Source organism: Lygodium microphyllum, chromosome 11, assembly GCF_053477565.2.
Source record: "Lygodium microphyllum isolate KBCC chromosome 11, Lygodium_microphyllum_v1.1.10, whole genome shotgun sequence".
In the NCBI taxonomy this organism is placed as follows: Eukaryota; Viridiplantae; Streptophyta; class Polypodiopsida; order Schizaeales; family Lygodiaceae; genus Lygodium; species Lygodium microphyllum.
In genome coordinates, this window is record NC_141145.1 from 132,802,398 (window position 1) to 132,874,486 (window position 72,089).

General features: G+C 39.2%; 1 protein-coding gene across 1 annotated transcript; it reads right to left on the minus strand.

The window, feature by feature from the left end:
• Positions 1-14,736: 14,736 nt before the first annotated feature.
• LOC148029399 (uncharacterized) lies at positions 14,737-19,705 on the minus strand. Its single transcript, XM_087688557.1, has 13 exons — positions 19,058-19,705; positions 18,772-18,904; positions 18,506-18,651; positions 18,395-18,442; positions 18,197-18,307; positions 17,970-18,081; positions 17,225-17,769; positions 17,034-17,101; positions 16,808-16,928; positions 16,592-16,726; positions 16,025-16,369; positions 15,791-15,859; positions 14,737-14,961 (listed from the first exon to the last, which is right to left on the minus strand). Exons 1-13 carry the CDS (start codon positions 19,703-19,705, stop codon positions 14,737-14,739), a joined length of 2,706 nt encoding a protein of 901 aa, XP_087544683.1.
• Positions 19,706-72,089: the final 52,384 nt, after the last annotated feature.

The following is a 72,089-nucleotide window of genomic DNA, read 5'->3' on the forward strand; positions in this document are numbered from 1 at the left end:
TACTCTTGTAACCACTCTTACCAACATTCCAAATCCTACATTGGCAAGTACCATCCAATCATGTTTGGATGAAGAAAAGAGGAACCACAAAGAAAGCATCAATAGTCAAGCATCTTCAACTTCCCATGATCAAGTATTGGTACATACAACTCTCACTAGATGTTCTTTCTGTAAGAAAAAAGGACATCTTGTAAACAACTATTGGAAGAAGTATCTCGAGAAAATGAAATGTAACAAATGCAAGAAGAAAAGGCAAATCACTAGTAAATGCCCCAACACTCCTAATGTACCCAAAGAACTGGTGGCCAATTATGCCTCCAATTCATCTGAAGATCGACTTTTTTGAGTCTTTAAACCATCTACCTAAAAACACTATTGTAGCTTGATTTATAAAGGCATCCTAGCTATTTAAAGGGGGGGGACATCTTACATGCCCTGTAATCCAATGCCACCCTGGCATTGAGGGAGGGTGTTAGAAGATAGGCATAGGAACCCACTGTGAGTAAGGGTGCATAAGGGAAGATGGGTGTGAATAGCCTTACGGGCAGGGAAAACCCTAACCCTAGCTTAGAAGAGGCTATATAAACAACCTATGGGTCACTATCAATGTGGGAGAGTGTACCCAAGTTGTACTTGTAAGCAACTTAGTAAACAAGATGTTGTTCTTGTACTTTGAGCTCTCTCCTTCCTCTTGTGCACACATTCCAATGCTGCAACTCTGATTTGGCACAAAAATATCAATGAGTCATGTAGGAGGAGGACTCAAACCATAAGGACTAATGTAGGATAGTCAATATAGGGCTTTATGAGCTACAGTATTTAATATAAAGTAAAAAGAGGAGAAATATTTTAAAATATGGGCGAAAAATATTTTGCACACACACACACACACACACACACATAAGCTTTTTAAAAGATGCCATCATCAAATAAGAGGCCACCCAAAAAAACTAATTAATAAAAATTTGGGAATGTGAATGCCAAAGTGGCAATCAATAGAGAACTCTCAACCCCCTTCCTACTATATCGCTCCATAAAGCAAGGTTGTCCGTTAGCCCCCTAATTGTTTGCTTGTTTGCAAATGATATTATTGGAATAGGTAATTATTATGACCCCACATTGATAATATCATTTTGGGATTGCATTTAGACCTTTTATCTTTGCATCAAGCTCAATGTAAGCCTAGCCAAAACAAGTATTAACATATTAATGAAACTACCCTCCACAATGGCATATTGATGAAGGATGCAATGTCGTAGAATAAGGGGTAATATTTAGGCTTGTTAGAATCCCTATGGGATTTGGAGTAATTCTAAAATAAACATGGGAGTGGGCAATAAATAAAGGAAAAAGAAAACTAGAATATTCCAAAGGTCTACAACTTAGTTTTGGAGGTCCATCTACTCATCCTCAAGCATGTGATTATACCCTCAACAATCTATTTTCTATCATGTTGGAGACTAGCTAAAACAAGACTCAAAAGTCTAAAGAGCTTGTCCCAAAACTTTGTATGGCCTGGGGATAGTGAAAGTTCAAAATTCCCAAAGTTTCCTAGGAGAATTAGACATTTCCAAAGGAAGAAGGAGGTCTAGATCTCCTAGATTTGCTAGAAATGGCAAATAGACTACTAGCCAAGTGGATGTGCATGGGAGAGAGGATTGGGAAATTCAGTTGCACAACATTGTAAAAATTTCTATCTAGAGCACTATCCAAGATGGAAATGACACAGTGCCATAACTATAGCATTCAATTTAAGATAAGGTCAAAGGAGGATTTGACCTATCTAGAAGCATTTGGAATGCTTGGCTCCCATACAAGGAACTTGCTAGTTTATCCCAAGTTAAGAATTTCACCCTACCATGGAGAACCTCTAACTCAATATGGTTCAGTATTTCCACACACCAATTGAAAGAGAGAGACTATCTCAACCCCTTAAAATGTCAAAGAAAGGAATAGGCACAGGAAAGGACCTCTAAGACTATAATAGGGAAGAATGGATAGGAATAGACCTCACACACCAACCACTCTTTCGCCATTCTCTTCTTTGTGCTCACTTTCTTATCACTATGAGATTCATTTGTGGTTGATTTGCTAAAATATTTAGCAATACCTTTGCAAGTAATACAAATGCAAGCACACACAAGTACAAACTTACCATCCAACTAGATCCAATTTATTCATCTTGGAGAAGTATACATTGTCAAGTACTAATAGATGAGATGGAGGCTAACAGATTGTAAACTCAAGGAAAGAAACATATAGATTTGTGGGTGAATGGAAATATTTATCCCAAGGATCATTCCACAAGTAAACCTTCTAATTTTTTTAATATTCATGACTGCGTGAGATATGTTGGGGAAGGTTATAATTGGATGCTTGGCTATTGTACAAGGTTATTCTCTACATCTTGCACATACATGGCTCCAATGAACGAAATGAGAAAAGCATTATTAAATGCATAGACAAGCATTTCTGAGCATACAAATAAGATTGATGTTCTGAAAAATGTTAATAAGTCATTACAAAACAAGCTAGCACACAAAGGAAACTCCAATAGGATTCAGAGAGAGGAAGAGACCATTAAAAAATATAACTAGCTTGTGTGAGAGAATAAAGAAAAAAAGACTGAATCTTGCAAAGAAATATGCCTCTAATATATCAAGTATTAATATTTGAGAGAGTGATATATTTTGAGGATTCTTAAGTCACCTCAAAACGTGGATTTGAGAGGTCCAACTCTCAAATAATTGGTAAAGGACTTAAAAGACACGGTAAAACCAAACAAAATTGTAGAGACATGTGATACTGTGGGTATTAGTCGAAAAGGTTATCGTGATATGTCTAGATTATGATTTAAAAATCTTAAATGTAATAGAATAACTGTGTTTGAGTTGCCTCGAGCCCTTGCAGTATCGATTGCAAGGACTGTTATGAATTGCAAGATTCAACATGTTTTTGGGGAATACATTCATATTGAAGCATCTATGCCATACGAAAAGACAAAAAGAAAATTTAATTTTGAATACAATGTATTTAACAATATATAGGTTGATATAAGAAGAGTGCAGATTACAATGGTTCATATGTATAGACTCACATTAGCGAAATGTCATGACGTTTTGAAGTTTTCCTTCTTGAAGTTAGATGAAGCACATATTCAAAAAGGATAAAAGATGGAAAGAGTCAACATTTGCATCATGAACAGGGTATTGGAGCAACGGTGGGGGTCAAGCACCAATGCATAAGTTCTAGTCTGAGATGGAGATATGGTGGGTTGGTGCAGCTCAGGTACCAATTGAGAATCATCAAACATTGAAATGGTTGTTCACTCATACGAGTAATCCAAAATTTATTAAATCTTAAAGTGAAAGAGAAATATTGGTAGTTGATGGGGTTGGTAATATTAATGTGGAATGGCACATGAGCGCTGACTTAAAACTATCAAATGTATGCTTGGAATATGTAATGGGGCAAATGCAAAATATCCTTGTATTTATTGCATGGAAAGTGTTGGGTCTAAAGATTGGAGCAACTTGTGCCTTGCAAGAAGAGTCCCAACTAGAGACTCTATAGATCTAAGTAAATTTAGAAATGTTTATATATGTAGTTTGCATGCAAAGATTCTAATAATTGACAAACTTATCAAGTTGCATCTCAACTATGCATACTTGATTAAGCCCTTGTCTTTATCAGATGAGTGTATTGACAAATGTGAGGCATTACTCTCCAAAATGGGTTTTCATGGAGGCATTAAGAGATGTCTTAGCTGATGTCCCAAATGAGAGGCTCAAAAGCCAAATGCTTTTTAGGAAACCATATAGGAAAATAGGTGAGTATTACTTAGGAGCATAGGAGAAAATGTGTGGGATAATGATAAATATTGCAAGTGCACCACGATTTGCATTTTATAGGATATAGGTTTGGAGACACCTCGATGTCTTTCTAAAGCTCCTCAAGCAACAAAAGACAACCTACACATTTCCAAAAGAGTTCAAATGTTCGATTACAAATTTTATTCAAGAAATAAAGGAGTCATGGAAAGAAAAGGATATAACATTTTATTTGGTAAGAGAGAATATTTAATCTAATTTTTCTTTGATAAAATTTCCAATGGCATAAAATGATTGTTACTCTCTTGTAGTTATAGCATATCCTTCATATACATGGACTTTACTTTGTGGAGGAGTAAGGCCCCCTAGCAACTTATAGTGGCCAAGGCATGGAAAAATATCACTATCAAGCACATACAAGTTTTTCTCGAAGCACAAGACATAGAGGAGGAGTTAAAAAAAACAATGCTCTTGAGAAGCTTTCAATTGGCTTTTTCGACGACAGCTTCAAAGAATGAATACTAAAGATGACAATGAAACTTGAGAATTCATAGTGTTTTTCAAAATAGAAAAGTACAAAGCTAGCTCTCAAGAGACTTTACATCTTCCTCCTCCTCAAGGATCTTTCCTCTATAACGTAGAAAATTTCTTCTCTTGTAGCCAATTATTGATTTTATATCAATTCGATTTGTTGCCAAAGCATAAGATGAGAGGGCCAGAAAGTATCCTGCTCTAGAAGCAAAGAAACCAGGACCATAATCAAAAATCCTAATTGCTACTGTCTTCTCCAAAAACATCACCTTGTGTGCATTATACTGTAACCCAGAGAAACTAAGTAGCCTTGTAAGTGCCTTGATACATAGTATAGTCCATGTTGCTTCCTATGAGAAGATGTTTATGAAATACCAAAAAAACATTGCGATCAATCCATGCTAAGTAATGGTCAAGTGCAACATCTTTGAATGAACTAATACCACATCTCAACCCTTTCCCGCGTCCCAAGAAATTATCAAAATCTTCAATCTCCAACTGTAAAAAGATGAATGCCAAATGAAAGTTGAAATCAAACATATCAATATATCTTACAAAATTAGAGAGAATAGTACCAAGTGATTTTCATCATTCTCTAGCTTAGTTGGATTCCATAATATTAATCGATGATTGTATCTCATTGGTATCTTCCAATTCTTTAACATGCTCTAACTCCTCTCTTCCAAAATTGGAAATTCCAAGTTGGTCTTGAAGGCAGTTGAACTCCTTATTAGTAATCCCCAACTCTTGCTCGGCATCCTTTGCCTTGTTGAAACAAAGAGAAAAGGCATCCCCTGCATCAATAAACTTGTCATCTGTAGTTTTAGTGTGTCCAATTTAAGTAACTCTTCTTTTGATTCATTTTCAACATCAACCATGCCATTTGCACTATCAAAAGCCTCTGTAATGATTGCTAAACAATAATCCTCCTCGAGATTGAAGAGCCTTTGGATGCCTAATAGCCTATGTATTTCTTGTCCTTAATATAGGAAAATTTGGAAGAGAAGGAACAATATAGAAAGAAGAGGAGTCACATACAATATCTACATTTACATGGTTTTGTTAAATTATGGTCTCAACTTTGAATTGGGCAACATCTAGTTTGTTAGCAACATATGCTTCTTGCTAGGGTTCCAAACATTCCGTCGCATCCTTCTCATTTACCACCTCATCCAAAAGGCAGAAGCTAGAACTTTTTGGTTCCTCCAATTGTTGTTCATCATATTTGATAGGATATTTAACAAGAGTATACGCAATGAATGAAGTTGCTTTGACATAAGCCTGCATTTTCTAGTATGAGTAGAACAAAACAAATCTGGTGCACAAAACCTGTCAAGAGAATGAGGTGCACACTTCCTTATGAACAATGCTTTCTTTGAAGGTGAGCTTCCAATAGGTATATGAACATATTCCTTTGCATTCTTTTCAACCACAGGAATGCAAGACTTTCAAACTTAGCAAACTCCTCCACATTTTTTTTTGCAAGAATTCAAGACATATTCAATATCCTAGTTAGGGTTGAAAATATCCTTTGCAGTTCCATAGTAAGATAACTCCATGCCATTCTGAAGAAGAAAGTCTAGGAGCCTTTTTGAGGGAGAAACCTCTGTGATATGAGACAATCTAGGAACCCTCAATGTTGACTCACCTTTGATTGGAGACTTCCTAGGCCTTCCCACTCTTGCTGTTGAGCAAGAAGAAGAAGCAATGGGAATTTTAGGAGAAAAGGCAAGATAACCAAAACCCCTTGACCTTGAAGACAATCTTCTTCTTTTCCTCTTTAGAGTGACCACACCTTGGGAGCATACAAAATCTTTTGGTTTAGACATCGAAAAATGCACGATACGACGTGAATAGATGAAGCCGACCGCATGGAGAATGCCTACTCGCTTCATATCGTAGGATGCATCATATGGTGCAAAAAGATGAAGTCGACCACACAAAGAATGCGTGCTCGCTTTGTATCATTGAATGCTCATATGGTGCAAATGGAGGAAGCCAACCACACGGAAAATACCTACTTGCTTTGTATAGTAGGATGCATGATACGATGTGAATAGACAAAACTAGACCAAGAATGACTACTCGCTTTGTATTGTTGAATGCTAATACGGCACAAAAACAAACTCAACCGCCTATGAATAGCACTTCTATCATCCATTGATCAACGAACTACTGACTGAAGAAGAGCTCCACGTCATGAGTTAGTTCAATAGCCCATTACTTCTCAATGACATCATGTCTTATCTATGTGAGCTACTGATTTGACCCAATGCCCTGGATGGTCTAGTTGACCTTGAGTACAACCTAGATTTCTACGACTTGATTTGCAACCCTTCATCTACTCTCTCTCTCTCTTTTATGTATATATATATATATATATAAACTAGTATTGTCTGTAAATAATTATAATATTAAAAATATAAGCACACACTATGACCTACTCTCCTAAGTCAGGGAGCTTAATGCAATTTTGTAGGACAAAAAAAGGCAAGATCGGAGTGCCAAAGACGACCAAGGAATAAATTTCAAAAGGACTTGAAAGTCACGACCTTTAAAAGACCTTCAAAGACAACAACCAAGTAACCATTAACTATGAAATAAAGGTAAATGATAGGTAAGGCTTGAAATTTTAGATCGCACAATTCAATTCTTCATTTGTGGTAAGAAATCTAAAGTCACATAATTATGTTGTAGAGCACATAAATTTCACGCAAAAAATTGTGCACTCCAAAAATGATAATTTTGCTTTGTCCATCTAATTATTTGCTCATCACAACACAACACACAATATTATACTTTCATTTATCTACTAGGCAAAATGCGACTAGTATTACACATGCACCTCGTGCATTGATGAGTCATGGATTATGCAGCAAATAAACAAAATCCATAATAGATTACAATAAAATATTGTGCTAAACATAACTCCATAACATTACTATGAGTTAATCAATATGGAAACTCTAGAGTAGCAATGGTTGGGTGGCAATAGTAAGCATAAGAATAGGAAAATTTTCCACCATAATGGTTTATAAAAGGTGCTTTGCTTAGATATCTATATACTTAGAAATGAAAACATCTTAACTAGATTGGAGACAATCCTCTTGACAAGAAAAAGCCATAGCTCAGAAACATGATCCCTCGAACAAAGACAATTCATGTACTCCTCTAACAATGTTTTGGTGGAAGATTGTAGTAATGATTCATTAGAAAAAAAAAAACATGCTTTCTAAGGTAGCACAAACATGGATAAAGATATTCGATGCAATAATAAACTACATAATGTATAACCTTTTTTTCTTTTCTTATTCTTTATTCTCTCACAAAATATAACAAGAGGATAAAACAAGGAATATATGCTAGAGAATAAAAATAATTAATTAGAGTTAATTATAATTTAAAAAACCTATAATTTTATAAAGGGTAAATTTTAGTATTTAAAAAGAATAAAATTAAAAATGTTAAGGTAGTTTTTAATAACAACAATAGTAATAATCTCCCTTTTAAAATAGGGCTAATATGTTTAAATTAAATTTTGATAAAGTAGAATACTAGACCCCAAACTAAGATCAATGTGACACATAGTTAAAAATTTTAGATAAACATATATATTTTTTTCAAAAATTAAAATTTTATCCTAGTAATGTTCAATTGATAACAAAAATTCTCAAAAAAATGCTCATAATATTCTATAACTTGAAGAAGGATTTGGAATTAAAATTGTATATTGAAGTTCAAACCTGGAATTCCTCTTGCATTGCTTAGGGGTAGCTCGAGTTCCTTGGTTTATTGTGGATGGGGATCTCAAAAGTATTGTTAGCGTCATAATTTCAACCCCTATGCCGAGTAACGTGTCTTTTATTTCTTACCAGAAGTGAAGTATTTGGCGATAATATAAGAGCAAATCCTTTGCCATATGAAACACAGATCATGAACCAACGTGTATTCTGGCGTCTCCGGAGAGCTGATTCATGCAGGTCGCATCATGCCACAGTCGCATCGTGAGATGTCATAACTATCCGCAATCCACAAACGCACGCAGGCACGGCCGATGGAGGAATCAGGATGGGTCCCCCCACATTTTGCCATGTCGGCTCGCGGGACCCCGATCTTATCTTGAACTAAACTATGGACACAGAAGTCCATATTATTATAGTTTAGTGAGACATAAGCACATGATTAATATTATTATCACTAAGCGTCTGATTAATATACTATCATATTCATTTTTTATATTAAACTAAACTATGGACATATAGGTCCCATTAAACTATATTGGCTATCACAACAAAGATAGGGAGGCCCCGCATGTGGCACAACTAGTTCTAACACATGATAGTTTAGTGATAGCCAATATAGCCAATTTTTCATATTAAACTAAACTATAGACACCTAGATCTCACATATGATTAATAGCCAATTTTTTATATTAAACTAGACTACAGACACATAGGTCTCACCAAGCATATGATTAATAGCCAATTTTTAATAGGAAACTAAGCCATAGACACATAGGTCGCACTAAGCATGCTGTTAATATTACTATCGATATTAATTTTTTATATTAATAAACGCATAGGTATACTAAACTATAGACGCATAATACTATATAGGGTAGCTAAGCATTATAGGCAACATGCATATATAGTGGATGATGACGCTTGGACTTTCACTTCAGCTTATTGGCACATGCACTAGGGTAGCTCCTTACTAGATATGCAAACCACAAAACTAGGGCAAGTCCTACTTTGCTCTACAAAAGAAGTAGTGTGCAAATAGAGTTGGGAAAGTTATAGACTACCCTAGGACTCATTCAAACCTCTCATGCACTTGCAATGCAAAGTTTGTAATACACACATCCAAGATAAGTTAGAACTAACAAGCACCATGGCAGCTTATATGCTTTCACACTAGGGCACTTAGGACAAGTTCTAACACTTAGGCAAGAACTTGAGACCCCCCAACACATCATCTTAGGGCTTACCCCAAGGCTTGGTTGGAATTTTGATCTCTGACTTGGAATGTCCAAGCACTCTACCCTAGGCAACATGTGCACCTGCACTTCCTTTTAGGTACATCCCTCCTTAGACAATGTAGATCCTTAAAAACCCTACGCACATACACCATCAAGTCCTTTTCCTTTTGCAACTAAACATTGGGTGAGGTTCAAGTGATATTATGCAAGCTATATTAAAAAACAAGAATATCACACACACACACACACACACACACACACACACACACACACACACACACACACACACACACACACACACACACACACACACACACACACACACACACACACACACACACACTCCCCCCATTGGGATATTCTCTATCCTAACCTAGGCCTTGTCATATTTTTCAAGGTTTATAGCAAATAGGATATAACATGAAAAGCTCCCCATCGATTGTTAAAGACTACTCAACTTCATTTGTATAGAACTAAGGTTTTTCCCTTGAATGATCATAACCCACGCTATAACTCAGATCTTATCACATTCAAGTATCACACTTGCAACTTATGTTTGTATAAATGAGATGTGATGCAACGTAAACTTTTTCACAAGTCAAAAAGAAATAATTGGAGTTAAATAAGAACCAATTTGGAGATACCATCATGTCTGCAGTAATCCCCTTGAATAAAAATCAAATCAAGCATGAATAAGACCATAATCATGTTTGAATAAGAATTGAACTAAGTTGATGGCATATAGTCAACATAGAAGAGAAACTTGATACATCAAAATTTTGCCTTGGCAATGTCCTCATGACACCCAATCTCATTGTCCAAATGTCCTTGTATAGAGAAACCTTCTTTTTCTTTGTTGGAATTGGGGAGTCATGAATATTAGATGAATGCGGTTGTCGCCTAGTAGTTGAAAGCATCAAATAATTACCAAAACCAACATTTATTGGCACCCATTCATTACATGGACACGGCCTTAGCTCTTTCAAGCTCCCTTTGATTTGTTTCAAGGTTGCAAGTAATTGAGTTTGAAATAATTCAAGATGTGGTTTCAAAGTAGGGTCTCCCTCTACACAAGTTGCAAAAAGCCTTCTCACTATGACATAATGAATATATATATGCAAAGTATTCACACTTGTATGTTAGATATACCTGCCAATAGCACATCCTCTTGAAATCTCTCATGTATAACTTGCACTGTATTTCCTAAAATCAATGATGAGTCATTAACCAAAGTGAAAACCTTGTGTTCATTAAAAAATATCTTAAGTATTCGTGCATGGGTATATTATTCAAAGCTTATGGCCAATAAAGGGTCTTATCATGTGATTGTGGGGCATCAATATTGTGGACTGCATGTATCTCCTCTTCTAAGATGTCATTCTCCATAGATGCCACATGTAAGTTAGGGATGAAGGTGGAAGTATGACCATAATTCCCTGAATGCAAGAACAATGTGTTATTATCATTGAAACTAGATACCTACTAAATTATAAATATTACAAAGTTACCTTCTATATTCATATGGTACATGTCCATGGACTTACTAACAATGGGATTGATATCAATATATACTAGCCACCATCATAACCTTGATTTGATGCTTGCATAGATTTTCTTTCATTGCCCAGTCACAATTACAATTTGCCCACTCACAATTAGCATTATGCATAGTGTATCGTAGCTTGGTGTTGCTATACTTTTAAATTTGGCAAGGCTATGATACTCATCCATGAACTTTACAAGTGATTGGGAATACTCTTTGCCCATTCCAAGGAAGATAGTGGTTTTTGTTACTAGATCGAATCTTCAAATTTGTAAGAGTAGTTCAGATGTTACTCTCACCAAAGATGAAATCAGACACACCTTCCCAGGGTATTCATGCAATATGTAAGAGTGTGGTATAATTGGCTAGGATCCATCTTTATAATCCATATCAAAGATGAAGCATCAAATGGACCTAGAGCAAGGCATTGCACGTGGAAGCTTGGATCCATATGAGATAATCGCTATTCACAAAACAAAAGAAAAATGTTGATTAGCAAGCGTAACATATGATCCAATCACTTTGTACATTTGTATGTTAAAGTCATATGAAGATTAAACATTCTATTCTATCCATCATAGGTTGAGCTTAACCATCTCATCTTTTAAACAGAGGAACATTTTTATGTTAAAGTCATAGAAACTTACAACACTCTATTCTATCCATCATAGATTGAAGCTAAAATCTATTTCATATTTGAAATAGAGGTAGCTCCAAGGTCATATGACTCAAGCCATGGATAATAAGCATCCATATTAGGTCATATATAGCGTAGAGAATGAGCAGGGGTGCCACTCCCTCCTTCCTCCCCCTCCCTCTTGTGCCATATTTAAAAAAACATATTGGGGGATCCAAAGGATTGGGACTCCCCCATTGTATTAACAAATGAATTTCAAATAATTTCCTTGGTAAGGGGAAAGGCTTGCTATCCTTCCCCCCACCATGAACTTCTTCACCTTTGGGCAAGTGGTGGTTGTGTCCCCCCATCTATATCTACACACCTCCCCCCTTGCTTTCTTATCCCTACTCCCATCATTATGGAACAAGTTTATGGAGAGGCTAGGGATCCCTCTTATCTTTTTCATGTATCTATCATATCAATTTTTTAATTCAAATGAGATTACAAAGCATATTGTTTGTATTGACTTAGGAGTAAGAAGCTTGTTGTCTCATAATTGCAAAGCAAATTAATGCTCAATATTTATGTTAATTGTTGCTGCCCTTTCTATGCAGAATGCATAAAAGAACAGGGAGATATTTCATGAAGAAAATACCTAATCTCACACCCAGAAATCATATAAACTTAGAACTAGCCATATGAAAGCATAGATACACTATATTCAGCACTGTTAATCAGAAAACAGAGAATAGATCACACAATACATGCTATAAACGAGATCAAGATTCCAGCCATGATGGCGCTAATTGCCAGATCCTCTTCATAATTAGGTAGAAACATCATACATCAGGTGTAATCATCATAAGTGATCAGATAGACAAGAAGAACACACAAAATGCCTCATCAGGTCACGTTTTTGCAATTGCCCCAAAACTGCACTTCATGAGGCATTGAACTTCATAAGACATATAAAGGCTGCTTCACATAGGAAATAGTAATAACTAAGGTAATACACCATTCTAAGGGTAAATGTAATGTCAATCCAATGGCTAACACCTGGCATAGCTGGGTGGATGGCTGGCACAACCATGACTCGAACCCTTGAATGATCCATGAAGTCAAAATGCCTTATCCAAAACCCGACACATCCTATGAAAGAGATTATGCCTTACCCACAGCCTTTCACCGTGAAGTAAGCCACAGAGAGTAACCATAAGCAGAGCCTCTCCAGTAGGATACTTATAGCCCTCTACTGCAGTTGCATAAGCCCCTCAAGAGACAGTCAAAACAAAACATAAAGGCATAATCCTAGAGGCATACATATCAAGTATGATGTAAGTATGATGAACAAAAAGAGAATCAGATCTGACAGTTCTACACCAAAAGAACTTGTGAACTATGAGGCTCATGAGCATCATTGCAATCCGTAACAGATTGCTCCTGAACATGATGCTCGTGAAATCCAAAAGATGAAATATCATGAACTGTATCAGCCATATGATCTTGAATCTTAATCTGTTGATTTATATCCTGCAAAAAATTATTAATATTAGCTTTGACCATATCTACTGCATCCACAGACAGATTTTCAGAACCCTGAATTTGCTTAACATTCTGCAACCCAGACACTATATCCATCATCCTATGATAGTCAGCCTGCATACCATCCAATTTTTCCTTTAACATATCTTTCTCATGAATCAATGTCTCCATGTTTTCAGACACAAATGTTTGCTGCAAAATTGCATATGGCCGAGAAATAACCTGAGACATTCTAGCAGCTATACCAACCCACTGATCATGCATAAAGGAAGTCAATGTAGCTCTCATTGATGTCAAATCTTGCTGCATAAAAATAGAGCCATCAAGATCAACCTCCATATCTCTCAAGATTTGCTATTCCACTTTAAGAAGAGGTTGTAAACGGGCATCCAATAATACTCTTTCAGCCTTCAACTTAGCATTTTCTTTAGCCAACAAATCCAATTCACCACCAAACTTATCCTGCATATTAGCTGTCCATTCCTTAAATCCAACAGAAGACAATTTACATTTAAGCAACATATCGGCATACTCATCAATTTGCCTTTTCAAAGCAGCAACCTCATTCTCATGTAATTCCTTCATTTTTTCCATTTCAACTTGCATAGAATCTCTTTTAGTTTTCATGGATTCTAACTGCTCCTACAAAGATTGCACCACATTTAACTTAATGGCACCATTAGCATGCATATCCTTCATGAACCGATGTAACCCTGCAACCAAAGAACAAGCATCACCAAGACTTTGAGGAACATATCCATTATGAACCAGTTCCCTGTCATAAGCCAAACCCACATGCTGCTGCATAGCATTACTGTGCTTTGGTATAGGCATAGTCTCCATCTTTAACTTGGAGAATCTAACCTTCTTCTTAACCCCTGTAATGAGCACATCTTCACGAACATTGTCATTCTTAACATCATCATTTAACCATGCTGATATATCTAAAGGCACAGTACATCCTAAAGTACTAGCATGTGAAGCTAACAAAGGATCCACAAACTCCTTTGACTTGACATTCTCAAGATCACCCAATGCATGATCATGAGACAAATCTTTATCATAACAGTCAACCATTGTCCCATCCACTAATTTCTGCCTTTTAAATGCAGTAACCTTGTCCATACTCGGAGATTCCCAAAGAGACGGATGCAATGTTGGACATACAACCTGCAAATGAGCATATAAACCAACCAACATAGGTCCAAGTCTACTTTTCTGCCTGCTGCTACATCAATTTGTCATATAAAGTTTCTGACCAATTTGGAATCCCAACATTTTCTGCATACCATAAAATACCAAAGGTGTCCTTTGTTATTACATCAGCCTTTATGAACAATAAGAACCGCTGCATGAACCATTTGATGAAAAACCTCCTCTTTGCATCTGCATGCGTTAACACATACTGATTTCTCACACTTGTAGGAAGCCCAAACTCTTGCTGCATAGCTTCATCTGTGCATCGCCAATGCTTTGGCCGATCATTAAGCGCAAGAGAGAAAACATGTGCTAGTAGAGCAGGAGTAAGCTCCAACTTTCCACCAACTTTTCCACTTTCTCTAATCATAAGTAACTGCTGCTGAGCATGTGTATTGTTTCCCCAAGCCTCCCATGGTAGCTCCACGTAATCAAGCAACCCAATTTGCCTTAACCAGCCCTTGGTATTGGATTCTTTGGTATCCATGAGTATAGATCAATCAAGCATAGGAGTAGCCAACTCACCATCATCTTCGCTTGACATAATAGAAGGCGTTTTTGGTGTGGAGTCCTTGACTTTTGATGGCGTTGTGTCAGGTGGGCTATCACTAGAGTCTTCATCATGCTCTTGGACTGCTCTTGGCTGCTGTCGTGCCCTCTTAACAGGGAGTTTCGAATTCTTCTTTTGCCTTGTCTTCACCATAGCTGCATCAATGACGACCTGCTGCGGATTAGGAATGAAAAGAGATGAAGAAAATGCTGAAGATTGATGGCGTGAAATTGCAGAGAGATGCTATTGAATTGGCGCAGGCGACAACACACGAGTCTTCTTAGCCATAGTTTGCCCTTTTTCCACTTACCTTACCTAACCATGAGTTAAAATCCTTGAAAAAAGAGACATGCTAACATACTGATTGCCACTTGTACTCCCTTTAAGTTGAACATGAGAATCTTGTCACTTCAAACCCACCTCATGCAGTTGAAACTTTATAAGTTCACACCATGAAAATACCAACAGAACTGGAATTAAAGACAATTGATATTCTAAACCGTCACATAAACATCCCTAGTTGAAAGGTAAATATATTTTCAAAGCACAATCTTCCATGGCCATGATACCACTTTGCCCAATCATGATTGCAGGACAAAGAACTTTAAAAAGATAATCCTCACAAAGTAAATTCCAAGAGCCAACTTTGAATGTCATATATTGCCACCACTTCATGTAGCACCATTGAACCTTTAAAATGAGATAGAACAATTGCCAAATAGCTTGCACTTCATAGAGCATTACTGATGTTTTGCATAACTTCTACATGTACACCACAAGTGATATACAAGATAAAATTATTTGCTAATAGCTCACAATAAAAAAGTGGTTCTTTTTGCCAAAAATCAAGCCAAGAAACCCTAAAAACAATAATGAGAGTCATAGAATCATAAAGTGCTCCATGAGGTAAAATGCCACAGGTTACTCCATGAGGCAACAGTGCTGGAATTTGAACCAAATTTAGTGCAACTATAGGTTCCTGCTCAACTTCATAGAGTACCTTATCATAATCCGGTTGAACTAACCTTCTTAATCTAAATCCATTCACTGCAGGCTTAATAATTTCACCCTGTAAAGTAGTCAACACAAAAGTGCCTTGACCAACATCTTTCAAAAATTCATAGGGACCGGTGTACCTTAACTTTAACTTCCCTGGATGCTTCCCAAGTCATGAATTATACACCATAACCAAATCCCCTTCTTTGATTATCTTCTTTTTAATATGCGTATTAACCCATGCCTGTCTTCTTGACTGCACCACCCCTTGAAGGTAGTGAGCTATAATCCGATCTTCCTCTAACTGGAACAACTTCTGCAGCCTATCATGAAGTGATTCTTCCGGACACAACCTATAAGCAACCGCTATCCTCAAACTAGGCACCAAGAACTCCATGGGGACAACTGGCTCAAGTCCATAAACCAACTTAAAAGGAGTCAAGCCTGTTGACACCTTATATGCTGTACAAAAGGACCATAATACCGAATCTAACTTTGTATCCCAATCCTTACGGTTATCAGCCACAATTTTCTTAAGAATTCGGAGTAAAATCTTATTTGAACTTTCATCTTGTCCATTTGCCTGAGGGTGATAAGATGTAGACTTCTTATGAAGGATCACATGCTTAGAAGTAAGCTCTTTGATTACTTCATTCAGAAATGTTTACCCCGATCACTTACCAACTCTATGGGGCATCCAAAACGGGTCATGATATTAGAGTACAAAAAATTGAGCTACACTTGCCGCTTTATTATCCCGTGATGCTTTGGCTTCAACCCACTTAGTACAATAATCGGTACAAACCAGAATATACTGATTCTTACTCCGACGAGCAGCTAGCTTGATGGGGCCCACAAAATCAATACCCCACTTTTGAAATGGCTCCAAAGGTAAAACTGGATGATCTTGCATTCGATCCCAAGATTGAGGCTGACCCTCCTTTATACAAGTAATGCATTCTTTAGCATATTGATGAGCATCTTTGAGTACAATTGGCCACCACAATCCCGCTTGAAGAACCTTTCTAGCTGTAATCTGACCAGAGAAATGCCCTCCAGTTATTCCAGCATGTGCTTCATGGATAACTGCAGGCTGCTCTTGAATAGTTACACACCTTCTTAGCACATTGTCAATGCCTCTCCTGCAAAGAACTCCCAAAATAACTTGATAACTCTTGCTTTATAATGCCAATCTTCTACGATGGTCTCTAGACAAATCTACAGGCATCACTCCATGAAGCAAAAACTGTAACATTTGATCATAGAAGGAATTGAATTGACTTACTTGAACATTGAATAATTCTCTATCAGGCAACTGATCATTCACCCCCAATACAGGGTCCACTGACTCAATTCTACTCAGAAAATCAGCCCTGCATGCTCTTTACCTGGTGTATGTATTATTTTGTAATCAAGCTCTTGCAATAATAACATCCACCTTGCCAATCTTCTTGTGTTGCGGCTTGTTAATAAGATACAACAAAGCCTGATGATCCACATGAAAAATAACTTGGTTCCCCAACAAGTAATGTCTAAATTTTTGCAATGCAAAGATCATCCCCAAAGCTTCCCATTGAGTAACAGTATAATTCTTCTCAGCTGTTGTAAGCCATCTGCTTGCATAATAGACAGGTCTGAACCAACCAACAACCCTTTCCTGCATCAAGACTGCACCTACTGCAATATCAGATGCATCCACAAATACATGAAATGGAATATCCCATTGTGGTGGTTGCAAAATTGGTGCTACAACCAGTATATTTTTCAATATAGAAAAAGCTTTATCCTGGTCATGCCTCCACACAAACTGAACCCCTTTCTTGGTTAGCAATGTTAGTGGAGCACAAATATGAGCTAGATACCTCAAATACCTGCTGTGCCATTTGACCTGCCCCACAAAGCGCATCACTTCTTGAACTGTTGTAGGTACTACAGCCTTCTGAACTGCTTGAATCTTCCTTAAATCAATAGCCATATCCTCTTCTAAAATGATATGCCCCAACAGAACTCCTCTTTTAGAAGCAAAAACAGATTTGAAAGGGTTAAGTGACATGCCAAATTGATAGCATCTTAAAGTTGAAGATGTTGCAAATGATCCACTTTCTTACCAAATACACAAAAATCATCTATGAAGACCCTCATAAAAGATGTAAGATAAGGATCAAAGGTTTTATGAGCTGCACCCTGAAATTCTAGGGGTCCATTCTTCAAACCAAAATTCATGAAAGTGCTCACAAAGACACCCCATTCGGTTATGAAAGCTGTCTTATCCATATCTTCCGGATGCATGCGAATCTAATTATAGACCGAGAAACCATCCAAAAAACTATAAATCTCATGGCCCGCCACATCATCCAATAAGGAATCCGTGAATGGAAGAGGCATTCAACGTTCTATAATCTACACAAACCCGTATTTTGCCATTCTTTTTAGGCACCACCACAATTGGTGACAACCAAGTCACTTCATTAACAGGGCGGATAAAACCCACTCGAAGAAGTTTATCAATCTCTTCCTTCACCTGTTTAGCATAATTAGGATTCATACGATACCGTTTTTGCATAACTGGCTTTGCATCTGCCTTTAAATTAATTCTATGCTGACACACCTTTGGATCAAAGCCCTTCATATCTGTATATTCCCAAGCAAAAATATCCTAAAAGTCCTTACACAACTTAATTAATTGCTGTTTGAAGTCTTCCTCAATGAAAATACTCACCTTTATCGGCTTAGAGCCTATTTCAGCTTCCAAATACACTTCTTGGACATCATCCTCAAAGACTCTAGTTGACTTATGCATGGTATGCTCATATTTCAGCTCTGCATCTATAATAGCTTGCTGACTCGCTTTGTCTAAATCCTCCTCTGCATCCAAAGAAGGCTTCTTTTGGTCTTTAAGTGTTCCCAAATCAGTGTTGTTACTTCCCTCCGAAGTAACATTACTTTCCACCACCAAATTACTCTTCTACTGTATGAAATCACTACTCTGCTCCATGAAGTCACTGTCCCGCTTCATGAGGCAAACAGTTTGCTGCATCAAATTACTCTGCGATGCATGGGGTAACTGTTCTGCTCTGAAGATAAAACCACTTTTGATGATAATACCTTTGGAAACACCCTATACTGAGCCAAAATTTTCTGAACATCCACTTCAAAAAACTGGCACAACTGTGGGGTTAGCTTGCATAAAAAATTCCTCATCATCCTCAATCTCAGGTGCAACATTAATTGTCTGAGCAACTAACGGATGGTACTTAGGTTCCAAAATTACCCGATTACTTGTGGACAACTTGACCTCCTTACTTCCATGAGGAATAGTCGCTGTATCTGAGCCCCAATCCTGCTTCAACTTGGCTAGTCTAATCCATGGTCTTCCCAATAGCATATTATATGAATCCCCTAAACCTTCCATACGAAGAACAACAAAACTAACCTTGAACTTCAGCCCGGCTATCCGAATAAGCTGATTCTTTAATATTCCCAATGGCTGAATTCTTCTCTGATCTGCCATTGTAACCTGAAATGGTGCTGCCACAAGTCCTTGCAACTTATGTGCCAAATACATCTCTTCAGGAAAAATATTAACTCTAGAACCTCCATCTAGAAGAACATCATCAAACTTGCTACCCAAATAGTCAACTTGAATAGTCGGAACTTTATAGTCTACCACCTCCATTTGTGTGGGAATCACCGCTTGACAATCTGAAGTCTGTTCTCGATCCATAGCATAATGCTTAAACACTTCATCCTGATTCGACATAATCTTAGCTAAAAGCTTTTCTTTAAACCCTGGAATTAAATGAAGGATTTGTTCCAAAGTCAACTGTAATGAAGATTTGGTTAGTGCAGCAAACAACTCATGAGAACCATGCAATGCCTCATAAGGCTTCAGACTTTGTGACTGTTTACTGAACTGCATTCCTAACACAAGCATATCCTTCTGATTTTCCTCATGAAGTAGGTGACTATCTCGAACTTCATAAGGAAATTCTGCACTTTAAGCTATTTTGAAGACTGTTTTTTCTGCAACCTCATAACTTCTTTGGAAGCCACTTCCCTAGCCTTTTCTTGATCTTCCCAATTAATCTTTTGCTTAGCTTTTGCTCTGGTGATGGCCAAGACTACTGTCTCATCTGGAAAATCTTCCACAACTATGCAATTTGAACAGTCACAACTCACCTGCGGCTCTAAACCATGCTTTGTAACATTTAACACACCCTTACATAGCACTTCTTTCTGTAAAGCTTCACGAACTTGCTGGTTCTTTTGATGACTTACTGCCTCACTCTCCATGACTTTTGCAGGTAACTCTACTAGGACTACTGCTGCGGGTGCCGATGGTTGCTGTCCACGGGGTAGTCCTACCGGTTGCATTTCTTGTTGCTCCCCGGTCTGCATTCCCCTTTCAGTCCTATGGCGTACCCATAACTCACAGTTAGGTCCAGACATGTGTCCCTGCCTGCCGCAGTAATAGCAAGGTCCTCGCTGCCTTTGTTGAACATTATTCCACTGCCTTGGCTGGTCATTACCCCATTGTTTAGGTGGCTGACCCTTCCTACCAAAGCCTCTAAATCCTTTTCGCTGTGCCAATTCAGGTGCAATTTGGTTAACTGGTGCCGCTGGAGATGTTGTTTGCTACCTTGCATTCCGTACAACTGGATTATACCAGCATTCTCTAACCTCATGGCCCACTTTCTGACAAATAGTACATGACTTTACACTTCTGGAAGTTGTCAATACTCCCATCTCCAACAATCGCTTCTTAATTTTCTTTTCCAACCTTTTTTCCAAGGCTGTTTTTTCCTCTTTATCTTTCCCCTTCTTGCTATCCTTAGAAGAGTTTTTATCTTTCCTGCATTTCTTTTTGTATCTCCTCTGTCTACGCTTACTTCGATCATCATCTGAGTCACTTGATTCGGTTTCTAACTCAGAGCCTGATGAAGTATCTTCCTCCTCATTACTATCCTCTGAATCAGAACCATCAGAATCAGAGTCTGAAGAGTCATGTTTACTCTTCTTCTTGGATCTACTCTTATCAAGTCTCTTTTCCACCCGCTGGGCTGCTTCAACCAGCCGATCTATACTATTATTGTTTCCAATGTTTGCATTAGCAATTGCCGCTGCAATTGCTTTGTCCAAACCCTTAACAAAATAAGAGTATTGTAACTCCATAGAAGGTCTATCTTCCTGATTCAACCTGTTTAATAGATTTTTAAATTTCTGTGCATAATCCTGCACTAACATTGTCTTCTACTTGATCTGCTTCAACCTTTTCAACACATCGGTAGCTATCTTATGCTTTCTAAACCTACTTAAGAAAGCGGTTTTAAGGTCACCATATGTGGTAAAGTATCTAGCCTCATAAGTACTATACCAATCCATAGCCTTACCCTTGAAAGTTGCCACAAACTGCTGTAATTTGACTTGATCCCCAAACATATTGTTGAAGCCACTGGCCACCCACCTTGTCTCAAACTGAGCGACATGACAATCTGGGTCTTCTTTCTTCTTCCTTGAGAATTTAGATGCCCTAACCTGAGGGTTAAGTGGTGGGTTGGGATTCATAGTTCGAAACTTCTTCTTCTTTAATGGGGGTAAGGGATCAAAAGTTAAAGACTTCCTAGCAGTACCCACTGGTCTCCTCAATAAGACTGCACTTCCTAACACCAAATGCTGTAATTGTTGTGCTGCACAATTCGGAGGAGTGGAGAGATCTTGCAAGTTAGGTACTCCTTTTGCTTCATCAGGAGAGCTTGAGGGAGATTCAGTAGACGATGCAGGGGAATGATACATAGTAGCGGTACCAGCAGAGGTACCAATATCCTGGAACTCCTCTCCAAAAGATGGAAACTCCTCCTCATCCAGGGTGTCAATTCCTCCTGCTTCCCGGCTGTCATTCTCCAATAACTCCCTCTGTTGTCTTGCCAATAACTCTCGTAATTCTTTGGATTTGCTTTGGTTAGAATAACATTTGATCGGTATGGGTAATTTGCTGACATATATGCTGAAATGCAGAGTTAAACCTTTAATCTGCATCATGCTGCTTGAAGCAATATACCACCGCCCCAAGAAGCAACTAGATTTTCAGATATATATCATCAAAGAAAAGTATTCCGACTATGGTTCAGCATCCAGAAATAGAAAACCACATAAAAAGCGTTGAATTGCCTTGATTCTGGTGCTTCGTCTTCATGCAGAAAACTTCTGCTTCACACAGAAAACTGTTGCTTCATGCAGCAACTTCGAACATCTGGGCTTAACCTTCATCATTTTGAATAATGTTTTGACACAGAGGTTCCAAGAAGGCAATGGCAGGATCGCCAAAGTGTTGCTGCCCTTTCTATGCAGAATGCATAAAAGAACAGAGAGATACTTCATGAAGCAAATACCTAATCTCACACCCAGAAATCATAGAAACTCAGAACTAACCATATGAAAGCATAGATACACTATATTCAGCACTGTTAATCAGAAAACAGAGAATAGATCACACAAGACACGCTACAAACGAGATCAAGACTCTAGCCATAATGGCGCCAACTACCAGATCCTCTTCATAATTAGGTAGAAACATCATATACATCAGGCGTAATCATCATAAGTGATCAGATAGATAAGAAGAACACACAAAATGCCTCATCAGGTCACGTTTTTGCAACTGCCCCAAAACTACACTTCATGAGGCAGTGAACTTCATAAGACATATAAAGGCTGCTTCACATAGGAAATAGTAATAACTAAGGTAATACACCATTCTAAGGGTAAATGTAATGTCAAGCCAACGGCTAACATTAATCTTCAAGGTAATATATGAGATAGCAAAGCATAGGATTCCTGTGATACCTAGAGTCTGTTTAAAGTCAGAGAAGGGTTGGAGCTAACACAATGAGGAGCTGAGAGCTCTCACTCATGTCTTCCATTATTATTAACACATAATTGAAATGACTATTTACAACCTAAGGTCTCAAGGACCATTCACACCAAAACAACTAAGTCCTAAGCACCGACTTATTTAATGCGCGCATCATGTAGTACAACTGGACAACTCAAGGGTCAGGTACAGTCGTAACAAAGAGAGAAAGATGAGCTTGAAGTCTAACACTCCCCCTCAAGCTCAAGTCAATATTTGTACACTAAGCAACTATCTGAAAACACTGAACTGATCTTTAACCAGAGACTTGGTAAAGATATCCGCAACCTGTTCATCAGTCTACACATGCATGAGATCAACTCTCCCTGCAAGAACCATCTCTCTAATGAAGTGGTAGTGTACCTCAATGTGTTTTGTCTTGGCATGGTATACTGGATTCATGGCCAGGAGTACACTACTAAGATTTTCACATAGTAGAGTCACTGGAGCATCTACCTGTATGTCCAAATCAACCATAAGCTTGAGCAGCCATGCAATCTCACATGCTACCAATGCAGCACCCCTGTACTTTGCCTCAGTATACTCGATAAAGCAATCGTAGGCTGCTTCTTGCTGCTCGAGCTGATCATTCTGCTTCCAAACCTGAAAGCATAGCCACTCTTAGATCTACGGTCATATGAGCATCCTCCCCAAACTAAATCCGTGTATCCAACCAGTTTCAAGGCCTTATCTCTCACATAGAACAACCCATAATCTACAGTGGACTTAACATATCTCATAATGCGTCTAACTACATCCAGGTGCGGCTTTCTGGGCTTCTGCATAAATTGGCTTATGAGCCCTACAGTATAGCTCGTCAGGCCCAGTGATGGTCAAGTAAATCAGATTGCCAACCATCTGCCTGTACATAGTCACATCCTCAACTTCAGCCCTAGTGCTCATGTCTAGCTTTACATTTTGATCAAGAGGTGTATCCAGCGGTTTGCATTCATCCATGCCATACTTCTTCAACATTTCCATGGCATAGTGCTTCTACATTAGCCATAAACCATTTTTAGCTGTAACCACCTCAATGCCCAAGAAATACTTCAAATCACCTAAGTCTTTCATGTCAAATTCAGTTTTTGACATCTTCATTACATGATGTATGCCCAAGTCATCATCACCAGTGATTATCAAATCATCAAAATATATGAACAACACTACCAAGCCACTGCTTTTCGTGAATAGGCTGTGATCAGGCCTGCCAACAGCAAATCCCAAGCTTTGCAAGTAGTTACTGATCCATGCATGACAGGCTCTCGAAGCCTACTTCGGCCCGTATAGTGCTTTTTATGAACATTTTGCTATGTCCAATCAGGCAGATGATGCTTCATGAGATAGATTGTTTGCCATGCAATATGTGAAAGATAGGGATGCTAAAAAATCCACTGATGATGTAGTATGGTACATTGATTCAGGGGCATTGAACCACATGACCCCTCACGATGATTGGTTCACTAGCATGGTAGCTAAAAGACATGGCTATGTATGCACATGTGATGACACATAGCATAGCATTGAGCATAAAGGCAAAGTGCCTCTTGTGGTTCATGATGGCAAAAAGAAAAATTTGCATGATGTACTGCATGTCCCATTGATAACGAAGAACTTATTGTTTGTCATGGAGCAGAACTTGTAGGTTAGGTTCAATAAGCATGGATGCTTTATTGAAGAGTTGGGAATGGATGCAAGTTGATTGCTCGCCTTCACAGGAATGATAGAATGTTTACTCTTGATGCCACTTTGCCAGAGCTAAATTCAACTATGTTTGCCCATGGTTCTGGCACTATCAGAGATTTGGAAATTTGGCATAAGAGAGCGGGACATGTGAATTTGCAAAGGCTGCAAATTATGCAAAAAAAACATCTTGTTATAGGTTTATCCAAGTTCCAATACACAAACATTGGTCATGTATGTGATGCTTGCCAGTTTGGTAAGTAGTTGAGGTTTCCATTTGTCAAGCATGCAAGGCAGAGTACACATCTGTTGCAGTTAGTGCACTCTGATGTCTGGGGGGCTAACCCATAATGCATCTGTGGGAGGCTCGAAGTACTATGTGACATTCATTGATGATTACAGTCGCTATACTTGGGTGTATATTCTATAGACAAAGGATGTGGTGTTTGTTGTTTTTCAGTAGTTTAAAAAGTAGGCTAAAAAATAACAGTAAACAATAGCTTCTCTTTGAGCTCAACACAGAGGGTACATGCCCCAAGAATTCTTACAACAGTTCAGAGATCTATCTTTGCATATGGGATTCCAGACATGTCAGTATGACACTGAGAAAATCATGTGCTGCAAGTACAAGTGCAGAATATTCTACCTGCAAATTTCAGTCAGCCAAGACTAGCCACTCACATTGTATTTCAGTCCACAAAACTCCTCACAGTGTCACATGCATATGCCACCATACATGGGAGTCAATACATGAACCTAACAGCATCCAAGAGTGTCATGTGTTCCGAGATGCAGTGGCCTACAAAGCATTTACTGTTCATTCACTGTTCATTGACATTCAAGATCATGTCAAACCATTTGCTTCAGCTCCAGACATTTGCATCAACTCCCTTCTCATTGCTCAATGCATTTGACAGACAAAACTCAAGTCATCAAGTACCTGGAGCTAACCAGAGTCATCTAATTCTCTTCAAGAGTCAAGAGATACATGCAGCCCACAAATTTGACACTTTTCAACCAAGTAAAATGCTTCGGATCCGAGTGCATTTGATCATTAATCTTTAGCTCCAAGACATTCAAACCAATACATATGACTTCCAGTGTATGTCCAAGCTTCAGTTGTAGCCAAAGTACATGTCATATAGCTTTGGTGCACCAACAAGAGTCATGTATGTGCTGCCTCGTGACTGTTCACAGCAGGCCTGGACTATTTTCAGATCTGCATTCAACTATCATAGTTGATATATAAGCTTATCCACAAGTTGTAGCATCCAAAGACCATTAACTACCTTCCAAGGAGTAGATGCATGCTCAATATAACTCATATGATGCTTTGTGCCTCAGTATGCACCCAATGCCTTCAGCCTAATCAGCATGCGCAAACACATTGTTTGTTGAATTTATTTACAGCAGCTGGTCGTGGTCTTGATGATGGCAAATGTACACTTTATAATGCTCAATAAGGCCTCCCAAAGGCTCCAACAAAGTCACAAATGCTTCTTGACCAATGGTAAGTAGGATACCACAATGCATACCTTGTATCATAGATAATGATAGTCAATGGCAGTCAGCCCTTTCACTCTGCAAACAATGGCACTTCATTCTTTAGGTCTTCTTCCTGCATGCCCTCCACAGAGCCCAGTCATGGGTGCTAAGATACCATGTTTAAAGTCAGAGAAGGGTTGGAGCTAACACATTGAGGAGTTGAGATCTCTCACTCATGTCTTCCATTATCATTAACACATAACTGAAATGACTATTTACAACCTAAGGTCTCAAGGACCATTTACACCAAAACAACTAAGTCCTAAGCACAGACTTATTTAATGTTCGCATCATGTAGTACAGTTGGACAACTCAAGGGTCGGGGGTACAGTCATACCAAAGACAAAAAGATGAGCTTGAAGTCTAACACAGTTGAGGGTATTGTAGATGCTTTATTACTCTTCATTCTCTTCTCCTGTACCATTGCTTGTATTCCATATTTGAGAGAACCAAAAGTAAAGTATATTCCCTATTTGGGCATAAGCAAAACATGCCTGACTTTAGCTTGATATTCATTAAAGGAGGTGTTTATTTCCTTATGTGTTCCTTAGTAATGACATGTTGCCTACCTTCATCACGTTTTCATAATTCTAATGTGCATAAACTACATAGTTTCATGCCTCGATGATCACATAAATACATTTATGTGATGTGTTCGGTCCTACTTTGTAAAAACCAACATCTTGGTTTCAAGTGTTGATTTTCCTATGCTCATACATTAATAGAAAGAATTATACTGATATGATGAAATATCATGACAAGAGACTAATTTGTGGATAAGATTTATCACAAAGTGTAACTATAAATTGAAGCAAAGTAAAGAGATTTGTCACAAAGGGTAACTATACTTTGCAAAGGAAACGGATTATGAGAAGTGGATCAAAATATATTACTAATTAAAAGAAGATCCATTCATGCAACAAGATAGGTAGAAGAGTTAACATAGTGAGAATGCACCTTAAGAAATCTAGGGAGATATAGCCCTAATGTCCTTCTGCAAATTGAATGAGAGTAGATAGATACTTAATTTTTGCTTAGTAGGTAAACTAGGTTATCTTGTTTAAAGAAAATAATCTATTCTAAGAGAAGGTTGCATCTTCTTGCAAAAAGTTGAGAGTATCATAACATAAGTGCACTAGGGTTTAAAATCCTATAGAAGTAAAATACACAAAAAATATTGTATTGCAAAATTTGAAATCGATAACATGTACTCAAAAGAATTGTGCTTTTCAATAAATAGGGAAGTGAATAGGTTGAGAGGCTCTTGATGTTGCTATTTGTGTGCACTGTTTGGGGGGTGGGGCAAGCCTTTGGGCCTTTTGGGTGTCAAGATTCTAGGAGAGAAGGAAGGAGTCTCATTTGTAGCTTTCTCACTTACACAATGGGGGAATACACACAAAGGTGGAGGCTGAAAACAGTTTTCCTCTTCTTAGTTGTGTAAGCCAAAAGAAGTCAAGTACAGAGAAATAGAAGAACCCTATATATGGGTCTCAAACCAAACTCAACTAACTAAGGTGGCATACTAACTGAGCCACGAACTAGAGTAGATAAGGATAGCTGTCATCTAGCTATTAATCATGGGCGGTGTACCAACCGCATCTACAGCTAACAAGTCGGTGACATAAATGCACAATGGTCACCTTGGCATATCACGAGTGGAGCTCGATATCTCAATACTCCCTCTCGAGCTCAATCCCAATTCTTGTACACCAAGTAGGTCTTTGAACTTGCGCAGCTTCTTTGTGCCCAATGCCTTCGTGAATATGTCAGCTACCTGATCCTCTGTGCTGACATAAACTAGATCAATAAGACCTAGTAAAACCCTCTCCCGCACATAGTGATAATGCACCTCAATGTGCTTTGTTCTAGCATGATAGACTGGGCTATTTGCCAAGTGTATACTACTCATGTTGTCACAATAAATGACAACTGGCCCATCTGTAGGCTGATGCATATCATAAAGTAGCTTATGCAACCAAGCTACCTCACATGCAGCCATTGCTGCACCCCTGTACTCAGTCTCTATGCTCGACAAGGCAACTGTAGGCTGTTTCTTGCTGCTCCAAGTGACTGCAGCACTCCCAAAAGACAACATATATCCATTGGTAGATCGTCTATCAGAAATACTACCAGTCCAATCAGCATCAGTGTATCCATACAACTGTATCTGAACCCCAGTCTCATAAAATAGTCCATACTGCAATGTGGACTTCACATACCTGAGTATGCGTCTAGCCGCATCCAAATGCGGTTTTCTTGGAGCCTGCATAAACTGACTTACCAATCCAATAGCATAGCTCAAATCTGTCCTGGTAATAGTTATATAAATCAAACTTCCTACTATGCGTCTGTACATAGTAGGGTCTTCCAGAAGCTCACCTGCATCTGCGCTCAGCTTCACATTCTGCTCCAAAGGAACTGAAATAGGCTTACAGCCTGTCATCCCTTATTTGGACAGCATGTCCAATCCATACTGCCTCTGCAAGAGCTGTATCCCACTTGGTGATCCAATCACCTCAATGCCCAAGAAATAACGCAGCTCTCCCAAATCCTTCATCTCAAACTTTTGCTTCAATAGCATTTTCACATGAAGGATATCTTCATCACTATCACCTGTCATAATCAAATCATCAACATAAATGACAAGTAGCATAATACCTTTCTCTGTTTTTCTCACATAAAGTGAGAAATCTGCCTTGGAAATCTGAAAGCCAATAGTGCTTCAAGCCATACAAGGCTTTCTTCAACCTGCAAACAAACTCAGGATGAATAGCATGCACATAACCTGGTGGCTACTCCATATAGACCTCTTCTTGCAAATCACCATGTAAGAAGGCATTCTTTACATCCATCTGATGTAAAGACCATCCCTTTGATGTAGCCATAGCAATGACTGCTCTTACGGTTGCCATCCTTACAACCAGACTGAATGTTTCTTCATAATCAATGCCATATGTTTGTGCATACCCCTTGACTACTAATCTTGCCTTGTATCAGTTCACAGAACCATCTGCATTGTGCTTCACCTTATAACCCCACTTACAACCAATTGCATTCTTATCTTTAGGCAAAGATACCAATTCCCATGTAGCATTTGCTTCCAAGGCATCCATTTCTTCATCCATGGCTTTCTCCCATTTTTCTTTTCCCATGGCTTGCTCAAAAGAAGTGGGTTCTGGTTCTTGTATCACTTTGACCATATAGGCATAGTGAATGGCTGTAAATCCATCATATTTTAGCCTATTCACATGATACCTAGCTCTGGTAGACCTGCGCAAAGTAGGTTCACTCCCAGGTGCTCTCAAAACATCCCTGGTCTTCCTTACTCCAGGTGTAACAATAGAAGGAATACCCAACTCATCATCAATGCTCTGTTCTGAGCCACTGGATTCACCATCCACATAAGAGTGACCTGCATTCACATCAAACATGGGCTGATCTACCTTCTCTTTTCCTTTTCGTGAAACTTGCATACCACTATCTGCATTATTTTGAGGAGATTCTCCTAATCTCAATCTGCTTGTCCATGGCGAAGAATGTGAACCACTGCTAGAGGACACTCTAGGTCCACTAATGTTTTGTGACTACTGCTGTGAATTCTGTGTAGCATTACCATTTTGTGCATCTACATCATCAATCACATTTACTGGTATATACTAGCTACTCATCTCATCAAAAACAACATCTCTAATCACTATTAACTTACGAGTAGAAGGGTTATAGCATCTATACCCTTTCTCCTCTGCAGAGAGTAACCAATAAAGATGCACTTCTCAGCTTTTGGATCCAACTTGGATCTCAACTCATCTGGCACATGAACATAGGCAATGCAACCAAAAATTTTCAAATGAGAAATATCTGGTTTCCTATCAGTATACCTCTCCTCTGGAGTCATCCCATGTATTACTGCAGTGGGAGTCCTGTTCATTATGTAGAATGCTGTAGCAACTGCTTCAGCCCAGTAAAAATCTGACAAGTCTTTTTCGTTGAGCATGGCATGAGATACCTCTCCAATATGTTTGTTTTTCCTTTTTGCAATTCCATTTTGTTGTGGGGTATGACTGCATGAATATTGCTCCTTTATGCCATGTTCCTGCAGGAACATTGAAAACTCATTTGAGAGGTACTCTCCCCCTCCATTTGACCTTAGGCATTTTATTTGCAAGCCTGTTTCTTTTTCAACTATAGCTTTAAGAGTTTTGAAATGCCCAAACACTTCACTTTTCTTTTTCATAAAATACACCCAAACTTTTCTGCTATAGTCATCAATAAAAGTGACAAAATAATGATAGCCTCCAATAGATGCAACTTTAGTAGTCCACACATCAGAGTGGATTAATTTCAATGGCTTCTTACTCTCTTGAACATGTCTAGGAAATGGTTTTCTTGCATGTTTTCCAAATTGACAGGCTTCACATACCTTATGCATTTCTGCAACCTTGAATTTAGGCAATCCTGCAACAGTATTTTGGGCTTGCATTGATTTAAGTCGCTGTATATTAACATGACCAATGCGTTTATGCTAGATATCAATATCTGCAACTACACCGGTCCCATGTGCAAACATTGCTGCACTCAATTCAGGCATGTCTGCATCCAACGTAAACATTCTGCCCTTCTTATTTCCTTTTGCTATCAAGCAACTTTTATTTTTCATATCCTCAACAAAGCATCCATGAGAATTAAATCTGACGTGCAAGCCCTGCTCAACCATTTGACCAACAGAAACCAGGTTCTTGGCGATCTTTGCTTCCATCTTTGTGTCACCATCTCATGCTTGTAGAAGTTTTGAAAGGCACGAGAGCTTGTGAGCTTGCTCTCAGTCTTTGTTGCATTACTCCATCTCTTTCCCTCACCTTCTTGGGATCTTTCCAATTTGTGAGATGGAAAGGTAGAGATTGTGTTGTAGAGACAAAGAGCTAGAGGGGGTTTGGGGGGGGGGAGAGAGAGAGAGAGAGAGAGAGAGAGAGAGAGAGAGAGAGAGAGAGAGAGAGAGAGAGAGAGAGAGGAAGCGAACTTGTGGGAGCTTGGAGGAACAAGTGATGAAGACCATATCCTTGCGCATGAAGGATGAAGGGCGAGAAGTGCGGAACTTGTCACAGCATGCATCGATGGAGTTGTTGGAGCTTGGGAGCTTGGATAGATTTCTAGATTGCATGAGGTGAGTTCCCTTACACTGACTAATATTCTCAAGTTGTCTTCTTGCTTAATGGGCTACGAATCAGTATTCATCATATCTACCTTCTCCATGTCCATGTGTAATCATGCATGTTAAAGAAACTGGTAGTTCAATAGATCTTTCAGTCTCTTTTGATTGAAGCCTTAACCTAGGGATAACTGTCTTTTGCTGGTCCATTTTATCATGTATGATGCACAAATTTTTATCTGGATCTAATGCTGAGGCCAAGCGCCAACTATAGTATATGTTCCGACAACTTTGTTGCTGTAGCATGTGACATTGACGCTTCTTAGAAGCACATTTTGCTCTTGAAGACACTTTGTTGCTGCAAGTTGCTCTTTGATCTTTGAGCAAATACTACATTTGGAGAACTCACTTGTCTTTGCCAAGGTTACATGCTTGAACTCTGTGTTCCAAATACGATTAAAGGTGACAAGGACATTTGCTTAATCCAATACCACTCAATGTTGTATTTACTTCTGCCCATATATCTACCCGCTTGTAAACATCTGGGATGACAAATTTTGTCTCCCTTGATCCATCTTCCATTGTTCTACTCTTGTGTGGCATTTGATCTGCATTCTTCTTAACAAAGTCTCTAAGGATGGCTCTTCCCATCTCTGTGTGATCCCAAGCTACTCTTATTACCCCCTTGTTTCCATGCATTTCCCTCCTCATGCCATCCTCAAATTGTGTTTTGTATCTGTAAAAAGATGTATTTGAGATTCCATGAATCTCATACTATACCCTTTCACATACCACTTGTCCATTCAAGATAAAGGTGTACTTCCTTGTTCCCAAGTAATCAATCCTGCATAATAATTCAAACTTGTCATAAACATAGTTTGTGCTGTCTTCAAATTGCAATCCCCAAAAGTATTTACGTAATTGTGGCATTGCTTCTCTATTAGCAAACTGACAACACTTTTCTTGGCAACAATCAATCATGGAAACCTATGAAATGGAGTCCATAGAAGTCCTCAAGTTTGCACCTTTAGGGGCAATGATTCGAGGATTTCTATTGACCATACAATATGATCTCTTCTAAACAAAAATTGATTTTTTTGCAGAAACATAATCTTCATTGGTGTCTTCCATGTTTTTGGCACAAGCATTTGTAGAGACAAATTGCATATATGATTGTTGTTGTAGCAGTGATGTTCCATCATCAAAGGTGACTTGTTTAGTAGGCCATAGTGGAGTCCTCTAGCAACTTGCAAAGTGTGACTTCAATAGATTATGGTACCTTTTCCATGATCATATTTGATGTGCAGTGGTTTAAGGTAGTATTGGAAGGAGCAGGATTAACTGTTTGACAAGGGTTTTTTGGAATCTTAGAGGTAGATTCCAAGAAGAAGTGGATTGATTTGTAAGACATATTTTTCTTGCTAAGTCACTATGAGAGCAAGTGGATGTTCTTTTTTTCTATTAACTCAAAAAATTGAAGGCCACAAATACCTTGTATTTTGTAATAAGTTCTTATTTGACTCCATACAAGGTGATCTTCTATCTTAACCCACAACAATCTTGTTGGTTGTATGTTATGCATTTAACACCAAACATCTTGAGTGTATGATGAAAGCAATGTTCCTAGTATGGATGAGGAGAGCATGCACGTAGGGGAGAATGACTTGTAGGAATTGGAGCATGAGGAGGGCTTGTGGCACGTGGAGAAAACAAGCACATGAAATCTAGAACAAACAATGGAGGAGACAGGTGCTCAAGAATTCTTTGAGAGTGATTTAGACTCTTCTTTTTATGGAGATCTCTACATAGACCTTCTGATATATGTCAAGCTATGCCAAGATGAAGTTATGAAACCCTAGAAGCAACTGTATTTATGTTAGTTTGTTGTCATGCTCCCTTGCTTATATTGGTACTTTATTACATATTTTTAGGCTGACTTGCAAACCCATATGCATATGTTGTTATTGTGCTTTACTTTCACCTCTATATTGAATGCCTTAATGTCTATTTTTGGTTATGCAGGCCACCATAATTCAGAGAGAAATATGAGCTAACCGTTCATAGGTGAGGAGCAAAAGGAGATTTTCACATGTATATCTCTAGATGAGATTACACACTTTAGAGACATGACAAATGTAGAGCTGTCTCAATTGATATCCTTGCATTCTATTTCAATATGCTTCCACATGTCAATCTTGAGCAAGTGGAGTCAATGCTCCAGGGCTCACAAAGGGAGGTGGCTCAGGTATGCACCTCGCTTGATTGATGGAGGTGATGGCTTTGCTGGATATTGTGGAGAGCAGCAGAATTCCTCTTCTCATCATACCAAGATTGGTTTTGGGGGTTGCAAAGATACATGTGCTATGACCCCATGACCAACTAATACTACTCGCTCTTATCATAGTTCTAGAGAGGGTGGCTTTAGTGGTTGATGCAAATATATAAATGTAGTGTCCCCCGAGAGTCCCCCTTGCATTGATCAAGTGGATGCCCATCACCCAATATGTCTACACCTATAGGTGCTTCGACTCTTGTGATATTAAAGGTTGCTCAACCATTTGTGATGGGTGGCACTCTTATAAGTGCTTGGGGAGGGGGGTTCATTCTTGAATATATGTATATATAATGTGAGTTAAAAATAAGGGGTTTTTAAAACACTAATTTTATACATTTTTTACATACAAAAGGGTGTCATATAAAGGAGTTACTTATACATTGAATAAAAAATGGTTGTGTTTTATTCAAGAAAAATTCACATATTAGGATATTTATAAATAGGTCATGAATGCATGTGATATAGAGGATATATATATATAGTGAAACCCCCCGAGGCTCAAGGAGTATAGGTCCCACTCCTATAGATGCCATTCCTATGTGAGCATGCCACTCTTGTAGGTACACCAAATATACATGAAACTCCTGATTATGCTCAAGAGTGTGTTGCAAGGTGGAAGAGTGCATATACTAAACATACTCTACTAGGCTATAGGTAGTTAGTAAGAGGTCTATTGGTGCTATATATATGAATGATTAGGGAATAGACTCATAGCATACATGCCACAGTTGTGCCAACCAATATTTTAGCACAATGCACTTGATCGCTAAAAAATATAACAGAGGCTAGCAAGGACATGTGATAGTGTCCTTGCATGATCAGTTCCTAATATCTTCTAAAGGTTGACCATTTCTCCATCAGATGGATGATGGAGTAGATGCATGCCTACATATCCACAGATGGTCAAATGTGCAAAAGGCAGCAAAGAGTAGGGTAGGAATGTGAAACTAGCTAAATCATGAAGATTGGAGGAAGCTCAAAGAGGAGATTGCTTCCTCTCCATAGAGATGGCAGCATTAGTAGTAGGAGGCTGTGAGGGCATGACTAGATGCGAGAGTCGAGCATCACCTTAGGAGTAGCTTCCACATGACTTAGCTAAAGGATTTTATAAGTTCTCTATTTAGGATGTTGACTTTCTTATTTTATGTGTTGCTCGCAGTAATAACTTAATTCTAACAATACTACTTTATCTTTTTACTATGCAGTTGTCCATTACAAATCATGATCTTACAGGGGTCTAGAGATAGGATACGCAGAAAGACAGTTAGATTGCAGTTATCAACAAGATCTATACACATGATGGCTTGTATGTCATGTATCTTTTGATAGTGTAGCAAATTTCTAGTACTTATGATGCGTTATCTAATTTGAGTGATCTTTGGTCATGTTGTAGAGCCCTTTCAATGTTCGTCGCATTGGGACAAGCTATCAAATGGTGACCATCAAAGCTTTGATTCAAGAAGCACCCTTCTATTTTTTGGCCTCGTGCTCCATACATACTTTTTTCAATTCATTATATATAACTTTTTTATACACATATTTTTTCTTCATTGTATGTGGATTGTATTGCAAAATTTTTATAAAGACTTTCCCTATTATCATTGTATCCTATCTTTCAATGTAGTACTGTATTAGTCATATTATCATTGTACTTTTTTGGACATTCAATCAATGGATCACTTATTTTTGGCGAATTGTGATATATAATATTTGAAACTTAGTTGTATGTTTGCTTGTAAATGAAATGTGGAAAAATATTGAGCCATGTGGCTAGGAGGGTGGTAGGGCTTCTTGTATGCATGTAGCCCTACCACCTATATTTTTTGTCTAAAATTATCGCTATTAGTGTTGCAAATTTTACTGTAGCTATCACTATTAGCAACACTATTTTACTACAATCATCGTATGTACATCACTATTAGCATCGGTATAGGCATTGCTATTAGCAACATGGTTAGCATCACTATCGGCATCATTATGAGTGATGCTATACTAATATTGATAACACTACTAATAGTGATAGTTTTATAGCAAAACTAATATCGATGATGATGGGGGAGTTTTTTCCAAACATTACTTACATTTCCACAAACATCGGTATTGGATTGATATATTGTAGTGGAGCAATATTCGAGTGTTGTAATGTATGAGCAAGTAGAATAAGAATCTTCTCAAAATATCTAAGGTATGTATCATTTCCTCTTTTTGAAAATTTTTATGGTTTAGATAATTCGATTTTATTTGTTGTTGTGCAAGTTTGGAGGGGGTGGATGTCAAGAAAATTTTGGTGTAAGCTCTGAAAGCAAACGATTACTCATACCTTATAGAGTTTAATGCATCGCCTACATGATATAAGGAGATAGCTTATGGGAGATTTATTCAGGATGAGAACATCATTTTTTTAGTTCATAATCGATCTCCAAATATCTTGAAATTTCATTGTTAAGTTTTAATAACTTAATGAAAAAAATTTATGGATTAAAAAACATGCAAGGACTTAACATCAATGCTACAAGTCATCCAAGCCCAAAAACATAAGAAAGAAATGTGTTTTAAGAAACGTGGATCTAAATTATTTTGAGATGTTTGTTACAATTCTACCTATGATGGATTGGAGATCATGCTTGTTTGGATTGATTTGAGTACCCAAATGCCCATATTTTAAGTTTAGGGGAAAAAGTTAGAGTGAAATCAAGTTGTAGCCAAGTTGAGGATAGGATTGTTATCCTCTATGTTTGATGATATTCCATTGCTGATAGGGTTTGAGATTCAATGCTTTTTCCTATAGTAAAGATTTATATACAATAGGGATTTGATTTATGCCAATGTATTTTTTGAGCTATTGACTTAGAGGGTTTGGCCAATCATCTCATCATAAGGGTTTGTACTGTTACTTGGACTCCATGCATCAATCTTTACTTGTTGCACAAGATATCAATCAAAAGTCTCTAATTTGGCTTCAATTGGTATGTTTGGGTTCTCATAATTCATAACTTTCTATCTTTTTATTTTTTCTCTTCCTACTCTCTATATCTCCTCTATCCTGAACCCCTGTGGTTAGGCCTTCAACCCTACACACTATGACAGTGTCCACGTGCACATACACTTGGGGAGGATAGGAGGCTTTGCCATATAATAAAAAATTGTTTTTAAGTAGTTGGGGGATCCAAAGGTTTCTCCCAAAACCCCCTCCACACACACACACACACACACACACACACACACACACACACACACACACACACACACACACACACACACACACACACACACACACACACACACACACACACACACACACACACACACACACACACACACACACACACACACACACACACACACACACACACACACACACACACACACACACACACACACACACACACACACACACACACACACACACACACACACACACACACACACACATTGAATGGACGTGATGCCTATGGGCTCCCCCTCTGGCAAAATGTTAAAAAAAAATTTAAAGTAAGTTTTGGAGGAGGGATGATTTTAAAAAATATTATGGGGGACCCAAAGGGTTGGCTTCCCATTGTGAATGGGCGAGGGTATCCATGGTCCCCCTATATATGTTGGGGGAGAGGGGGAAAACCCCCTTCCCTCCTTGCCATATTAAAAGCATTTTTTAAATTGTATGGGGATGTCCAAAGCCTTTCCTCTCCCCCCTCCTTCTCCCCCCAACTTGAATGGATAGGGGTGTTTGTGGGTCCCCCCCTTTGCCCATATTATGAAAAAAGCCATTTTTAAAAGTAACTTAGGGATTCCTGCTCCCTTCCCCCTCACCACCAATGGTGAGGTGCACACGCCCCTCCCCTCCATCCTAAAACATCTACATGTGTAAAGGCTTGGGGGGAGGGGGGCCAAATGCCCCCCCATATTAAATTCTTTTAAAAAAGATCATGGGGAGGCCCAAAGGCTTGTTTTCCCTCCCCCCCATCCCTAGGGATCATCAATGTTGTGAGGGGTTGCCCATGGACCCTCCCCATAACATCTATGCATGGACAAATGCTTGGAGAAGAGGGGACCAAATCCACACCCACCATATTAAGAAACATTTTAAAGTTAATAGGGGGAGGGGGGGAAAAGTCTTGGAACTCCCCTCCCCCCCATGGCTCTATTGACTCCCAAGACAACACCACAGAACAAAGCCAAGAATCTCTCTTAACAAAAGTTTTGAATCAACATCAGAGAAGGAAAAACAAGGTTCCCTACATCACTTTCTTTCCATATGTGGAAACTACCATTGTCGGTGGTGTAATGGCACAATTCAAATATTCATATTTATAAGTCTTTTTATTTTGAGGAGTAATGGCACACTGTGGAAACTACCATTGTCGGTGGTGTAGGACCACTTCACCTATATGTCGGATCTAGACAGAATGATGCACATCAAGCATGCGCTCCCTTAAGTCAAGTTCTCTCATGGTCTCTCAATGACAAACCCTAAATGTCGAGCAAAAATTGCAAAATTTTTGAACAATTTGTATCTACCTAACATATTGTTACCATATTTTTAATCAATTTAATGCAGATATGGTGTTCGTAGTTGGTGTTTTTGGAGGATGGCCTTCACAGTTTGGCAAAAAGGAGATGTTGGTGCAAGGAAGTTCTTTCATCAAAGGTGGGTGAAGCTTAGATTTTCTTAGGTATTTAGCTGAGATTAATTAGAGTTCGAGGAGATCAAAGTTATATATCCATTGAGGGTGTAGGGATGGATTTTGGCTAGTGTACACCCTAATAGTATTATAGTTTCTTAGATCTAGAAGGTCTCTACATACAATGGTGTGGAACATCAAGCAATATGGATCTCTATCTATCTAGTCAACCCAAGGTATGGAAAAATCACATTATCAAGCAAGAACAAAATACTTTAGACACACAAGACATGGAGGTGGAAGAATACAAAGCAAATAGTTTGTTAAAGGTCTTATAATGGTTCTATGGACAAATTTGGTACAAATTCAAGCTCAAAGACACAACCACATCATGTAATACATCATCTTTCGCAAGGACTATACAAACTGTCACCCAAATAAGAAAATAGGGATATCTAAACTATTGTGCAAAGCAAAGATTTTCAAAATGGTTACAAACTAGAAAAAGAGATGGAAAAATATGGGTTTCAGGAAACCCTTGATATATTTTAGTCTGACTATGTTTCAAGCAACTTACTAGGGCCTCTAGAGGAATCTTTTGTTTCATCCCACTCAATAAGACCTCTACATTTCAAGAACTCTTGTTTCGTATAGCTTGGAAGGTGCTTCAAATTCTTAGCATCTCCTATATGGGAGAGCAAATAAGAGCCAAGAACTCCAAAGTATTCTGAATTTGCTTCCCACTTCTTGAATTCTTCTACATCACTACAATGGACAAATCCCTCAATCTCTAGGCCCTGCACATATCTATCATAACACTCCCTATAATCCTTCAATTTATCTTCAAGATCCTTCAAGAGCTCTTGCAAATCAAAGGAAACATTGAGTATATCTTTGATGTAGTTGAAACTAGATGAATTTTCAGTTGCATGGAGAAAATCAAAGATCTTATCATAACATGTATCCTTTAGATCCTCTTCATCCATTCCCTCTAGAGAAATCTTCCTTCTAGTCATCCTGATTACTCACAAAAAAATTTCTAAAATAATAAGACAAGTTTAGAAATACAAAGAACGTTGACTTATGAAACATGAGTTTATAATCCAAGTAGCAAAGCATGGCATCAATTTTCATGTTTCATCCAACATCTGCACAAAAAACTTTATGTATTTTTCTAGATTTATGAAATGTGATTATAAGGGTCTCAAAAGAGCTTTTTGGAGTCTTATCACATTTGATTATGCAAAATATGCCATTCAACAATGGAAAAAGCTAACACAAAGTAAAGATTGACTCCTTAAAATAAATTAAGAATAAATAAATAAATTATTCAATCATTTTTATTACTTCTAGTGGAATTAAGAATAAATCACAATGCTTGTGCATAAGATAAATAATCAATAGAAGTTTGATGCCTTAGAAATGTATTGCTTTCTACGCATGAACTAGTTTCTTCAAGAGCATCCGTATTCTTGGCTTATGATGTGCAAGGTTTATGGTTGTGGGAGAGAGAAAAAAATATATAGAAAAAAAGTTTGTGTATACAACAGCCTGAATTGGCTTCACAACGTGTATTTATTTATAAACAGTCGGCTAGGAACTTGCTTAAAAGGTACCATGCACTAATTAGAAAATGCTATATTTAAACTAGAAAAATAAGGCATAACATCTGGAGAGGTCAATGACACATGGTATAAGTTCTAAGGCAACAACGATATATTTGCCACATGTGTGGAGTAAATTGCTCATTATACTTCAAAGATAGGTCCTTTTAGAATGAATTTTCAAACCGCTAAGAGAACTTTTAAACTACTAAGCTCCTTTCTTGCTCCAACTTCACTAGCTACCTCTAATCTACTATTGATCAAAACATGATATATTTATCCCACAACTTTCATTCTTCCATTAAATCTTACTTGTCAAACTTGTAAAACCCGAGAATGGCACTTAGAAAGTCTTTGACAAATCCTGGTTCACATTTTATGGAACTCTCTACTCTATAGTAATCTATTGCCTACCTGAACTATTGCTAGTAGTTAGTTAGACTATATCATTTTTCATTTACAAATTTTCTCTTTTATTTGAGAAATAAAACCATATAATATTCTTCAACATATGAAACACAAAATGGAGGTTCTTTGTCATGGACAAGTCACTCATTTCATGTTTCATACGTCCAATTGTGATGACATGTCACTCATTTTACATTTTATATGTTAGATTTCACAATATTTTAATTTTGAGTTTTATTGTTATTTTTGGAGATTTCAGATGGCAAGAACTAACTCTACTTCAAGAAAGCATTGATCTTAGAGGCCTTGCTTCAAAGATACATCATTCCTCCAAGCCTTCTAAAATTCCAAGGAAATCAAAGCCAAGGAGAATGTTTTCATAGTGCGTTAGATGCCTAAAGGAGATTAGACCTACAATGAAGGCTCTCGATAATGCAATTCTAAAACTGCTCTTTCAAAGGCTTGTTAGAGAAATCTATGACAAGCATAGTCTTGGTAGTTTTAGATGGACAAGAATAGATCTCAATTGCATCTAGGAGGCTGCGAAAGATTTTTTTATTGAGTTTTTTCAAGATTCCTATATCTATGTTGCTCATGCACATAGGCTTATACTTATGGAAAAAGACATGATAATTCTTATGAGGTTAAGATACAAATTTTGAAAGGTCCTTAAGCTAGTCTTACTGATGAGAAGACTTTCAATATTTTAAATGTGCCTCCATATAGAAAAATGAAAGATGATCCAAGTCCTAAGGTTAAAGATGTCACCCATGAAAAAGACACAATACAATATAAGAAAGAGGAAAAGACCACATAAGAGCAAGCAGATAAATGAAGGGAGTATAGAAGGAAGAAGGCAGAAGAAAAGGAAGTAGACCAACTACTATCTTTTTGAAAAAGAGCCATATATCCTTCTTGAAAGGATTGATCTTGAGGGTTTCAATGTATCTTTCTTTTTACATGGTGATATTAACAGAAGATCTTATACAATATTTTTTTACTTTCATTGTGTTCAGATCCTCAAGAATAAAATGAGAGAAGTAAATAACTCTACTCTTCTTGCTAGGATAAGGTATAACATGTCCAAATTTATTTTTACTTACTATATTTTTCTAGCAAATAGGTTTTTCATGTTTATGCTCACTATCTCCATTCCTTTGCTAGGTGTGTAATGTATGAGCTACCCTTTGATATACAACAAAAAATTGAGGTTCTTGATCCATCTACCTCATACTATATGGGGAGTGAGCTTGATGCAAGTGTATTTGATCATTGGTTCAATCCAATTGACTTTGACACTTTGGAGCTCCTTCTAATTTCATACAATGAAAAGTAAGTAATTTGATATTCTATCAGATTTTATGAGTTTTTTTTGCTAAATTATTAAAGTATGATTTTTTAAAGTTCTTATTGGAGCCTAATATTGGAATAGACTGTGTGGATGAGCAATGTTTTCTCGTCAATTCTTTGAAAGAAAGTCATGGAAATGCTAAGTTATAAGCTATATAATCTATGGTCTCATTGATATTTTGATATCTCTTTTTTTTGCAAGTACTTTAAATATTTTGATCTATTTTTTTTTCAAGTACTCTAAATTTTATTGTCTTTTTGGTACAGAGCTGTAAAAAGATTGATTGAAGTGCTAGAGAAAAAGCCTCCAATGCCTTTTGATTTACTTGCAACAATGTAAAATAGACAAGTTGTAGTAAGGTCTTAATTAATATGGTTGGAACATGATAAGAAAATTTATTCTATAAACTACCATAAACAAGTTTCATAGTTTTACTTTACATTACTGGTTGCAATGTCCTCATTAGGATGATAGTCATTGTGGCTATAGAGTAATTACAAATGCCAAAATATTGGTTAAGTTTATTTATCTCAATGATGATAAAATTGTAAAGGTAATATGAAAGATACTAAACTTTAAGATAGAGGTTCATTGCAAGATAGTCCATTTATGATAACAATATAGTCCATTATGAAAAATAACAATGAACTAAATATATTTTCTTATGAATGCTTGACACTTTTCACGGGATTGCTAGGCAAGTGAGCATAATTGGTATATATGAGAAATGGTCATGAAGTACATAATCGTCAATTGTATGAAACCAAGAACAGACAATAGTGGAGGCTTGGACAATGAAGGAGAGAAGGTGCATGTAACTGTAGTAGGTGAAGCTATGCCTTCAACACCTAAGGCAACCAAAGCATGAAAGAAAGACAAAAGGACTCCTAGAAATAATGTCCCTTCTCCTAAGAAATGTCCTTGAAAAAAGAAATAGCTTTGCTTCATTGCTTGTAAATCCTTGTGTATATAGGTCATGGAGACGATTGATAGAAATTTCCCACAAAATTTGTACATGTATTTTATCTTGATAGTAAAGAGATCTTTTCTTCAATATCTTTGCATGGTATATTCTTCTCTCTCTTCATTGATATATGCAAAAAGTATTAGAAATGTTTGTTAATCACAAGAAGTGGAATTATATATACATCCAAATGGATATAATATGATTTAAAAACTTACTCGTTTATTATTAAGTTGAAACACAAATGAGCATGGTAGTTCAATATCTTCATTCTATAAATCCATCCTCACTTGATGTAGCGTACATGATGATCTAACCTTTAGGATTGCAATAATATTCTCATTGAATCAAACATCAAGATACACTATAGGATCTTTGCTAAAATTGCCAATATTTTGGTCTAAAGCAATTGCACTACCACCAACATAATGCCATCTACTATAATAAAAGCTAAGGATGAAATTTTGAGTAGTGACCATATGTTTACAAGCTATAGAGTTTTGATCTATCTTATATTGAAATTTTCCTTTTGTCCTAGTGTCCCATCCTTCATCAACAAATTGTATGACATGATCATATGTTAGTCTTTTCACTAAAAGCAAGACTTTGATCTTCTTATCTCAACATTAGAAAATAAATTGACAAATATATTAATAGGTATATGATGGGACCTAAAATGGACCGGGCACTAGCTATAGCACTAGCCGGACCTCATGCTCATGACACACAAACACCCTCACGGCCTCGCGGACCAGGAGCATCAATCTAATGCTGAAGGACAAACTGCCCTAAAGCTTAATTCGTGCGTTTATAGTTTATAGTCCAACATTTCCATAAAACTCCTCAGAGGGAGATCCCTTATACATTGGCAATGCCACGATCACACACACATAGGAGGCACTCCACCGACTAATAATCGGAGCCCCACTGCAGCTCTCCTACATCTCAGGGATTGGCCCTTTGATGCGTTGCTAAACATATAACACATACGAACACCAACTCCTCACTTTTATATTTCTCATATTTCCAGGAGATATACAATGCTTCCTCACTTCACAGTCCATTAGGAAACCGACCCTCTACCCTACGGCAAGGGATAACCTCACACTCTCAATCGTGGGTCAAAGTCCTAAGAAAACAATTGCTATGTAGTCCAGGAGATTTTCCTTCGATACCATGAACCATGCACAGTGTATAATGTGAATGGTTTAGTGCACAAACAATAGAAAATCCGCATTGTGCATCGTGCGCAACCAATCTTTTCATGATTTCCATGCTAATGTGTATATAATGAGAAAGGACACTGAGCCTTACGCTCATGCTGCCTTTTCCTTTATTTTAAAACAAGGTCCTATAGCCATGATGCAACACATAAATCAGATTTAAGATTGTACTTTGACGCTCAAACTCCCCTCTCACCCTACCGTTTAATGTTTTGCAATCGTTGGTAGGTGTAAGAGTCATTTTATGTGTTTTTCTTTGTAGAGAAAGCAATAAATACGGACAAAAACATAGAAATGAGGGTAAACCGAGGCTAACCTCGTTCTCTACCTTCATTATACATTGCACAAACACTTATGTAATTTTTTGGAATTTTTCTTTTATCGTTTCCTAAATTTCTCCCATTTAAAACCCATTTTCCACCATTTTAGGCATTTTTTCTCTATTATTTTCAATAAAAAATAACTAGAAATTAAAATTAATTATGGGCTGTGACCCTTAGGTTCTTTGACAGCAAAATTTCAGGTTTTATTGATGTTATATCTCATGTTTCCCCTTTATTTTGCAAAGAAACCCCATTTTGCCTCTTAAACACGTGTTTTACGGGTTTTATACCATTAATTTCAATCATAACACTTATGATTTTCTGATTTTCTAAGCATAGACTGATCAAACTCATAGCAAATAACAACATAATGCATAATCAGCCCATAGGAACAATATTTCATCAACCAAATAGCATAAAAACTCATTTTTTCTTCATAAAAAATGAATTACCGCTTAGGCTTTGTGTCTCGGGATCTCGGTTTTGCTATGGGACTGCGTGTCAGCCCTCATTCAATGTCCAACATCTTCAAAATCAGCACTCTTCATGTCTTCATCCATCCGGAAGCAATCCGGTCTCATCCGGACAAGCTTTCCTCCATCATTCTTCATTGCCATCTTCCACACAAGAACAGCCCCTTAAGGGAGAGAAAGGGAGGAGAGAGAAAGACTAGAATCAGAGATTTCCATCCAGGCCACCATTTGAGGAGCGAAGACAGGCGATAGAGTCAGCAGGGAAGGAGTAATTCGGGGGTAATGTCGGTTGTATGGGTTGTGTGCAGGCTGCCATCTCCATCCCCAAGGATGGAGCGCCAAAATCGGCGCTGATCTACCCAAGCCTTCTTCTTCCTCTCTCCACGTTTTTTCCATACATTTCATGTAACATTTCATTTTGGGCTCCCAAGGGTCACTTGCCCATTTGGCCAAACTTTTGTCCACCTCTTCACATCTTGATCGATTTCTTGGTCATTTCCCCGTCCGGACTCCGAATCGAGCTCTGAAAAATCTTGGGCGTCCGGTTTGACATCCCACATTGGCCGATAACTCCTGACAATCTGCATGTCAGTCTGAAAAATTATCAAAAATCAACAAGTGTCACTCGGGCGCCTTTTAAGCACTTGACGCTTAAAATCGTCCCAGTTAGAGCCGCCACCTTCGACGTTGAATATTTTTTCCTTGATATTCGTAATTTTTAGCTATTTTTTAAAAATTCTCGACATCAAAATTCCGCTCTCAGTATAAACAAAGTAAATTTGATTAGCCTACTTAAGATATTAGATTTTAATGCTTTCGGTATCTCAGTAAATATTTTTCATCTATAGCCCTCACTAGTAGTTAGATTTGGCGAAGGCCACTCAAAGCTTGAAAAATCTGGCAAAGGAAGGGGGCATATTGATCCCCATTAGCTGCATTGCATGGGGACAATATAAGAATGTTTGTAAAAGAATATTCCATTCTCTACGCTCGGTCTTCTTTCTACCTTTGTACATTCCTTCTCCAATCGAACCATGCATAGCATCAACAATAGACTTGAACAATTGCCATTCTTCAAGATTAGAGAGATAGACATCTACAATACAAAAAAATGTTATAATGAAAAACCTTAAACCAAGTTCACGGAAAGAAAGACATATCAAGTTCTTACAATTTGTTCTATGCATTGGAAGATTTGAAGTTCTAAGTTCCAAATATAGTTTTCTATGCATAAACACATGTTGCACCGATACCTCTTTTATGTTATTCTTATTTACTTCAAGCTTGAAATCTCAAATTCTACCTTTCCAAGTAGAGATGGACAAGCTCTCACATCTTTGCCTTTTCCCACATTTTGCATAATGCATGGTGATCCAACTATCTTTGCTAATGGTACTAGGAATCCATCTTCCATCTATTTGGAATGAGTTAAACATTGTAAGGATGTGATTTGGGAATTGGACACCTTGTTGAAGGTTGAATTTCTATATCCATGAGAGAGAGAGAGAGAGAGAGAGAGAGAGAGAGAGGACTAGCCTACCACAAAGGAGGGAAAAACATGAGAGAGATAAAATAAAGCATGGAAAAAAAGGAGTGTCATGCCTTTTACTCATTTGAATTTAGATTTAACCGATCATTATCATTAATTTAGATATATCATTAAATAAAAGTGGCCAATATTGTATGCCATTAATGCAAAGAATGTCATAATCATGAATATGAGAGGCTAAAAATAGATAATAATAATAAAAATTCATAATATTGTTATATATGTATCTTTCGTAAAATTATTTTAACATTTTTTTAATAAAAGTTATGCTACCAAGGTTTTTCTCCTATTAGTCTAGAGCACACTCTCTCTATCTCCTAAAATGCATTTTCGAGACCTCAAAACTCCCCTAATGCCCTTTCCACTTTGTTGTTGAGTAATTCATCTCTGCATCAATGAGCTTCTTGCTTGCAAAACTCACTAGGAAATCCATTTTACGTTTGGCAGGTAAGCATAACACTGCTCCACTGTAATTTTTGATGCATCAATATGCATATGGAAGGTAATAGTCCAATCTAGGGCTTGTAGGATAGGTGCTAATGTTAGAGCCTCTTTAAGCCATTCATAGACTTGTTGGCACTCCTCTATTCATTCAAATGCAATTAGTAGTTTGTATAATGATCTAGCAATTAGGGCATAGTTTAATATGAATCATTGATAGTATCTAGTATGGCCCAAGAAACATTGAGCTCCCTTGTAGTTGATCATTGGAAATGGAAGATCAACAATCACCTTCACTTTTGAGAAGTCCATGGAAATTCCATTCCTCAACACAGAATGTGCTAAGATACAATCCTATTTTATCCAAAACTAGCACTTCAAAGGGTTCAATGAATGACCATACTACCTATACCATTCAAAGACTATGTGAGTTTTTCTAGGTGTTCTGTTCAATTGGTATGAACACACAAGTCATCAACAAATACTTCTAACCACTTCATGAGCATGTGTTTGAACATTACACACATGAGGCATTGGAAGGTGGTTGGCCCAAATGGCATGACTATGTAAGTAAGTGTTAGAAGACAGAGTAGGTTTGGAGCAAGAGAAAGAGCGAGTAGTCAGCTCATCCCATTTCTTTCATTATTCTCATACGTAACTAAAAGAACTGAATAGTTACAACTAGGTCATCTAGCTTATGTACTAACTAGTCAAAGACCACAAACTTATTAAATGTCCCACACTTGCTATGTACAGCTAGACATACAATTGGACTGTCGGTCACACAAATAGATAGATAGACAGAGCTTCAAGTCTTAACACTTGTCAGAGAGAGAACTAGGGAGAGAGAAAGACTGCAAAGGAGAGAGAAAGACTGCAGGAAGAGAGAGAAATAGAGTGACGAGGAGAGAGAAAGACTAGAATTGGAGAGAGAAAGACAAGAAAGATGAAGAAGCCATGGAAGCTTAGAGCAAGAAGGGAGAGAAAGATTGTAAAATGTATTGATTTGTCAAAAGATGTGAAAAAGTACAACTTCTCTCCTTATATACCAGTGTCAATGTGACATGGCATATTAATAGCATTCTAAGTATTCCCAGCTTCTTACAATCCATCCCTTCCCAAAAGTTTTTGTCCTAAAAAACAAACCTAGAAAGAACTAAAGAAGAGATGGATAGAACCGAGTACTACTCTGTTTTACAGCTTTACAAATGGGGAATGAGTGAAAAATTATCATTACAAGGGCTGAATTTGAAGAACGGAAAGAGGACCCCTCTATATACATGATTTGAAGAGCTTTAGAAGCCATTGGAGCCATAGAATCTTCAACAAATAGTTCTAGAAAAAAGTAGACAGCTTGCTGAAATAACAGTCCCTACTGGACCAAATCTGCCATAACTTTTGATAGAAGTGTCCAAATGAGATGTACCACATATCAAAACGAAGCTCTTGAAGAGTACTTTAAGCTCATGTAGATAGCTCAATTCTGAAAATGAAGTACGACAAAAACTGTTCTAAAACAGCATGCTGTCCTGAACCAGTCTGCACCAATACTAGCTCCATAAACAATAGGCTTCAGCCACCAATGTATCCTTCAAGTATGGATACTCATCCAATATTGAATCAGGTCTCCAAGAAGCCTCTTCAGAGGGTAAACCTCTCCATTTAATCAAATATTCCACAATAGAACGTGATCGAAGCTTCTTTTCACGCTGACCTATAACAGCCTCTGGGATGTACTGAACAATACCATCTTCATCAATAGGTGGCAGCTCATCAACTAAATCCACTGGATCACCATAATAGGGCTTGAGCTGACTAACATGGAAGACGTTATGAATCTTTATAGAAGAGGGAAGCTCTAGTCTGTATGCCAAATCTCCAATCCGCTTAAGGATCCTGTAAGGGCCATAGAATTTGTGGGCAAGCTTATTACTGGATCCATCTTTCAATGTAGAGTACTTGGATTTGGGCACCTTCAATAAAACCAACTCTCCTTCCTGGAACTCTAAAGGCCTCCTCTTCTCATCAGCATACATCTTTATCTGATCTTGAGCCTTCCTTAGATTCACCTTGCATTGCTGAAGAAGGGTCTGCATTCTTTCCAACTCTTCCTTCCCATGAGGGTTGATCTTTTCGTTAAAAATGACTGTGGGTAGGGGCACCTTGTAACCATACAAAGCCTCAAAGGGTGAAACTCCTATGCTCGCATGAGTGGAATTATTATAAGCAAACTCAGCCAGATGTAACCAAGAATCCCATGAGGTTTGGACATCATAGCAAAAATGGCGAAGATAAGTCTCCAACCATTTATTAACTCTCTCCGTTTGTCCATCAGTTTGGGGATGATAAGCCGTAGATGGAGCCAACTTAGTACCCATAGATGTAAATACCGCTTGCCAAAAGTTACTCATAAACTTTGAGTCCCTATCATGGACAATCACCTGCGGTAATCCATGTAGTCTGAAAATATGCTCCATAAACTCATTGGCCACTTGAGAAGCAGTAAACTGAATTTTTGTTGGGATAAAATGAGCTGCTTTGGTGAGTCTGTCAACCACCACATAAATACCATTCCACCCCTTCTTGGTAGTAGGTAAGCCAATGATAAAGTCCATAGTAATATGAATCCATTTACCCGTAGGAATAGGCAATGGTTGCAACAAATCTCCTGGCTTATGGGTGCTATCCTTATTTTGCTGACAAGGCATACACTTCATAACGAAGTCCTTGACATCTTTCCACAATCCTTTCCAATAAAAGCTCTTGCTGATCCTATCATAAGTCTTGAAAACTCCCAAGTGTCCAGCTAAAGGCGAAGAATGCAACTCCTCCATAATTTTTCGCTTGAAAGAAGAAGTAGAGGGAATAACAATCTTACCCTTCCACCAAATAAGACCATTTTTAAGCTGGTAATGTGAGTTTTCTTCCATAAGACCTTGCTGTAATTTCTGAAAGATTTGGCTGAATTCCTCATCTAAGAGATATGCCTCTTGTAGCTCTTCAATCCAATCACTATGTAATTCCGTCATGGCTGATACTTTGCAGGCCCACATATGAGAGAGAGAATCAGCCACTATGTTATCTTTGCCCCTTGTATGAGTGATGTCAAAGTCATAATTTTGTAATGTTGCTACCCATCGTCGTTGCTTTGGAGTAAGATTTGACTGAGTAAGGAAATACTTGAGTACCCGATGATCACTATGCACTCTGAATCGGCTGCCATATAAGTAATGGTGCCACTTCTTGATTGCATACAGAATAGGCAACATTTCTTGATCATAAATATTCATGGCCATCTCCTTATCAGTAAGCTTATGGCTTTCAAATGCAATTACTTCATGCTCCTGAAGCAAAACAGCCCCAATGCCACGGCCACTAGCATCACACTGTATAGTAAACGCTTTAGAGAAATCCGGGCATAAAAGAATAGGAGCAGAGGTAAGTAATTCCTTTAACTGGTTGAAGCTGCTATCTGCAAGAGCATCCCAAAAGAAAGCCTCTTTCTTCAACCTGTCAGTTAAAGGGGCTGCAATTGCCGCATATGCTTTATAAATCTGCGATAGAATGAAGATAGACCAAGAAATCCTCTAAGAGAGGTAGTAGTAGTAGGCGTTGGCCAATCTTTTATGCATTGCACCTTCTTGGGATTAGCCTGTATTCCTTTTTCACTGACTATATGTCCCAAGTATTCCACTTCAGTCTGCACGAAAGAACACTTCTTCTCCTTAGCAAAAAGCCTATGATGTCTCAACACATCAAAAACCTTCCTCATATGTGACAAATGATCCTAAAAAGTCTTTCTGTAGATCAAAATGTCGTCAAAGAACACTAAGACAAACTGAAAGAGGAAAGGTTGTAGAATCTTATTCATCAGGCTTTGAAAGGTAGCTGGAGCGTTTGTAAGGCTGAATGGCATCACCAAGAAATGGTAGAGCCCACGATCAGTCCTAAAAGCAGTCTTGACTTCATCACCCTCTCTCATGCGAATCTGATGATACCCTGATCTCAAATCAATCTTCGTGAAGAATCGAGCCCCCTTAAGCTCATCAAGCAAATCATCTATCCTGGGTATAGGATACCTGTTCTTCACTGTTATCTTATTAAGATCCCTGTAGTCAATGCACATTCTGAAAGATCCATCTTTCTTTTTGACTAACAGGATTGGGGATGCATACGGTGAAGAACTTGGTTCAATGAATCCCATTTCAAGAAGCTCTTTGATTTGCTTGGCTACTTCCTCTCGTTCACATTTTGATAGTCTGTAAGGTGGCTTATTGATTGTCTTTGAGTTGGGTTCCAAATCAATGGGGTGATCCACCGCTCTCTTAGGAGGCAATGAAGTAGGTACTTCAAATAAATCTCTATACTCCTCAAGAAGAGCTGTCAAGGCTGGATGGTTTGCTGAATTATGGGACTAATCCTGTGTTTCTTTGTTCAAGTGCAATACAAATATCTGTGAGCGCTTCTTGTACTCTTTCTTGAGTTGTTGAATGGTGATAAGCTGAAAATCAGATCTACTAGGGATTCCCTGTAAACGGATGAGCTGTCCATTGGAGAAAAACTCCATATATAACTGTGAGAAATCCATAGTAATCCTGCCTAAGGTCATCAACCAATCACAACCAAGTACAATATCTATAGGCCCCATTTCCAAAGTGATCAGGTTTACTTTGACTTCAAAATTTTCAGCCATCTGCAAAGAAACCTGTGGGCAAATTTGTGTACTGATTTCCTCTTCACCATTAGCCACTTGTACTCTAATGGGCTACTGTAAGTCGGTGGGAACACAATTCAACTTGTACATAATGGATTTATTGACAAAACTGTGGGTACTGCCACTATCTATCAGGATGAACACTGGCTTTCCACATATGCTTCCCTTCATACGAAGTGTATTAGGGTTCTTAGATCCCGTCCAAGCATCCATAGAGATAGAACAATTAGTGGCAGCAGTCAACTTATTACAAAATCCACCCGGATCAAATGGGATATCACCGCCTGGATCAAAAGGAAAAGAGTCAGATGGATCATAGAAGTACTCCTGTCCACCATCATCCTCGAAATCTTCATTTTCAGCATTGATTGTGACTGCATTAACTTCATCTATGTCATTTTCAAGGTCCTCAAGAACTAGCATACTCTGAATTTTTGGCTTGGCATTTTTGTATACACACTTTGAAGCATGGTCAGGAGTATACTTTTCTCCACACTTGAAGCATAAGCCTTTGTCCTTTCTTTCCTTGTAAAGATCCATGGGAATATTTCTGGAATTTGTATTGGCTGAAGTAGACTTAGGCTTATTGTCACCTTGCTTAAATTCAACCTTTGGACTGTTTGCTGTCCTGAAATTGCTTTGAAGCCTAGAAGCATTAAATGGAGGATAAGTTGGTATCCGTAAGCTCCCACTAGGCATATGATTGCTGCCATAATTGTTACCAACTTGCCCTTGCTTTAAAACAGTCCTTGGCTGTCCATAACTTGGTTGAAATGAAGACTCTTTCCTATACTTCCTTCCAAAGCGCTCTGCAAGCTCAATAGCCTTGAAAAGTGAAGTAGGATTTTGCGCCATAACATCAGCTGACAAGGATGGTTCTAAACCATACATGAACTTGTGTAACTTGGCCTCATCACTGATGTTTTCCACATACATGGTCAAGTTGAGGAATTGGTTTGTATATTCTCTTACACTTAGGCTCCTTTGTTCCAAGCCATACCATCTTCGTTCTAACTTCTCTTTTTCAAGAGGTGAAACAAAGATTTCAGCCATAAGTGCCTTGAAAGCTTCCCAATTCTCAATAAGTACATTCTCTTTCTTGATATACCTCCACCAAGTGTGAGCAAATCCTTCTAAGTGCAAGGAGGCAAAGTGTATCTTCATATAATCAGTTTTAGAGAATATGTCAAAATAAGACTCCATCTTAGATGTCCATTCCTCTAATTCTGATGGTGAAGATGATTGGCCATTGAATTTGGATAAAACAATTTTGTCCTTGAATTCTCTATCATAGAAGGGTTGCTGTCCCAAAACTGGCTGATCGGGATTTCTAAGTACAGAACCCCCAAAATGAGACTGAAATCTTCCAACAGGTGGCTAAGAATTACCATGTAATCTCCCTGTTGGTAAAGCACCCCTAGAATTCTGAGTATGCAGTCCAAAAGTTTGAGTATTGGCTCCATTCAAACTGCCCAAATAGTCATCATGCCTTTGTGAAGCTTCTCCCACTTCATATTGACTATTTGGTATGCCTCTTTTTCCTATGATCCCATCTCCATAACCATTTTGGTTGGATGGCTGAACTGGGACTGAGGGGTCACTATTTGAACAAGCCTTCTCATTTGCTTCTTTTGATCCCTTTTGTGACTGCATGAGTTGAGAAAATTGTGCCATAAGTTGAGCATTAGATTCTACCAACTTATCAATGGAAGCATTGGTTCGGTTAGTTGATTCCATCATCTTCTCAACAGTAGACTTTGTTTGATCAAATGATAAAATCATATGCTCCATTGCTGACAAAATAGTCTCATGACGTTCCTTATGTCTTAATTCATGGGCACACAAAGCGTCATTGAGTATACTAATCTCTCCTTGTTGAGGCTCTTCAAGGTTCTCTTGAAGTGTGCTTTCCATCATGGAATCCCTGATTTGCTGTGCATAGTCCTCCTGGACCTTATTTTTGCCTTTATGTCCTGCCATACTAGTGCAGTCCTGCAGTACCCCCTGTCAGTAAAACGGCTATAACTTTGGCTAGAAAACTCCGATTGCAAAACTTTTTTGTGCGAATCGAAGCTTACAATGCCCTCTTCGAGATGAGCTATAGGACGCTATAACAGGTTTAGGACAGAAAATTCCGTAACTGAATTTCAGAGTCTGAATTGTCCAGTCCTGCACCCTGTTTAGACTTGTAAGTGCCCTGTTTTGACCCTGTAATACAAGAAAGTAACCTCAAATGGCTACCAAACCCTGCAAAGGGGTATATAGGACCTGTGGGTACCTTGCAGTACCTACACCTGTACTTCAGTATCAAAGGGTGTACCTGTATCCACCTGTAAATACCCTGTGGGTAACCTGAAAATGCCCTGTTTTATCCTGTTTTAATCCAGTAGGTACTTGAGTCGTTGGAAAGTCTTCAATCTTCAATTCTCCACTCGCTGTACCTATATGAGGGATAAAACGGCAGGACGGGCTCCCTACACGGGCTTCGAATCACCGGGAGGTGGGCAAAGCTCCCCCCGGGTCGGTTGGTTGCAGCCCTTCGGGATCTTCGATAGTGAGGGAGGGTCACCTCTCTTTTGTCCCACTATCTCCCCCGGCATCCACCTTTTTCCTCGGTGGGAATATCAACATGGCAAAGGCTAGTGTGCTAAGCAATCAGCATGATATGCAATTCCAAAATATTCATTCAGCCTTTCATGAGATGCAATTGATTGAGATAAGAGAACTTGAGATGGGAGAAGGGTTTTACATATGCAATTCAGTGACTCACTGATTGCTAGTACTTACCCTTTTACAATTTTCGAATTTAGGCAAAAGAGAATCAACCAATCAATTGGATTAGAGTAAACAAAGGAATCAATCAATGTATTCAGTCCATAAGATTCAAATGTTATGCTGAAATCTCAGATTGAGGCCTTTCATTCACTGATTGAAGCTAATATGCATTAGGCAAGCATTGCATTCTTGAATAGATGAATTCAAGCAAAGGTTGACTGAGAATTTGATGAAAATGTTCAATTCTTTAATCTCTCAGTCAAATGGCTTAAGCTCAACAATTGGATTAATGAGAGAGATTAAAAATTGAAGAGAAATACCTTGACATGGCTGAAAATAACTTGCCAAATGCTTGATAGGGCTCCCGGTTGTCCAATGTTAGCAAAATAATCCATGAGGCTTGCTTATCTGATGGTTGAGACCAGTCTTGAAGCTTCAAATGCTTAAAATTGAAGCATTAAACCCGTTTCCCCCAAATTTTTGCTCCATAGAAGCTCTTGATCTTCAATCTTAAGCCATCCCGTGCTTAATCCTTGCAATTTGTTGAAGAATCCTTGCTGAAATGATTCCACGGGCCAAAAGGATGAAGAATCTTCAAGAAATTGTCAAGAAATGGAAGCTTGGACTGAAGCTTTCATGGCTGCCCATGGACTGTTCACCTAGGGTTCAAGAGAGCTGAGGAATCTTTAAATGTGGCTAAGAATCTCAATATGGCTGAAGATTTATGCCTGGAATGGATCAAGAAGAGTGCCAAGGCTGAGAGGAAGCAAGCTTGAAGCAGGGCAGGGCTGGAATCAGCTCGAAAATTGCGCCGCAATTTTCGGGGCTGTTTCTGGCCTGAATGCTGCCCACTCTTGAGCAATCTTGTGCTCAATCTGAAGCTCCTGATGAATAGGTTCTATTCCAGGTGGTTTTTGGTCAAGAAGATCAGAGATGAGAGAGATATGGACAGATCTTGGGGCTGAACCTCCATGGAACCTGCAGGAATTTCCAGGAAAGGGGAAAGAGAAACCCCTCTTTTCAAAGTAACCACAGTTTGTTCTCAAACTAAGCCTGGTTAACCATCCTTTACCCTAGTTACCTCCATTTTTGCATAAAATTTGATGACGTCCAGCCATTTAAGCCTTTACCCGCCATATTTGACCTTGAATATCTCCAGATGTAGTCATTACTATCTGTAGTTGTCCTGCAGCACTCCACTAGTCACTGTCTTGTACCATTTTTGTCTGAAATTGTTTTTGAAATAGGAAAATGGGAGTGAAAATGGAAAAAAATAATGGATCAAAGACTGAAGCTCTGATACCACTTGTCAGAGAGAGAACTAGGGAGAGAGAAAGAGGAGAGAGAAATATTGCAAAGGAGAGAGAAAGACTGCAGGAAGAGAGAGAAATAGAGTGATGAGGAGAGAGAAAGACTAGAATTGGAGAGAGAAAGACAAGAAAGATGAAGAAGCCATGGAAGCTTAGAGCAAGAAGGGAGAGAAAGATTGTAAAATGTATTGATTTGTCAAAAGATGTGAAAAATTACAACTTCTCTCCTTATATACCAGTGTCAATGTGACATGGCATATTAATAGCATTCTAAGTATTCCCAGCTTCTTACAATACTCCCCCTCAAGCTCAAGATAACACATGTATACCAAGTAGCTGTCGGAATCGTCTGAACTTATCTTTACCTAAAGACTTGGTAAATATATTTGCTACCTGCTCATCCATCTTCACATACATAAGATCCACTCTACCTACAAGAACCATATCACGGGTGAAATGGTAGTGTACCTCAATATGCTTCATTCTAGCATTGTAAATTGGGTTTGTTGCCAGAAGTACACCACTAAGATTATCACAAAATAAAGTCACTAGAGCATCCACCTGCATATCAAAATCAACCATCAGCTTAAGCAACCATGCAATTTCACAGGCTGCCAAAGTAGCACCTCTAAACTCTACCTCAGTACTAGACAATGCAACAGTCGGTTGCTTCTTGCTACTCTAGTTGATCATCCCACTTCCAAAGTTGAAGGCATAACCACTCGTAGATCCGCGATCATATGAGCATCCTACCCAATTTGCATCAATGTAACCAATGAGTTTCAAGGCCTGTTAACCCCAAGTCGAGATGGCAGAAAAATGAAGGAAAAAGCAAAAGGAAGATGAAAAAAGAGCAAAGACATGCAAGCGGCCTCTAAAGATGAACCGGGGCAAAAAGCACAACTTTAAATGAAAAGGTGCCTCAAAAAACTCGGAAAACTCTTGTAAAAGAGCGCCAGGCTTCCTCCTGTGCCGATTGTAAAATATTAATGGGCGTAGGCTAGAGGCATAAGGCTAGAAGAGGGAAATGGAAAAAGGACCTTGCCATAATGGCCAGTCATGTAAAAAAGGGGGTGGGTGCCCATGGGATTTTAGGGTTTGTATATATAAAGTTCAAAAAGTAAATATGAGCTCATTCTTTGGTGTGTGGCAACAACAGTCTTCTTCTTCTTCTCTCCTTCTCATCTTCTTGCTTGTGTGTGTCCTTGAGAGAGGGAGTGTGAGAGTGTGAGGGAGTGAGTGTGTGAGAGTGAGGGATCAAGAGGGTGAACCTCTTCACCATCTCCTCTTCTCTTCTTCTCTTCTCTTCTCTCTTCTTGCGCGCATGGCTATGGAGGATGGAGCTTGGAGGTGGAGGAGGCTTGAGGATGCTTGAGCTTGCATCTAGGATCGTGGAGCTACCGGAGTGCACGAGAGAGGAGACAACACATATCGACATTAAGGTAAGCTCACTACACTCGTAGGATCGACGGCGTGTTGGCTAGGTGAGAGATAACATTAGAGCTCGCTTGGAACGCTTGAAACAATAAGCGGTCCATGGGTCTTGGCGGTTGAGTGAAAGCTCCCACATTTTGGTTCCATTTTTGCCAGGACCAAGGGATTCAAGCTTGAGCACTTGCGCGCCTCATATCCAGCATCGAAGTAAGGGATTCATCCCCGAAACGGAGCTTGAGATAGATAGGAAGTTTGGGTGTTTTTGATCTTCAAAAAAAGTAAGTATTTTGGGTTATTTTGTTTGTTTGATGATTAGGTGAAACATGGAGAAATCATTTCAGTGTTTTGCTTTCGATTCTTGTTGCATTTAGAGTAGGTTAGGATTAGGAAATTGCACCGGAGAAGGGTAGGGTTTACTGTTGCAAAACATGGAAAAACAGGGCAAAAATTGTGCCAAAAATGGCAAAAAGCTCGCTGGTGATGCCTAAGATCAGCAAGTGAGTGATCAGGGGTGTCAACACCATACTCGGGAAGCGATATAAGAGCCAAGAGGCCAAGGGAGAGCTAATTTGCAACCATTTCAGAGAGAGAGAGAGAGAGAGAGAGAGAGAGAGAGAGAGAGAGAGAGAGAGAGAGAGAGAGAGAGAGAGAGAGAGAGAGAGAGAGAGAGAGAGAGAGAGAGAGAGCTATTGCCCGATTCGATTTGATCGCACAAACGAGCCCACCACTCTATCCAGGTATATGAATCCCTTCCCTTACCCCCCTAAGTAGGATCTGGAGGTTTGTGCCTGATACGATTGAGTAAATCACAAGGACTGATCGAAATCAAACTCGCACTGTTGACGTGCGTCGCGCTCGGCCCGTCCGTACGATCACTTCTGGGCCGAGTCCAAGAATCAGCCCTCGGCTCCTTACCATTCGGCCCACTCGGCCCAAACCCTAATCGACCCACTCGGCCCAAACCTACTCGGCCCATCCAAGTTGACCATTCGGACCATGGACAAATTTGGCCCTCTGCCACATGTCAAAGTCGACCCTTGGCCCACTCCCCTCGGTCCAATTGCCTCGGCCTGTCCGAGCGACCTTGTCCGAATTGACCACTCGGCCTGTCCGAGCCAATCTATCCGAGTGACTTCATCTGAGTCCGCTCCTTGGCCTGTTCGAGCCCACCCTGTCCAAGTCCCAAATTCAGCCCTCGGTCCATGCGCCTCGGCCCGTTCGAGTGACCCACTCGGACCCTGCAAGTTGGACCAGTTGGGTCAAGTGTAGATTTTTACCAAATTTTCAGAAATTTGACCTGATCTGGCTAGAACTCAGTGTGGCACAAACTGTAGAAAGCCCTTAGGATGCTCAGAACTTGATTCTGGCACACAGAATAGGCAAAATTGTAGGGTACAGCCGCTTAGCAGCTAGAAGTAGATAGTTGCGAGACCCAGAGACTTAGACGCAAACCGCTGAGTTGTAAAGCCTGATTGGACCAAAAATGAACGAGGCAACATATTAGAGAAACCCTAAACCTTGCCAAGACAGCCAAAAAATTAACCAACAAGCCTATTAGGCCCGAAACAATGCGAGAGTGCGTAAGAAACCTAGAAATTAGTTTCTACACTCACCCTGAATTTCCGCACTTGAAGTACACTTAAGGAAACTGAAAGCCTAATTGAGTACAAGTGCATAGGAAAAGACACACATTAAGTAACCATAAATTGAGGATTGTATTCAATAACTGAAGGAACTCACCTAGATTCCTGATTAGGCGAAAAAAGGACAACCCCCAACCCCCCCCCCCTCCGATTTTCAATTTTTGGGCTCCCAAAGGGTCACACCCTTTGGGCTCTCTTAAAGTCCATTTCCACCCTTGGCATTTTGCGCTTGGTCTCCCGGGCACTCCCTTTTCCACGTCCAGTGTCCGATTCTTGGTCTGAAAAATCCTGGGCATCCCTTTTGAAGTCCTCCACTGGCAGGCATCTTCTAGGGTCTTGTCTCACATGCCAAAAAATTATGAAAATTCTCCGACCGCCGTCTAGTGGCTCTTTTAAGCATTTCTGGGGCATTGTCGCTTAAAATCGTACTGATTTCCACCGCCGCCTTCGACGAAGTCTATTTTTTCCCGGATATTCGTAATTTTTGGCTATTTTTAAGGACTTCTTGGCATAAAAAATCATCTATCATTGGCGACCACAGGATAGGGCGACTCAGCCCGTCGAATCCCACGAATAGATCTGCACATAAACAACAAAAAGGAGCATCAAGCTTATACAAAAAATACACAACACAACACATCACATCTCATACCCTACCTCCTGACAAAACCAAGGCATGAAATCCACGAGGAGTAGGCCTAGCATAATCTGACAAAAAGTTTGAAGCCAGTCGCTAACCAACTGCTCCAACACTGCCAAGCTAAATAGAACGATCAAAGAGGTCGCCCTAAGTGGTGGTCTGAACTACCTTCCTGACTAAGGACAACTCAACTAGGAGCTCCTACTAGGCGAGGACTCCTATAGCCTGATCAAAAGGTTTTTTTTTTAAAGCATAGTTTTTCTTTTAACCTCTCATTTTCCATACTCGGGCGTGTAAAAAGGAGGGAGTTGAGCATAGTGACCCAAGGAGAACAGGGCATCGGCCTCAGGTCCTGTCTCGGTACCCAAAAACCTACCAAGCCCTCGCAAGGCGACACTTAATCCTTTTCTAACGCTCACTTTTATTTTTGCTCCAACCTTCTTTTATTTTCTTCCTTTATGGAAAAATGTCACCCCAAGGAAGGGCAAGGTATTGGCCCCAGATCTGACTCGTCCCCACAAACCTACCCAGCCTTTGCAAGGCGATAAACAATAGCTCAAGGATTTTTCTTTCTTTCCTTTTGTAATTTTATAGGGGTTAAAACCCCTTTTTACACACCTCCGTATTGTCTTTTAGATCTTTAGGGTTTTGGCTCTTTCCATCAGTATTTTAATAGGCTTCTCTAATTGCCTCACAACTAGTAGGAACTCCTAGAACGGCCGCCTAATACGTTAGCAAAACAAGGTCACTAGAACTGCCATCTAAAGTAGGTCTTTCAATGCCTTGCAATGCCTTGGAGGAGGCAATGACTACTTAGACCTCCCCCATACATACCTAACCTAAACCCAGGACTTCATGCCTCAAGTGCCGGTCCCCAACAAACAAAAAAAAGTAACCCTCACCTGCACATATATCATTAATTGCTTAAGGGAAAAACTCCAAAAGGGGACGAGACCACGTGGAATGGCTACAAGAAGCTTCTTTGCAGCAAAGGATCCCTCCAGCAACTTTGTCAACCTGTATGGTGCAATCACTAAAACAACTAAGCATTAAACGTACCTACACCAAATAGAGATAGGGCCCTCTTGGCCTAAAGAAATAGCACATTTCACTACAAACTAACTGGCCCTCTTGGCCTAAAGAAATAGATTATTAAAGTCTGAAAAGAACTAGCCCTCTTGGCCTAAAATGGATAGTTCATTCTAATCCATGCAATATATGATCTCCTTGGCATATACAGCACATCCTATCAAACTAATCAGGATACCAAGGATAGCATAAAATAGGAGGAATGGCCTCATGCTACTCATGTGAGTCAGCTAAGAGCTTGATCTACGCTCTTTGTAGATCCACTAGCCCAGGACTTTCTAGTGATATCTCAGTAATAATGGCCATCTCTTCTTGGGTACTATGAGCTGAATGAATGACATCATTAGGTTGATATATCTCATCCCCTTGGTTGTCATTCAAACGGATTGCTTGTCCCAACTTTCCAGTAACTCCTCCTACAGGGAGAATCATGGATTTATTATCATTCAACTCTTCTCTAATTGGACCATTACATATGTCAATGATACGATCCAAACTAGACAGAGCCTCAAGCCTAGACCCATCACATAGATGCATCTCAAGGCAGTGGTCCCTATTGTCAGATGTCGCATTATGGCCTTTAGTCACATCCTCTTTGGAATCCATCAAAGCATGTCCACATGCAGTTCCTGGCCCTTTATCTGACACACCAACAATATTTTTAGGGGTTTTGGGCCTCCAAACCCATCTCATATTCCTTTTCATATTCTTAGATTTCCTCATCTGCCCACATTGGTCCAATGGACTCACTGTGGACTTATCACCATTACCAGATGGCCTCACAGCCTTATGGCTTCTATTTAGTACAGGTGGACCTTTGGCATGCCGCATCTTCTCTACACAAGATGTCTTTACTTGTCTTTTTCCACTCTGCAACAACTGCTTAGCCATATGAACCTTGCTTTTACTAAAAGGAATAACATCTACTCGAAAGCATGATTCATCTATAAATTGGAAAGGTCTCTCAAGAGCCTTACTAGGAGCACAACTAGCACACTCATCTAAGCTTGTAGACCTAATGGTTCTATCAATTTCACTGTCACAACTACCTCTCATGGAACTGTTGCAAGCCTTGATGGGACTTACTGGGCTTGGATTCTTTTTATCCCCAGGGGGTATATTATCCCTACTATTTCCATTTTCTGCTTGGAGATTTTGGCTACCAAGGTTCCTCTCATAGGCTACCTTGGTATCAACAAGTGAGTTGTCTCCTTGTAGAAATGGTTGAAAGCTAGGATGCACTTGTACTAAGCGGGGAAAACTCCAAAAGTTTCCCCAACATCTCTGAATATGTCCCTCATAATCAATGGCATGCATCTTTGCTTCCCTTAACGACTTAGGATTCCGCAGTCCCACTTGGATTTGCATGTTAATCTCTAAGCCACTCAAAAAGAGCTCACATAGCACATCGCCTGGCAATGCAGTAGCTCTTCTTGGCCAAAGCCTCAGAATATCATCAAAGGCTCTAGCATATTCTTTAATAGAAGGATAGGACTCTTGCCTAATCTGCATCAGCTTCCCTAAAACTTGGGTCATAGGCACCTTCTTCTCATATTCATCTAAAAATTGATCACTCAACTCCTCAAAGGATTTAATAGACCCCCTTGGGAGGCTCTAGTACCATTTTCTAGCCTCTCCCTTTAGGGTACTTGAGAATACGAGCATCCAATGAATATCATTGAACCCACTTGCAAGGCAAGTTAGGCCGTATTCTCTAAATGCACCATCGAATCCTCATTAACCAGCCCATGAAACACTGGGAGAGCTCTATAAGGAGGAGGGCATTTAGTCCTTTCCTTCGGGATTGGCACTGGGCCATTAAAATCCTCGTAATCATGGCCTAACCCTAGTGTCTTAGGGTCTCCAACCTCTTTCATTTCCACCTTTACTGGTATAGGGAGGTTAATATTATCCTTAATGTCCCTTTTTGCCAACTCATAAAGTGGTCTAGGGAGACCTATAGCTCTTAGCATGTCATTCTGATCCTTTCTTAAAGGATCTTCCATATCTTGCCCCTTCCTAGGCAGTTCCATGATGGCTTTATCTAGGAGCTTCTGTCCCTTGTCAAAAGAAAACTTATCCTCAGCCTTTAGGACCTAGGGACCATGTCTTTTAAGCAAAGGTTTTCCCTTTACATCTAGGCCTTCTAACATCCTTGTGATACTTAAAATTTTGGCACCATGCCCCACCACCTGGGATGTTTCAGCCATAACTACACTCCACTGTGTGTCAAGTTTTTCCCATGGCACTATGGCTTTAGCATAATCACTTGTTGATGCCATGACCGCCATAGCTTCCAACATACCGGTTCCATGCCCTCTAGGTTGATGGATGGTTATACATGATTTCTCTTGGGTAGAGACCACACCAAGGCAAACCTCGGCCCATGCAATCTCATTAGAGGATGGGGTAACCACTAACCGGTTACTCTTATCATCACTAAATTATCTTCTGTAGAGGACTCATGCTCTACATAACTAACTAAGTCCATCAATAAGTTTTGTATAGGAAAAGCCAAGGTTTTCCATCCTTGAACAAATCCCATTTTATGGTTAGCTTAGCATACTGCTAATGGAAATTATAAACTTAAGTCCCTTTACAACCTAGATTCGAAAACTGCCACTTATAAGTAGCTCCCGGCAGACGCACCACTGATGGGATCTAAAATGGGCCAGCACTGGCTATGGCACTAGCCGGACCTCATGCATACGACAGACAACCCCCACCACACGACCTCGCGGGCCAAGAGAGTCTAAAACTCACTTTGCACTAAATGCTTATGACAATTTTGCGTTTATATCCAATATGTAGTCCAACGTTCACCCTCCCTTCTCCTCAGAGAGAGATCCCATAACATATAGGCATAGTGCCTCGTAATACACACATAAGGAAGCACCTCTCGGCTGATTGTCACGGCTCCACTGCGACTCTCCTACACCTCGGGGATTGGCCCCAAGATGTGTCGCTGCAACATATAAAACATAACCCACAAACTCCGCTCTTTCATAATTCAGCATTCTAGGAGATTTTTGATTTGCCTTACAAAACTTTCCCCAACGGAAGCACCCGTCTAAACCTACAGCTTAGGTTTCCTGTCCTCTCAGCATTGGTCAAAGTTTATCAATCAATTGCAATGCATTCTAGGAGATACCATGTGGCATGCTTGATGCAAGGTATATGACGATTGTGCACAACCATTTTATGATTAAAAAATCAGCCATGTGAGGTGTGAAAAATAGCCCTTTCATGAATTTTAACTAAGTGTTATGTGTTGCGTTGCTTTAGGAACTAGCACCAGAACTTCTGTGCTTCTAGTCACCTATATTTAATTATGGAACAATCCCTAAATGCTATGCACAAAGAGGGAAATTAGAATTTGTATCTTTTCAACAATTAGATCGTCGCACAAACTTTATCCCCCCCCCCCCCCCCAGCATAGGTGTAAATGGTTGTTTTGTATCATTTTTGTATGTAAAAAGTAATAAACACGTAGTATAACACAAAGGATGAGGCCAAACTAAGGCTTTCTCTCATGCTTTAACCTTGCCAAACATTCACACACATCAATCTTATTTTTTCATTTTTTAAAGCGCGAAAATTCTAATTTTCTCTATTTTTCACTATTTTTTTATTTATTATTTATGAAAAAGAGGTATTTTCTGATTTATTTGTGTTGTCTTATTATTTTGACTTAAACTTAATATTTTCTCTGAAAAATGATATTTTATCGATTTTAAAGAATTAATAACGGCTCTAAATCATTACGGGTTTTGCATTTCTATAGTTAGAGCCCTCAAACATGATGCAAACAAGGTTCAAACAAAAATTCATCGCATATGAACAACATTTGGACCATGAAACAACAAAAACAATCAAATTTCTTTGTAAAATTGAAGCATACCATGTGTCTTGCGTGTTGCGGGTTTTTAAATAATTACTCTGAGCAACCCACGGACTGACCAGCAACCATTCTTTAGTGCTGAACCTCTTTCCTCACCCTCTTCTTCATCTTGAAGCAATCTGATCACAACCAGACAAGCATTCTTTAGCCCCTCTTCTTCTTGATTTCTTGCACACGAATTGCCTCTATGTAGGAGAGAGAGGGAGGAGAGAGAAAGACAGGTTTTTGTTCTCCACAACTAGGCAGCCAATTGAGGAGTGAAGACTGGCGATGGAGAGCAAAGATAGAATGTAGATCATGTATCCAGTCAGTTGGGGGGTTGTTTACAGGCCCCATCTTCCATCTCTCCCTCAATTCGTGATATGGCGCCTTCTTCCTGATCAGGCGAAAAAAACGCAATCCCCCCCCTCCTCCCCCCATTATTTTCAAGCCCCAAAGGGTCAGACCCTTTGGGCTCTCTTAAAGTCCATTTCCACCCTTGGCATTTTGGGCTTGGCCTCCCGGGCACTCCCTTTTCTACGTCCAGTGTCCGATTCTTGGTCTGAAAAATCCTAGGCATCCATCTTGAAGTCCTCCACTGGCAGGCATCTCCCAGGGTCTTGTCTTGCACACCGAAAAATTATGAAAATTCTTTGACCGCTGTCCAGTAGCTCTTTTAAGCATTTCTAGGGCATTGCCGCTTAAAATCGTACTGATTGCCACTGCTACCTTCGACGAAGTCTATTTTTCCCCCGATATTTGTAAATTTTGGCTATTTTTAAGCACTTCTCGACATAAAAAATAATCTATTATCTACCCATTGGTTGTGTGTGAATCTTGCAACTTGCCTAATGAGGTCCCTTTTTAGTTTTCTTCCACATCTATGTCTACTATGATTTTTTATACTCTCTTCCTCTATGTTTGACATGAGTATCTGGTCATAGAGTGACACTAATTGCTGAATATCAACTAGACACTCCATTGTATCGAACTCCAAGGAGTCATTGTTTGAGCTTGTTCCTACTATTAACCATCAAACGAACAAGGTGGAAAATCTGGAAAAGCTAAAGTAGAAGAAAAAGGCCAAGGCAAAGTGAAATGGAAGACAAAGGCACGCCAAGAAAAATCTAGAAACACAAGAAGAGCAGAAAAGTCCCAAATAAGGGAAAAATGCGCATAAGGAAAAGTGTAAGTCAATACTTTTGTAAAAGAGCACAAGTGCATCATGATTTAATTTAAGGAGCACCGGGCTCTCACCCGTGCAATTCGTAAATGTAGACGGGCAGTGGAAAGGAAGCTAGGAAGATAGAAGGACAATGGGAAAAAGAGCCTAGGCCACGGTCGACCATGTAAAAAAGGGGATAAGGGGATAACCGCCCAAAAAGGTATTTAAGGTTTTGTATATAAAGTTAAAAAGTGAATGAGAAGCTCATTCTTGTGTGTGGCCAAATCTTCTTCTTCTTCTTCTCTTGTTTCTTGCCTTCTTGCTTGTGCTTGAGGGACTGAGGGAGTGTGAGGGAGTGAGTGTGTGAGAGTGAGGGATCGTGGAGAAGAAGCTCCCCATTTTCTCTCTTCATCTTCTCTTCTTCTCTTCTCTTCTCTTCTCTTGCGCGGCTATGGAGGATGGAGCTTAACGGAGGGGGCTTGAGCTTGCTTGAACTTGCCACAAGGATCGTGGAGCTACTGGAGTGCAAGAGAGAGGAGGGAACTCAAACGATCATCAAGGTAAGCTCACTACACCTGTAAGGTAGGCATTGTGTGTCGACTATGTGAGAGGTAGCCATGGCCACTTGGCTTGAAACGCTTCATCAATAAGCGGTCCATAGGTCTCGTGGTAGAGCTCCGTAGCTCCCCTCCATTTTGATTCCATTGCCGGGACTGACGGAATCGAGCCTTGAGCACCTCGTGCATCGGATCGAGCATAGAAGTAGGGTTTGCAGCTTGAACTAGTGCTTGAGATAGTTAGGAGATTTAGGAGGTTTTGATCCTTGGAGCAAGTAAGTATTTTGATTTGTTGTTGAATATTAGAGTAGGACCATCCATCCCCATCTCTAGTTTTGATTTTTGTTGCATTAGGCTAAGATTAGGATAGGAAAAAGAAGGAAAACAGAAGGGTTTTGTTGCTGCTGGAAACAGGGAAATAGGGGCACAGATTCAGATTTCTAGCTGGAAGAGTGTGTGGGATTAATTTCTGAGGTTACAGCAGGCTGGGATGGGGCAACAAGAGGCCCAGGGAACCAGGAAACACCACATTTGACATTCTACCTTCTGAGAAGAGAGTGAGCTTGACAGCCAGGGAGAGAGCAAGAGAGAGAGAGCTGCGGGGAGATCGCGAAGTGCTGATCAATTCAAGAGCCACATTGCTTCAAGGTATGCCAGGCAGTGCACCTATTTGGAAGGCACGGCACGATTCCGTGGAGTAGGCGTTGACCTTGAGGCATTGCGTATCGGCTATGTGAGAGGTAGCCATGGCCGCTCGGCTTGAAACGCTTGATCAATAAGTGATCCGTAGGTCTTGAGGTAGAGCTCCCCTCCACCTACCATGGTTTTCAGGTGTTCTTGTGTGACGAGTATTTCAATGATGCGAATGAGCCTAGATAAGGTGCTAGGGGTTCCTATGGGGATTCTTTTCAATCTTGGAATACTCTATGTTTCCAGTCAATGAGGTGTAGCATTAGCACCTACAAGTGCTTTCACCTTTGTTGCCTTGCAACCCTCAATGGCTAGGATGTCATTCTGAGTCTCTTTTGTTTTTGGTATGGTACTTATCTCTTAAATGTTTGGATGTATACACTGGCCTTCTCTCTTTCAACACTCCCATCACTCAAGTTTCTTATTTTAGTTTTACTCAAGGTCCAAGTCAAGGGCACGCACCCTCTCAATGGCCTTATAGTATTTTAATCTCTAGGAAGTCCTTGGTGCCTCTTGTGGTGTTTTTCCATGTGGAGGTACACTTTCCTATTTCCTTCTCACTTCTCAAGTTGCGGATTCTTTAGTCTCTTGCTTGAATCAATATTCTCTTATTGTGCATATTATACTTCCTTTCTTTCCTTAAGGTCACAAGATTGTAGACTGTCCATGTTGCTTACTTCAATGTTTGTGTGGTATCACCGATTTGATGTTGTTAAAAGTTTCTTTTAGTTCATAGCTTCCTTGCTACTCACTCGAGTTGGTCTCACACTCAAACCTCCTCCTATGGTATCCTTGGCAAGATTCATTTGTGGTTGCAACCAATGTGGACCTTTCAAGTGAAGTTATCTAAAGATGGTTATGACACTAATACTAATACCCTTTTTACAACATCGGTATTGGGCTCTAGTGCAATGTGCTCAATCTCTCCCATCCAAGCAACATCCTCAAGTTACTATTATGCTGCTTGAGTGCAATGAGTGAGGCTCTACTCTTATGGTTCTTCCTCTACCCAAGCTACTTCTAATACCCCTGAGGGTGTGAGCTAGTCTCTAAGGTGTTGTGGTGCTTATTTTCAATTTCCAAGCCCTTCTAAACACAATTTCCATTTATTTGAAAGTTGGCTATCGTGTGGCCCTAAATTGGTCCTACACCCCACTTGTCTATGGACTAAGTCCTTGGTGGTGCGTATCAAACTTCAATCATGTTTTACCTAATCCCTAGCTTGGCACTTAAGCAGTTTTAACATTCCAATAGTGTGGTTTGCAAGTTCGAGGTGTTGGCAATGTCAATCAAATGGCAAGGCATCAGCCCCAGGTCTTATCACGTCCCCAGGAACCTACCAAGATGCACAATTGCTCAATGATTTTTATTTCTTTTCTTTTTTTTGTTTTCCTATTTTTAGAGGGGTTAGAACCCCTTTTTACACACCTATGTATATTTTTATTCTTCAACTATTCAAGTTTTTACTTATTTGCATATACTCGTTCTAGCATGCTTTTCTAATTGTCTCACAACTAACAAAAACCCCTAGAATGGCTGCCTAGTAGGTCAGCAAAATAGGGTCACTAGAACTGCCTTCTAAAATAGGTCTTTTAGCGCTTGACAAAGCCTTTGCAGGAGGCAACAACTGTTTAGACCTCCTACAGACATACCTATGCATACTAATGTTGTAGGTTCCTACTATGTTTGGTGGTGATCGGTGTGGTATGAATGTCCTTGCCCTTCATAGGACTTCTTAGAAGTCACACTCGTGGGGGGATACAAGGGGCGTTCAAGGTAAGTGGCAAAGCTCTAAATTACAACTTGGGCCACTTCCCATGTTTAAGAAACTCATAACATGATGTTTTAATGTTTACTCCCTAACACGGTTAACTTGTTTCGCAAAAAAGAAAATCTCTCACTAAGTGAAGAGGGAGATAGCCTGGAAATGTAAGTGTGATTACCTTAGTCCCAAGTCGCGACTCTTGATTTGCCCCAGCAATTTTGTAGTTGTGGTTGCTTCTCTTCAGTGCTCACAATTTTCTTTCCAGTGCTATGATGACTCAAGCCCTGGGTCTCATAAGGTGTTGTTCCTAAATTTTACTTTTATGTTCCAATGCCTTTGGAATAAATGTTAAGGCTCCCTTACTATTCTTTTACAAAGCACAAGTATTTTAATTTTGGCTCTAAAAGTGCATAAACTTGCTTTTGGTCACAACCTTCTAGAAACTTCCTTACAAAGAAGTGCTTCTGTGTGATGCTACTCTAACCAATGGGCTAACATCTAGGTGCACTCTCGGACCGTTGAGTCGACGCTACACTCAAATCATTGGACAATTACTCTAGGCATTGGTGGGAAATATGAATTGGACCATTGAGTGCTATCTTTGGCTACTCATGATTGGCTCATCACACTATTACTCAGAGCATTGGCTTATCATTACCACTTACTTGGAGCGATGGATGATGAATCTTTCAACTCAATCCTTGATGATTGTAGGTCAACAAGTTGATATGTTGAGGAAATATCATTTGACGGTGCATGCAGTGATACAAATTACTAATCGGTTAATGATCATGCCAAGCTCATAACAATTATGCATACGGAGAGATGTTATTCCTGCTCTTTAGCTAGCATTGACCTGGACCAATGAGTTGATCCCCATGCTTGGATCATTGAGTCAATGTGTTCACCCCATGCGCGAAGCAATATAATTTGATTGTGTGAGATATGAGTGCTTAGACCAATGAATTAATCTTGTAGACACGAAACAATATTGGTATTACCCTATCTAGCTCATGCACTTATATCTATGCAATCAACAAATTTTTAGAAATTTTTAGTGCTTTCCAAGTGTTTAAATAGTACTTTTTAGTAATCAACTCATTGAGTTTCTTAGAAAAATTACTGATGGGACCTAAAATGGGCCGGCACTAGCTCATGCACTAGCTGGACCTCTATCATGCGCTCAACCCCATGGCCTTGCGGCCGAGAGCATTGATGACACATATATCATACATTGCCTTCCTAAACATCTTGCGTTTGTATCACGTCTCGTAGTCCAACTCTAACCCAATTACACTCCTCAGAGGGAGTCCCAACACATTGCCAAATGTCACGAAGTACAAACATAGGAGGTCCTCCCACGGCTGACTGCCGCTACCTCACTGCGACTCTCCTACATCTTGGGGATTGGCCCCTCGATGCGTCGCTAAATATATATAATACTTCTCACATAGTTCTCTCAAGGTACCAATTATTTCGTTCCAGGATGTACCATACCTCACTTTACTTTCCCCTTAGACCCAACGCCTAGCCTACAACTTGGACAACCTTACTCACTCAACGTTGGTCACGATCTAGAGAATACAGGTGCTATGCATCCAGGAGGTATTGTCTGATATCTTTTATCATTTTATACTTCATGCAAATTGCGAATGTCCATGTGCTCAAACAAAGAAAAATCAGCATTGTGCTTAGTGCAAAAGCATTCTTTCAATGAATTTCTCTGACGCGTAATTACTACGTTGCACGAACCTAGCACCGAGGAGACCTCGTGCTACTAGATCCTTATTTTAAATTAACGACCGATCTATATGATATGCATAGATAAAAACAATCAGCCTTTTCTTTCTCTCAGCACTTAAACACCATTCTCATTCTCTCTACCCCCTTGCCGTTTAGATTGTGCACGGTGCATAGGTTTAGGGTAATATTTCTATGTTTTTTGTTGTATGAAAAGCAATAAAAACTCACTAAAACATAAAGGTAGGGCTGAACTAAGGCTAAACCTCATAATTCATACCCCCCACACATACACAAACATGAATCTTAAATTTTTAGTATTTTTCGCACACTCAAAACCTATTTTTCCCTTATTTTTATCCATTTTCCCTATTTTTCTTGTATTTTTCACAATATTAAATAACTGAAAATGCAAAATGAGTTGTGGGCTATGGCCCTTAGGTTCATTTGTAGCAAAAACACAAATTTAGTTGGTGTGTCTTATTACATTTTCCATTTATATATCAAAAACACCCAATTTTCCCATATTCCGCGTGTTTTACGGGTTTTACACCATTAATTTTGGTCACAACACTTAGGATTTTCTGATTTTCTAAGCATAAACTGATCAAACTCATAGCAAACAACAACATAATGCATAATCATCCCATGGGAACAAATATTCATGAAGCAAATTGCATAAAATGCCAATTTCCTTTGTAAAAATAAAAATTACCGTTCTTTGCGGGTTGCGGGTTTTTATTTGCCATGTTTCGGGACTGATTTCCAGCAGCCATTAATGTCCATGACAGTCCGGAATCAGCAATCTTCATTCCTCTTGAACCACGGAGCAATCCGGTCTTCATTGGACAAGCATCCGTCATCCATTCTTCTTCTTCTTCTTCACCGCATGAATCTGCCCTTAGAAGAGAGAGAGGGAGGAGAGAGAAAGACTGAAATCAGAGATCTTCATAAAGACCACCATTGCGCGAGCGAAGCACGGCGATATGACCAGCAGGCATAGGGGAAGCAAGGCCAATGATCAATTGTAGTGGTTGTGTTGAGGTTGCATCCTCCATCTTCATGCATGAAGCGCATTTTTCGGTGCAAAACTGGCGCCCTCTCCTCACGTTTCATGCTCCCCCAAAAATGCCACACTTTGATGTGGTATAAAATGCCCCCCAAGGCCCCAAAGGTCACTTACATTTGGCCACTCTAATGTCCCCCTTTTCGTATCTTGCCCGGTTTCTTGGCTCCTTCCCCGTCCGGACTCCGAATTGAGCTCTGAAAAATCCTAGGCGTTCGGCTCGGCATCCCGCATTGGCCGGTAACTCTTGACAACCCACACGATAGTCTAGAAAATTATGAAAAATCAACAAGTGTCGCTCGGGTGCCTTTAAAGCACTTTGACGCTTAAAATCGTCCTAGATTGAGCCGCCCTTCGACGTTGAATATTTTTTCCTTGATATTTATAATTTTTAGCTATTTTTAAGCACTTCTCGACATCAAAATTGTGCTCTCATTGGTGACCACGGGATAGGGTGACTCAGCCCGTCGAATTCGACAATAGATCTGCACAAAACAACCAAAGGAAGCATCAAGCTGATACAAAATAGATACATACTAAACACAACACAATGCTCACCCTACCCCCTGACAAAACCAAGGCATGACATCCACCAGGAGTAGGTCTAGCATAATCTGATAGAAGGTCCGAGGCTAGTCACTAACCAACCGCTCCAACATGGCCAAACTAAAAAGAACTATCAAAGAGGTTGCCCTAAGTGGTGGCCTGAACTACCTACCTAACTGAGGACAACACAACTAGGAGCTCCTACTAGGCAAGGACTTCTATAGCCTGATCAAGAAGTATTTTCTTTTAGTACATTTCTTCTTTTAGGGTTTTATTTTCCATACTCGGGTATGTAAAAAGGAGGGAGCTGAGCGTAGTGACCCAAGGAGAATAGGGCATCGGCCTCAGGTCCTGTCTCGGTACCCAAGGACCTACCAAGCCCTCGCAAGGCGACCCTTAATCCTTTTTTGACGCTCACTTTTATTTTCGCTCCAACCTTCCTTAATTTCTTCTTTTCTAGCAAGATGCCACCCCTAGGAAGACAAGGCATCGGCCCTGGGTCTGACTCGTCCCCAGGAACCTACCAAGCCCTCGCTAGGCAATGATCAACTGCTTATAAATTTTCATTTCTTTGCTTCTCTAGTTTTATAGGGGTTAGAACCCCTTTTTACACACCTTCGTATATATTTATTGTCTTTAAGATATTCAGTGTTTCTTTTCCTTTATCATCATTATTTTTTTCTTTTACAAGCCTCTCTAACTGCCTCACAACTAACAA

What these genes read in the sequence shown, in the direction of transcription:
- LOC148029399 (XM_087688557.1), bottom strand. Translation starts at nt 19,705, where the DNA reads ATGCAGTTCAGTAAACAGTCACAAAGTCTGAAGCCTTATGAGGCATTG. An exon ending in CAGTGACTTCATGGAGCAGA is followed by an intron (nt 18,652 to 18,771) that starts GTAGTGATTTCA and finishes CTTTGGATGCAG; the next exon opens with AGGAGGATTTAGACAAAGCG. An exon ending in TTCAACCGGATTATGATAAG is followed by an intron (nt 14,962 to 15,790) that starts GTACTCTATGAA and finishes AATCCGCAGCAG; the next exon opens with GTCGTCATTGATGCAGCTAT.